Source organism: Sparus aurata, chromosome 2 (assembly GCF_900880675.1).
Source record: "Sparus aurata chromosome 2, fSpaAur1.1, whole genome shotgun sequence".
NCBI classification, from domain to species: domain Eukaryota; kingdom Metazoa; phylum Chordata; class Actinopteri; order Spariformes; family Sparidae; genus Sparus; species Sparus aurata.
In genome coordinates, this window is record NC_044188.1 from 12,730,518 (window position 1) to 12,797,573 (window position 67,056).

General features: G+C 38.9%; 1 protein-coding gene and 5 pseudogenes across 1 annotated transcript; 2 read left to right on the forward strand and 4 right to left on the reverse strand.

The window, feature by feature from the left end:
- Positions 1 to 3,303, reverse strand: part of LOC115572208 (extracellular calcium-sensing receptor-like) — a 12,852-nt pseudogene extending 9,549 nt beyond the window's left edge.
- A 1,522-nt stretch (positions 3,304 to 4,825) lies between these two features.
- Positions 4,826 to 9,210, forward strand: LOC115572214 (extracellular calcium-sensing receptor-like; annotated as a pseudogene).
- A 2,152-nt stretch (positions 9,211 to 11,362) lies between these two features.
- Positions 11,363 to 16,470, forward strand: LOC115572220 (extracellular calcium-sensing receptor-like; annotated as a pseudogene).
- Positions 16,471 to 23,511: 7,041 nt separating this feature from the next.
- Positions 23,512 to 28,050, reverse strand: LOC115572226 (extracellular calcium-sensing receptor-like; annotated as a pseudogene).
- A 2,702-nt stretch (positions 28,051 to 30,752) lies between these two features.
- On the reverse strand, positions 30,753 to 34,862 carry LOC115572235 (extracellular calcium-sensing receptor-like; annotated as a pseudogene).
- Positions 34,863 to 40,200: 5,338 nt separating this feature from the next.
- Positions 40,201 to 44,815, reverse strand: LOC115572238 (extracellular calcium-sensing receptor-like). The gene is made up of 6 exons (XM_030402113.1): positions 44,622 to 44,815; positions 44,141 to 44,429; positions 43,198 to 43,992; positions 42,860 to 43,087; positions 42,653 to 42,776; positions 40,201 to 41,114 (listed from the first exon to the last, which is right to left on the reverse strand). The coding sequence occupies exons 1-6, from the start codon at positions 44,708 to 44,710 to the stop codon at positions 40,201 to 40,203; spliced, it is 2,439 nt and encodes an 812-aa protein (XP_030257973.1). The 5' UTR covers positions 44,711 to 44,815.
- Between the last annotated feature and the right edge of the window lie 22,241 nt (positions 44,816 to 67,056).

A 67,056-nucleotide genomic window follows, 5' to 3' on the forward strand; every position in this document is an offset into this window, starting at 1 on the left:
TTATTGAAATAACACAATACAACACACTTCATATATTACACATCAAAACATTATTCAACAAGACATCAAATGCAAGGCATCACATAAAAAATTCCAAAGTATATTATAAGATGCTGTTTTATCCCTACTACCAAATAAAACAGACACCACACTTAATGCTACCAACATGGACCTACGATCTCTTAATTACAGAACACAGGCTGTAATTCGCTGAACAGTTTTCTTGCAATGTCACTAATCAACCTTGACAAAAGTCTAATAAGGCACTAACAGGTTGTAACAGCAACACATTACCCTGTAATCACATGAGCTACTGTTTGTAACATTGAGCACAAATAAATGTACCATCCTCTGAGCTATGTTCTTTGTCTGACTATTGGCATATGGCACTTTATTTGTCAAATTACAGTCTGCGTTGTTTAATTAAGCCATTGTAGGTTCATGTTGGTAGCATTAAGTGTGGTGTCTATGGCATTATTTGGTACTAAGGGTAGGGTCTGTTGAATATATTCTATATTGATATGGCATTGCATTTGATTTTTTATTGCATATGCATATGATCAACTATTCAGTTTCATATTAGAACAACATTTGTTATAGTAGTCTAAGTATATACATTATAGGTCTGATAATGAAATGTAAGTGGTTCCACTACAATGTGATTTAAGTGTATGGTTAATAACTTTCTTTGTTGCCTGTTATTTCTATTTTTTGTCCAATTTGATATACAATTTGGCTTCTTAAATGACTAGTGTCATTTCTGATTTTTGCCTAATTTGCTACAAATTGGTTAATTATGTATTTTAGTTTACTCTACTACTTTACTCTTTTTTACTGTCTAGTTAAGACCATATTATTTATTTCTTCTGTCTAATTTGACATAAAGTACATCTTATTACTGTACTTTAAAATATATTGCGAGCCATATAACTTATAAGTACAGAACCCATCCATTGTCTGTAACCGCTTCATCCCTTTTATGGGGTCGCAGGGGTTTGTGCTTGAGCCAATCCCAGCTTTCTCTTGGTGAGGACAGGCACTCCATGAACAAGTCACCAGCTGATCGCAGGGCTCCCCTGCCACATCAGGAGCAATTTTGGGTTCAGTAACTTGCTCAAAAACACTTCGACATGCAGCTCAGCTAAACCCAGAGCTGGGATTTGAACCAGCAACCTTCCAATCATTAGCTGACCTGCTCTACCTGCTGAGCTACAGCTGCCCCTGTATACAACCCATATGCAGAATTTCCTTACTGATTCCACAACTATTAATCATGTCTGTTATAATTCTGATTAGAAAATAAAATCTTAATTTTGCACAAACAAAAACATTTTCAGTTTGCTCTCCAATGTGCTGCAGAGCTGATTGGTACAGCCATAAGAGCAGTGCAAAGCTATGTCTTTGTTGAGACTGCTCCTCTTGGTTCTGCTAAAGTGTTACTCTGACTGCTGACTGCAAGGCTCAGCACAACTAGCTGAAATAAGTTTAATGTTGTACAGGGAACAATTTCGTATCTATACAAAACATATGAGACTTTTTCTTCTTACAATTCCAAAATTACAAAATGAAAATGAATTGCTAATAACTACGTGTTGTACAAGGGGTTTATTGTGTATTTTGTATTGTATGTGAGTTATTAAAATACAAGTATTATTATTAATACTATCTTGCCTCACTATTGCTGCCATCAACCTTCACAGGCTATACTCAGCAACAAATGTAAAACTTACAGTGTGTACCTGCCCATCACCACATGTCAGACAGACGAAATTCACAGCTGAAGAGTTAATGGAGATTAAAACAGAGCTCAAAGTGGAGTTGATTTTGAAGTGGCATTCATCAGGTGGACGCACGTGACTTTAATCAATGCTCATCCTTCTCTGTCTGCTTTAAGAGAAAAATGCCACACATATTCATACACGTCATTGTGATGACATAATAGCCATGTTAACTTAACAATGTGATAACATTGTGTGCCAGTCTGGTTGCACTGCGCCCAAATGGCCCCAAATGAAGTTAAACAAACCAAGTAAAGCTGAAGTAGGCAATTCTAGAGAAAGATAGTCATTACCAAGTCTCACTGCCAGGTCATCAAACACTGATGCTTTTGGGCCAGCTGGCCAGGCCAATGACATGGCCACCCCAAAGCATCACTATGTAGGAGACACTACTTTGATAAAAAGGGATAATTAATTACTGGTAAAAGAGCACAGACAACGACATACGGTTAAATATGTTTTTTACTAAATAAATGCAGAATAAAGGATGTGAAATAATGATTCAAATATGTGACAACATTAACAGTATTGTGAAATAAAATGAGGACAAGATGAATTCTAAACGATGGTGGGTTTTAGTGTAAGTAACCGATAATTTATCACTACGAATTAATGTTTATTCAATCGAGGCGATATGGCGAGGGCTTTGAATTTGTGAATATAGATCTATATATATTCGAAGCTTCCACAAACACCAACTCTGATCTCATTCGAGTGTGACTCTTGTCGTGTGAAATGTTTCAGCCTACTTGGTTTGAAGAGTGGGGTCCCGGACTCCGGACTGTCTGGAGCAGCTTCGTCTTGTGCAGGGAGGCGGCGGCGGTTTCAGAGCCGCTGTAGAGCGATGCCGTCTTGGTTCACCTGAGGACAGCTCCTGGCCCAGCAGTGTTCTTGCTTGAGTGCGCTGGAGGCGGCCCGGGTACGATCGGATGCTATTTCTTCTCTAGGCTGTGGATTTCTTCACGGCTTCTTGAGCAGTTAACTGCACCGACTTTATAATAATCACGAGTTCTGGTCAGAGTCTCTTTCTTGAGCTGATTATTGCTGAGCTCCGAACATATATCGACTAGGTTTCATGTATAAAAATAACGGGGAAAGAAACGCTGGCCTGGCGAGTCCGTCTTAGTTACTTAATACAAAAACAAAAATAGCTTCTTCTGGCTTACTGAGTTGCAATACTTGGCGATATAAAGGAGTACAAAAAGGATTAATCTCGTTCTTGCTTCGGTTTCGAAATGAAGTTATTTTCAAAATAACGGCGTGTTGCTTAGTAAGAGTTCTGGAAGCAATACAAATCTCTGGAGAAAAGTCCGGAGCCGCAAACAAAGCAAAGTACGGAGATTAAGTTTTGAAATATAAGTTTAAACGCGTCGTAGAAAAGATTAAACAGGGAGGGGTTACGAAAAAGAGGAGAAGAGAGCGAGCAACGTGAAGTCTGCTCTTTTTACACTTACGCTGAAGGCAGGATTGAGGGTGCTGGCACGTCACTTCCTCCGGTGACATCACAGCTCATATTACAGCTCATATTGCGAACTTATTGCTTATTGAAATATAATAACGGTTTAACGTTTTAAGATCACGATCGACTTATTCACCTAAATCCACCATGGTCTTTACATCAACCTTTGTTACATAAACATGAAAAGGACATGACAGGAATTGCCTAATAAAGTAAAAGGGAAGTCATTGGTTATAACAAGACACACACACAATTGCACACGATTTTAGCAGCACTGATGGCTTAAAAAATTTCGAAAAAGGTTAGCTCAACTTTTGGTACAAGAATATACATTGGAGGTAGTTGACCATATTTATAAGTACAAATATAAAGTCCGTCCGTTTCAGAAACTCTCCTCTTAACTATACCCGGACTTACCACTAGGTGGAGCTGTGGCTCCATCACACTTTCAGAGATTAAATCTGAAATTACTAACTGTAGTTTCCTTAAGCTCAGAAAACAGGGGGAAAAAGTATGTTTGGGTTCTCATCCAGCTGATTAAGAATAATTTGTCTGCAAAAGATGAGATTACATTTAAGTACCCTTTTAGCATTAAGACACAAATTAAGTTCTTCCTTTCTCTGCTGGGAATGTAGAGACACTCTGGCTGGGTTGAGTGTCATAACTCACACGTTGTGGCACTTTGATGGCTCATGCCAGATGTGGAGGATATCTGTTGATGACAAGCCTGGTATAACAGATTGGGACCTTGTTTTTCCCAGTGACCACTGAGCACTGAATTATAAACAGTCCGTCAAAGTGAACAATATCCAGACGTTAAAGGAGACCTTTCTGAGTCTCAGATGTCCAGTGTCTTGTTAACATAGACCCTATAAAGTCAGGTAAGAGGGAACTTAAGGTGACAAATGGTCATCTTCCACTTTCAGCGATAATCCTTTGGGGTCTGGCAACCCCCTTGTGAACTCAGCCAGCAGTCCCTTCTCGCGAAGAAATGTTTATTGCCCGGCACATGTTGTCGCTTCACTATCAGAGTGTGAATGGAGAGAGGGGGAGGGAGAGAGTCAGGCCATTAGGGTGTCAGAGAAAGTGGGTCAGAGGGAAATCTGTGTGGACCTGAAGATCGCATCTCCTGTGATATAAAGCTGTTTAAAAAGGACATGTTCCTACAACTATTTGACAACCTGGGAATGAGACTTAATAATGTACTATCTTCCTTAAGAATTGACTTGAGCTGTATTTTTTTAACAATAGTGTGCTTTTGTGCACATTGCAGTGCACTAACTAATGGAAAAAGTTTTTTCAGTTCGGGCACCTCCCTCCTCACAACCCACTCTTTATCAATGTTTTTGTGTTTGTTTTTTTGTTTTTTTTCAAAAATGTATAAATACAAGTGTAAACTTTTGATTTACACTGAGGTGCATGTAATGCCACCCAATGGTTTAGCTCTGTTAGATGTGATGATGTCAACTCAGACACAGCCAGAGAAGGGTTTGGCACTCTTACAGTTGTTATTGGTGATATATTCTCTCAAGCTCAAGAGTCAGTGTGCAGGTGGAGAGGGGATCCAGAGAACGGCTGCTTTCTAAGGATGGGGACATTACGTTGGGGGGATTCTTCGCTTTTCATGGAAGGTGGAAAGCCTAACAGGACACCTACATTCAGAAACCAAAGCCACTGCTGTACAAGGTAAATTAGACTGAAAAATATTATTTACATTTAAAATACCTAACAGCAAAGACTGACTAAATATGTTTTAAAATGAGATATATTCCCTATCTGTCAAATTATTTAATTGATTTATTTACTTTGTTGTTTCATAGTTCAACTTTGTTGAATTAGCAACTATTTGTAACTGTTTGCATCCAGTTTGAATTTCAGAGGGTTCCAGTATGCCCAGGCTATGCTCTTTGCCATAGAGGAGATTAATAACAGCACAGACATACTGCCTGGCATCATTCTGGGCTACAAGTTCTATGATGATTGTGGCTCCATTGCCAGAGGTGTGAGGGTTGCACTGGCCTCTGTTACTAGAGATGAAGTGGCATTTGCATCCTCTGACACAAATTGTACCCAAGTGCAGGCTAATATGGTGGGATTGTCTTCCTCTTCTGGCATGGCAATATCTGCTGTTCTCGGACCCTTTCATATACCACTGGTGGGTAAGATTTGCATAAATTAAATTGTCATGATCTGATTGTTATTCGCTATTTCTTCCAAACAGTGCAATAAAAGCGGAAGTCATAAAAATCATATTCAGCATTGTAATATTTCATTATCTGGGGATATGATTTATTTTGTCCTTTAGATTGGCCATGTTGCAACTTGTGCTTGTCTCAGTGATAAAACCAAGTACCCATCATTCCTTAGAACAATACCCAGTGATGACTACCAGAGAAGAGCCCTGGCACAGTTGGTCAAATACTTTGGTTGGACTTGGGTTGGAGCTATTAGAACAAATGATGATTATGGTAATAATGGCATGGCCACATTCATAGAAACTGCCCAGCAGCTGGATATCTGTCTGGAGTACTCTGTCTCTTTTATTCAGACTGATCCACCAGAGAAATTACAACAGATAGTTGACATTATCAAGGCTTCAACATCAAAGGTCATTGTCACTTTTCTCTTCCCTGGGGATTTATATTTGATAATACAGGAAATGTCTCACCACAACTTGACTGGGTATCAGTGGGTGGGCACTGAAGGCTGGATCTTTGATTTTCAAACTGCAGCCCTGGACAAGCACCACATTCTGGATGGTGCCATAGGCCTATTCATGTCAGTGGCATGAGAGAGTTTATTTTAGATGTGAAGCCTCTCAATTCATCAAGCAATTAATTGTTTACAGACTTTTGGGAGAAATTATTTAGCTTTAAGTTCAAACAATTAAAGTTGTCGGAAGAAAGTCAGAGAGAATGTACTGGACATGAAGATGTGACTGAAGTGCAAAACACATATACTGATATGACACTCATGCCTCTCTTTTACAATGTGTATAAAGGAGTGTATGCTATGGCCCATGCACTTCATGATAATCTCAGGTGTAATGAAACATGTAACAAGAAGGTGCAGCTAGATCCTTTCACAGTGAGTTGAACACCAAATACTGATGTTTTAGTTTAAAAAAGATCTTGCAGTCATTCATGTTGCTGAGACATTTGTCTGATATTGATCTATATGATGTATATATTCTTACATTTTACAGCACATAAGAAAGATTCGGTTCACAACAAAGGAAGGAGATGAGGTTTACTTTGATGAGAATGGAGACCCAGCAGCAAAGTATTAAGTTATAAACTGGCAGCCAACTGAAAATGGTACTGTGGAGTTTGTCAGAGTCGGTCTTTATGATGCATCTTTACCTGCAGAGAAACAGCTGAATCTACAAAATAAGTCTTTAATTTGGGCCCAGAGCTCACTACAGGTAAGATACCATGTGACCACTGTAATTCAAATGGCAATTTTTTCGTTTTATGTTTTTAATCCATACGTGTCAGCTTTTGTCGCGCTGTATTACAAATTCTGTGTTCGATACTTCAAATCATTGATTGATTCTTGCAAAATCAGTACCTTGTAGAAGTGTCACTGTTTACTTGTCCCTGTAGGTGCCTTTGTCAGTTTGCAGTGAGAAATGTCCCCCAGGAACTCGCAAGGTCCTGCAGAAAGGAAAGCCTGTCTGCTGCTTTGACTGTTTTAGATGTGCCAATGGAGAAATAAGTAACGTCACAGGTGTAGTAACATTGAACGCAAGATCAAACATCAATGTATAAATTGTCATGTTCATGTGACTTTTTAAACAAACGAGAAACAGTAAGTTAAAAAATCAATAGATCAAGATAAAACGTCCTCAGAAAATACTGATACAATAAGCCTGAAATTCAGCTACATTAATGAATGCAGTCTCGGAAATGCCTAGCAATTTTAATAAAATCACAATTTAATTGAAACACAAAGTATCCTAAAAAACTTGACTTTCAAAGTGTGTATACGTATGAGAAAATCATTGAAAAGATTTCAGCAGCCAGATTTTTTCATCCCAGTCATTCTCAGGCCTCACATGCATTGAAAAGAGAGGGATTGCAGCATGGATTGTCAGCAGCAGTGTTTTATTTTGGTACAATCAATATGACTCATAGCCCAGACATTTTTAATCGAAAAACTTAATCATAAAAGTAATAATGTGTTGCTACTTTTCAAAATCTGTCTGCCCTAAACGTTGTAATGAAAACAATTGTAAGCATACTCCTATTACAAAAAGGCTCACAGTATGTTCCCTCCACCTCAGCATGCAGATAGTTTTCATCTGAACTGCTGAGGTTGTGACATACTCTGAAACTGTGAAAAATGTATTGACAGTGAGGGTGTTTTTTCCTTTATGAAAATCACAATATTAACATTAATGAATAAAATGAAAAAAATGAAATAGAAATGTATATATTTTTTCTAATTCATTTAGTTGTTAGAAATCATTAATTATCTTAGAAACTGTAGCCTTGACCCTCTTGACTTTTAAAATTGAGTCCCGTCTTGTAAATGTTTTTTTTGTTTTTTCCTGTTTGTTCAACCACACTTGGTTTCTTCTATGAATTATCAAAATCTCATACATTTCAATCCTGTTTCTGGTTGATGTCAGACTAGCAAACTTCCCTCATTAAAGTTACAATATTTAACTTATAGAGGATTTGAAGATTGTTCAGTTGTTATCAATCTTGATCTCAGTTTAGCTTTAGCAAGTTGCTAATTCTATTCCATTGGATCACCTATCAAGTGGGTTGGCGATAGGGATGCTGCTGTAGAAAAAGAGCTCTTCTCTGACCTCTGGTATTCAACAAAGCTCTCTCCTTGACCAGCTGTTGTTCTGTGCATATGTGCTTCATGAACAATAAAATGTCATAAGCAAACATGAAATTCAGTGTGCAGAGAACATGAAAGTGTAAGTTATATTAAAAACCAGTATGCAATTCTTTCAGTTCTCATTTTGTCGGTCAGAAGTTAAGTGCTGCATGTCTCAAAACCTTCTTGAGCTAAATGAAAACAAATCTGAAATCATTATTTTTGGACCTGTGCTTCAATGCAATTTTTTTTTTTCAGATTCTATCACCTGTGTGCGATGCCACCCAGACTTCTGGTCAAATGAAAGAAGAGATGCCTGTGTAAAGAAGGAAGCAGGGTTTCTCTCATATGAAGAGATTATGGGAGCACTGCTCACTGCAGCTTCTCTCTTTGGAACATGCATGATTGCTGTTGCTGCATTCATTTTCTTCAGATACAGACAAACTCCCGTTGTCAGAGCCAACAACTCTGAGCTGAGCTTCCTGCTGCTCTTCTCCTTGACTCTGTGTTTCCTGTGTTCTCTGACCTTCATCGGCCGGCCCTCTGAGTGGTCCTGCATGCTGCGACACACAGCATTCGGCATCACCTTTGTCCTCTGTATCTCTTGTGTTCTGGGGAAATCAATAGTGGTGTTAATGGCCTTCAGGGCCACACTCCCAGGTAGTGATGTGATGAAATGGTTTGGGTCTGCACAGCAGAAACTCAGTGTCCTGGGTTTCTCTCTTATACAAGTTATCATATGTATCCTCTGGTTAACAATTTCTCCTCCTTTTCCCTTCAAGAATTTAAAAATATTCAAGGACAAAATCATCTTAGATTGTGCTCTGGGCTCAGCTGTAGGCTTTTGGGTTGTAGTTGGGTACATTGGACTTCTGGCCATGTTGTGTTTTATTCTTGCTTTTCTTGCTCAGAAACTGCCTGATAATTTCAATGAAGCCAATTTATCACCTTTAGCCTGCTGATATTCTGTGCAGTATGGATCACTTTTATCCCAGCGTATGTCAGCTCTCCTGGGAAGTTCGGTGTTGCTGTGGAAATATTTGCAATTCTGGCTTCAAGTTTTGGACTGCTACTTGTATCTTTACTCCAAAATGCTACATTATCTTACTGCAACCAGAGAAGAATACAAAAAGAATATGATGGGGAAGGGAGCACCAAAATCAGCCTGACAACTTGATAAGGTGGCAAAGGCATTTTCTGTCCTCACACACAATAATTTGCTAACCAGACTGTCAAATAGACATCTACCTTTATTTCAATGAGGACATGAATTGTAATGCTATCAATTTTCCAATGCACATAATTTCCTTACCATAGCATATCGAAATAACAGAATACAACACACTTCATATATTAAACATCAAAAGATTGTTCAATAAGACATCAAATGCAATATCAGATATAAATTCCAAAACAAATTAACAACATGCTATTTTACCCCTACTACCAAATTGTGACAGACACCACACTTAATGCTACCACCATTGACCTACAATCTTTTAATTACACAGGCTGTAATTTGCTGAACAGTTTTCTTGCAATGTCACTAATAAACCTTGACGAAAGTTTCATAAGGTACTAACAAGTTTGTAAACAGCAACAAATTACCCTGTAATAACATGAACTATTGCATGTAACATGGAGCACAGATAAATGTACCATCCTCTGAGCTATGTTCTTTGTCTGACCATTGGCAATATGGTGCTATATTTGTCAAATTACAGTCTGCGTTGTCTAATTAAGCCATTGTAGGTCCATGTTGGTAGCATTAAGAGTGGTGTCTATGGTATTATTTGGTAGTAAGTGTAGTGTCTGATGAATATATTTCGGATTTGATGTGGCATTGCATTTGATTTTTTATTGCATATGTATATGAGAATCACCTATTCGGTCTCGTATTACAACATAATTTGTTATAGTAGTCTAAGTATATACATTATAGGCCTAATCATGCAATATAAGGGGTTTCTCTACAATGTGATTCACATGTATGGTTAATAACTTACTTAGTTGCCTGTTATTTCTATGTTTTGTCCGATTTGATATCCAATTTGTCTTTTTACTCCTCACTAGTTAGTTAAGGCATAGCGTAACAGTTTTATTTGTATCTTTTTATTATTTGTATTATTGTTTATATTTTCTAATCACGTCCGTGTCATTTCAATTTTTTTCCTAATTTGCCACAAATTGTGGCTAATTATGTCTTTTTAGCTTACTTAGAGTATAACTATGTTTCTTTACTGGTCTAGTTAGGACTATATTATTTATATATTTTTTTCTAACTTGACATAAAATACAGCTTATTACATCTGATAGTGTGCTTTAAAATATATTGCGACCCATATAACTTATAAGTGCAAATAAATATACAACCCTTATCCAGAATTCCTTACTGATTCCACAGCTATTAATGTTATTGTAATTCTGGTCAGGAAATAAAATCGTAATTTTGTAAAGACAAAACATTTTCAGTTTGCTCTCCAATGTGCTGCAGAGCTGATTGGTACGGCCGTTAGAGCAGTGAAAAGCTATGTCTTTGTTGAGACTGCTCCCTCTTGGTTCTGCTGAAGTGTTATTCTGACTGCTGACTACAAGGGCTCAGCACAACTAGCTCAACTGAATCTTTCATTTGTACAAGGAATGATTTCTTATCCATACCTAACATGAGACTTTTTGGTCTTACAACTCCAAATGACAAAAATGAAAATTAATTACTAATAACTATGTGTTGTACAGGCTGTTTTATTGTGTATTGTATGTGAGTTATTAACATACAATTATTATTTTTAATACTATCTTGCCTCATTATTGCTGCCATCAGCCTTCACAGGCTATACTCAGCAACAAATCTAATGTGCTCCTGCCCATCACCACATGTCAGACAGACAAAATTCACAGCTGAAGAGTTAATGGAGATTAAAACAGAGCTTAAAACTGGAGACGTTCATCAGGTGGACACAAATGTGACTCTTAATCAATGCTTATCCTCCTCTGTCTGCTTTAAGAGAAAAATGCCACACACACATTCATACACATGTCATTGTGATGACACAATGTTAACTTAACAATATGATAACATTGTATGCAAGTCTGATTTGTACTGCGCCCAAATGGCCCAGAAAGATAGCCAATTACTAAGTCTCACTACCAGGTCATCAAACAATTATGCTTTAGGGCCAGCTGGCCAGACCAATGATATATAATGTACTATCTTCCTTTTTAACAATAATATGATTTTGCACATATTGCAGTGCACTAATAGCCTAATGGCAAAAAAAAAAAAAAAAAAACGATGTTCGGTTACCTCCCTCCTCACATCCCACTTGGTGAGTACACATAGATTAACATCACTGTCTTCATTTTTTCTTTTTTCTTTACTGTTTATTGAAGACCATATTATTTATATTTTCTTTGTTTAATTTGACATAAAGTACAGCTTATAACATCATATTAATGTAGTTTAAAATAAATTGCGACCACCATAATTTATAAGTACATTTGAATATAAAACCCTAATCCAGAAACTCATACTGATTCCACAACCATCACCACCATGTTTTTTTTTTTTTTCAAATTAAAAAAAAAAAAATGGCAAAAAATATGTTTTTATTCGGGGACCTCCCTCCTCACAACCCACTCTGTACGCACACATGGATAAACATCACTGTTCCTTTTTTTATAAGTACAAGTGTAAACTTTTGATTCACACTGAGGTGCATGTGATGCCACCCAGTGGTTTAGCTCTGTTAGATGTGATGATGTCCACTCAGATGCAGCCAGAGAAGGGCTTGGCACTTTTACAGTTGTTGTTGGTGATTTCTCTCTCTCAAGCTCAGGAGTCAGTGTGCAGGCGGAGAGGAGATCCAGAGACCCCGCTGCTTTCTAAGGATGGGGACATTATGTTGGGGGGTTTTCTTCACTTCCACAGAAGTTGGAAAGCCAAACAGGATACCTACATTCAGAAACCAAAACCACTGCAATGTACCAGGTAAATAAGACTGGACAATGTTATTTTCATTTCAAATACCTAACAGCAACGACTGATTAAAAGCATTTTAAAATGACAGATATTCCCTATGTTTTAACAATCTGTCAAATGCTTGAATTTATTTATTCACTATGATGTTGTTTTCATTGTTCAACTTGGTTGCATTTGCAATGCTTTAAAACTGTTTGCATCCAGTTTGAATTTCAGAGGGTTCCAGTATGCCCAGGCTATGCTCTTTGCATTAGAGGAGATTATAACAGCACAGACCTACTGCCTGGCATCATTCTGGGCTACAAGTTCTATGATGATTGTACCTCCATTGCCAGAGGTGTGAGGGTTGCACTGGCCTCTGTTACTAGAGATGAAGTGGCATTTGCATCGTCTGACACAACATGTACCCAAGTTCAGGCTAATATTGTGGGAACAAGTTTCCTCTCCTGGCATGGCAATATCTACTCTTCTCGGACCTTTTCATATACCACTGGTGGGTAAGATTTGCATACATTAAATTGTCATGATCTGATTATTATTAGTTATTTCTTCCAAACAGTCAAATAAAGTGGAAGTCATCCAAATCATATTCAGCATTGTAAATGTTTTATCATCTTGGGATATTGATTATTTGTCTTTAGATCGGCCATGTTGCAACTTGTGCTTGCCTCAGTGATAAAACCAAGTACCCATCATTCCTCAGAACAATACCCAGTGACTACTACCAGAGCAGAGCCCTGGCACAGTTGGTCAAGTACTTTGGTTGGACTTGGGTTGGTGGTATTAGAACAAATGATGATTACGGTAATAATGGCATGGCCAACATTCATAGAAACTGCCCGCAGCTGGGTATCTGTCTGGAGTACTCTGCCTCTTTCATTCGAACAGATCAACCAGAGAAATTACAGCAGATAGTTGACATTATCAAGGCTTCCACTTCAAAGGTGATTGTCACTTTCCTCTCCCCCATGGATTTATATGTGATAATACAGGAATTGTCTTACCACAACTTGACTGGGTATCAGTGGGTGGGTACTGAGAGCTGGATATTTGATTCCCAACTACAGCCCGGGATAAGCATCATATTCTGGATGGTGCTATAGCCTATTCATCCCCAATGCACATGTCAGTGGCATGAGAGAGTTCATTTTGGATGTGAAGCCCCCAATTCATCAAGTAATGAATTGTTTACAGAGTTTTGGGAAAAATTATTTAGCTGTAAATTCATGCAATTAAATTCATCAGTAGAAAAATCAGAGAGAATGTACTGGACATGAAGATGTGACTGAAGTGAAAAACACATATACTGATATGACACTCATGCCTCTCTTTTACAATGTCTATAAAGGAGTGTATGCCTATGGCCCATGCACTTCATAATATCCTCAGCTGTAACAAAACATGTAACAACAAGGTGCAGCTAGATCATTTTATGGTGAGTTGAACACCTAAGACTGATTTTTCAATATAGATTTATTTTTCTTTTTACAGTTATTCATATTGCTAAGACATTTGTCAGATATTGATTTACATTGATCTTCTTAGATTTTACAGCACATAAGAAAGATTCGGTTCACAACAAAGGAAGGAGATGAGGTTTACTTTGATGAGAATGGAGACCCGGCTGCAAAGTATGAAATTATCAACTGGCAGCCAACAGAAAATGGTACTGTGGAGTTTGTCAGAGTCGGCCTTTATGATGCATCTTTACCTGCAGAGAAACAGCTGACTCTGCAAAATAAGTCTTTAATTTGGGCCAAGAACTCACTACAGGTAAGATACCATGTGAAAACTGTATTTGCAAATGGTAATTTTTTGTTTTTAATGCATATGTTTTCAGTTGTTGTCGCTGTATTACAATGTTTGAGTCCAATGCTTCAAATTATTGATTGATTCTTGCAAAATCAGTATCTTGTCAAAGTGTCATTGTCTACTTGTCCCTGTAGGTGCCTTTGTCAGTTTGCAGTGAGAAATGTCCACCAGGAACTCGCAAGGTCCTGCAGAAAGGAAAGCCTGTCTGCTGCTATGACTGTTTAAGATGTGCCGATGGAGAAATAAGCAACGCCACAGGTGTAGTAATATTTGATGCAAGATCAAACATCAACATTTAAATTGTCATGTTCATGACTATTTAAGCAAAACCAAAACAATATGTAAAAAAAAATAGATCAAGACAAAATGTCCTAAAAAAATACTGATACATAAGCATGAAATCAGCTACCTTAATTGCTGCAGCATAAAGAAAACAATTGTCAGCATAATTGTTGTGACATATTCTGAAACTGTGAAAAAAATGCATTGACAGTGTTTTTTTTTTTTTCTCCTTTTTTGAAAACCACAATATAAACATAACATAAAATAAATTAAAATAAATTAAATTGTCAATTGACATTTTTAATAATTAACTCAATTATTAGTGATAATGTGTTGCTTCTATTCAAAATCTAGCCTCGCTGAGTCTCTGTTTTAACTTGTGTCAAAAGTGCGGTCCACAAACTATATACCAGTTTTTAAATGAAATAAAAGTAAAACCAGACTTATAATAAATAATTTACGCCATGCTTTTTCCTGAATATTGTTGTTATGTTTGGTGCGTTTTTAGTGCAAGAAGAAACAGTAAAACTAGCTATTCAAAGGAAAGTGCTTGCAAACAGAAAGTGCTTGCAAGGCAACAAAAAACATGGCTACCCCCTTTCCTTTTGGTGTAAAAATGCACCACATCAACCAATCAAAAAACGATATGTAAACGCATGGCATTTGGTTGCTGAGGAAGAGGGGAAAGTTGTGGGAGTGACAGAGGCGAAAGAGAGACAGCATAAGTGATACGGTTTTGAGACTTAATAGATTTGTGACATTTAGTGTGTTTGCAGTGTATATTTAGTGTGTAGTATAATATGTTTAGTGTTTAGTGTGGTCGTTTTTTTGTTTTATGTGTCAAGACAATAAGGAGACTACTGAATGTGGAGCAGACAGTGCAGCTCTTCTTTGTGCTGGGAGCAGAGGGAAACCTGAGCCTGAGGCATTGCCTGCATTTTCTTGTAAATAGATGTATATAATTTGGTAAATTTCAATAAACTCATATACACATTCAGAAAATAACAATTTATATTGCAATCTCAGTTATGAAAATGGTTCGTTAAACATGCGTGTGTTTGTCACAGTAAAAAATCTATCTTTTTCCTACTCGGATTTTATGTTTTTGTGTGGTTTAAGGTCAAATATGTCAATACTGTATGTCAAAATGAAAAAATAACTATGAAGTCACACATGTGAGGTTGTGCTGAAAGAAATGACACCAAATAAGGCAAGGTAAACAGTTTTAAGGTGAAATATAAAGATAAAATCAAAAGTAGTTAGAACGCAAACTTGGTTTCTTCTATTAAGGATCGAAACTTCTGTCGGTATTGTCATTCAGAGGTGAAGTTCTGCATGTCTCAAAACCTTCTTGATTAAAAGAAATCTGAAATCATTATTTTTAGTCCTCTGATTCAATATAATTTTTTTCAGATTCCGTCACCTGTGTGCGATGTGACCCTGAGTTCTGGTCAAATGAGAGAAGAGATGCCTGTGTAAAGAAGGAGGCAGAGTTTCTCTCATATGAAGAGATTATGGGAGCACTGCTCACTGCAGCCTCTCTCTTTGGAACATGCATGACTGCTGTTGTAGCATTCATTTTCTTCAGATACAGACAGACTCCTGTTGTCAGGGCCAACAACTCTGAGCTGAGCTTCCTGCTGCTCTTCTCCTTGACTCTGTGTTTCCTGTGTTCTCTGACCTTCATCGGCCGGCCCTCTGAGTGGTCCTGCATGCTGCGACACACAGCATTCGGCATCACCTTTGTCCTCTGTATCTCTTGTGTTCTGGGGAAAACAATAGTGGTGTTAATGGCCTTCAGGGCCACACTCCCAGGTAGTGATGTGATGAAATGGTTTGGGCCTGCACAGCAGAAACTCAGTGTCCTGGGTTTCACTCTTGTACAAGTTATCATATGCATCCTCTGGTTAACAATTTCTCCTCCTTTTCCCTTTGAGAATTTTAAAATATTCAAGGATAAAATCATCTTAGAGTGTGCTCTGGGCTCAGCTGTAGGCTTTTGGGCTGTACTTGGGTACATAGGACTTCTGGCTATGTTGTGTTTTATTCTTGCTTTTCTGGCTCGGAAACTGCCGGATAATTTCAATGAAGCAAAATTTATCACCTTTAGCATGCTGATATTCTGTGCAGTATGGATCACTTTTATCCCAGCATATGTCAGCTCTCCTGGGAAGTTCAGCGTAGCTGTGGAGATATTTGCTATTCTGGCTTCAAGTTTTGGACTGCTCATTTGTATTTTTATTCCAAAATGTTATATTATCTTACTGAAACCAGAGAAGAATACAAAAAAGAATATGATGGGGAAGGGAGCACCAAAATCATGCTGAATAATGTGTTATTTTGTCTTTGAGAGAGAGAGAGAGAGAGAGAGAGAGAGAGAGAGAGAGAGAGAGAGAAATGGACAACTATAAATATTATTCTATTTGCATGTGTTTCAGAGCACATGGAAATTTTGGTACTACAGGTGATGATATGTGGTTCTCTTTAGAGCACATGTAGAGAACACCAGCAGATAACATGTTCATGGTCTTTCCCATGTGAAATTTATGGGATTACATGTGAAAGCCATATTAAACCCATGTAAAACATTTAACCCTCTAACATGACAGCTTGCAGTCCAAGCTCTCATCCGTGTTTAACTGGAGAAAACCTTTTAGAGGAAATTTTAGAAAAACATGTTTTGTATAAACCCACACGTCTTTCTGTCTGCAAGATTTTACATGAGTTTCACATAAAGTAGACAGGTTTACATGGGATTCAAAAGGGTTTTACATGGATATAAGTCCCCATGAAATGGATGGTGGAGTGCTATTTGCATATTTCCTGTAAAAATGGAGTGGAGTGATTTGTCAGGGAAGATGTGGCAAACCTGTACCACCTGGCTCACCTGCATTTAAGATGACTGCAGACCATGTTCTATTTCTCTCTCCTTCACCAAGCCAGACCTCATGGAAAGTCCAGCTTTCCATATGTATAATATTCACATTCTTACTTTTACAAACACCATATGACACACTCAACAATCCACTCTTCAGACTAATGATACTCATTACAGATGTGCACATGTTGTGAATTTGTAGTTTGGCCAAATTAAAGCACTTCAAAGTGATGTTTGTGTCCCTCTAATAGCCTATCAAGGTAAAGTTTCTTCTTTTGTTACAGGACAGAGCCAACTTGTAACACCATCTAACAGCAGCTACACTCTGTAAACCACCTCCCTACTGAATTTTCTGTTGTCAAACTGGCTACAGTTAGTCTCAGAGTTTGTGTTTGGTACCGTTAGCTGCTGTAAGTGTTTTTTTAGCAGCAAGTACAGCCAACTACATCAGCAAACTCTGTACATCACTGATGGTTCAGGCAGACCAGCCAGAGGACATTGGAGTAAAAACCAGAAAACATTTAATCCATATAGTATGATCCAGTGTCACCAAAGTCAGTGAATAAAGTCGAAATGTGTGTTTTTATACAGTAATCAGTGAGGCCTGATTGATGACTTTTTGATATATTTAACATGCAATATATTTTCACATATAATCCCAATGGGTTTCACATGTGATCCCAATGAGTTTCACATGTGATCCCTGGGTTGCACATGTAATCCCATAGGTTTCACTTTGGAAATTCCATAGGATTCTGTGACGGAGCAGCTCACGTGCTTATGCACACATGTGCACACACACACCCACACCTGCCACATGGCTCTCTGACCCGTTTACGTCAGAGTTAAAAACATCCCATAATTATCCATTCCATTACCATCCAACTGTTTAGTACCGTGATCAAGGGTGCATACTTGTTTGTCCAGCTTTGCTGGATACATACAGACTCACACAATCAGTACACACTCACAATTGGATGAAATGCTTTACATTCACCTTGTCCTCGGCCATGCAGGCAAAACGGGGGGAAAACATTTCCACCCTTAAAAAGAGCGGGACGTGCATCTCCAGGGACCATTAATAAAAATGTTTTATTATTTTCATGGTGATCGTGTGCCAAATCATTTGTTTTGTTAATGGGGAAATGTTTAGATAACAAGGTAAATTAATGTGTAAAACACACTCACGTTTTAAACCGCCTGTAGAATGTTTCCTCCGCCAGTTAATATCATTATTCTATTAATTCTGTAAAAGTGGATATGCCCAGGGGAGGGTTTTTTTGGTTTTAAAAGAGGGCCATTTTGGCTTGGTAGAGTCAGTCTTGCAATGGTGTTTACAGGGAGGGTGAAGTCTGAGACAGAGAGGTTTAACTGTATTGCTCAACTTTTTTTTTTGTTTCTTTGAAGTCATTGGATTACTGCAGAATTCAATTTTCACCTTTTTTTGTTTTGTTTTGTGGGGTTAAAGTAGAACCCCGCCATACCATTGAAATGCATGTTTCCCACTTGGAAACTTAACTACTCTACATATAATCCTCCTGGATCAGGTTTTTGATTAAAACATTGTCAATAACATTGTGCTTTTTTCCTTCATTGTATTTTCAATGTCCTTTAGTTACAAGCCCAAATACACCACAATAGCATAACAGACTACACTGAGTTAACATTTGCCAGTGATGTTTGTAGATTACAAACCATTCTAGTTGGGCATTATCTAAACGACATTTCAATTGTATTTGCTGAACAGCAGTCACACATTCTCTTGAATGTATCGTTAACAATTTACAGTGCCTTTAGCTGCACCAATAAATGTTAGCAAAAAGACAGTAATTTAGTAAGGGGGGCTAATTCAAAATGACACATGAACAGCTAGCCATAGCCATCACACAAGCAAACTTGAAAAAAGATGATGCAATGTTAGCAAAGCTCAACACACTAATCGAGTCTTCCCTTGATGCATGGTACAGTTACATAAGTTCACAACATGTTCAAGGTGTTGACTTTGCCTCCAAATTTCCCAGACTTCAATCCAATTAGACATATGTGGTTTGTGCTGGAAAAACAAGACTGATCCTTGAAGGTCCAGTCTCTCAATTCATAGGACTTAAAGGATCAGCGGCAAACGTCTTGATGCCATTTAATATACATAAATTGCCAGTGATGACAGGCACCTCCTTCCTAAAACTCATTAGTAAATGTGATAGTTACATTTAACAAATTGGCATTATCTTTACTATTTCAGTTTTAGTTATTGTGTACTGCAGTTCTATGTGTGCAAAAGTAAAATGTTATGAATGGTTCTCATCTTGCACTGGTATGCTGAATTGCTATCAAAAGGAAGAAGAACAAAATGTGACCAGAGGAGAGGAGGAGAGAATACGTTATAGTGGCAAGACATTTTAATAGATACATTTTAAAATGATTTACTCCCTAATTTAACTCCATGCCTACAGCCTTGGCTTGCTGTGTAAAGATGCTCGAACATTAATTGGCTGCATGATTGCTACATTGCGTTGTTCTTTCTAAAGCCTGTTGCAGTGCGGTCAAAGAACATAAATAAAAGACATTTTAAAGGGATAGTTCGGGTTTTTGAAGTGGGGTCATATAAAGTACATATCTATAGTCAATCTGTTTCCTACCGTAATCACCGATCAGCGCAGCCTCAGTTTGGAGAAGTAGAGAGCCGCTCCAGCCCAGATGCTCAGCTTTGTACTGCAGTGAACGGGGTTCAGCAAAAAAGCGAAATTAACCACCTAAAACAAGGCTCACCTAAAAAAATCTATATCAGGTCAAGTGTACGTTGGATAGGTAAAATTCACACCGCTTTACATCACTGTCAGACCGCGCTTTCTTTTGGCACTACATTTTCTCAACCACAGAACCCCCGTATCCCTACGCATGAGCTAATACGGAAGGATATGGAGAGTTAAGTTTCATTTTTAATGAAAGTAAACCTCTCGTCCAGCCGCCGCTCGCAGATCAGCTGTTGCCCAGTTACGCTAATGCGTAGGGATACGAAGGTTCTGTGGTTGAGAAAATGTAGTGCCAAAAGAAAGCGCGGTCTGACAGTGATGTAAAGCGGTGTGAATTTTACCTATACAACGTACACTTGAACTGGTGTAAAAAATTTTACGTGAGCCTTGTTTTAGGTGGTTAATTTAGCTTTTTTGCTGAACCCGTTCACTGCAGTACAGAGCTGAGCCTCTGGGCTGGAGTGGCTCTCTACTTCTCCAAACTGAGGCTGCGCTGATCGGTGATTACGGTAGGAAACAGATCTGACTATAGATATGTACTTTATATGACCCCACTTCAAAAAACCCGAACTAATCCCTTTAAAATGTCTTTTATTTATGTTCTTTGACCGCACTGCAACAGGCTTTAGAAAGAACAACGCAATGTAGCAATCATGCAGCCAATTAATGTTCGAGCATCTTACCACAGCAAGCCAAGGCTGTAGGCATGGAGTTAAATTAGGGAGTAAATCATTTTAAAATGTATCTATTAAAATGTCTTGCCACTATAAAGTATTCTCTCCTCCTCTCCTCTGGTCACATTTTGTTCTTCTTCCTTTTGATAGCAATTCAGCATACCAGTGCAAGATTGAGAACCATTCATAACATTTTACTTTTGCACACATAGAACTGCAGTACACAATAACTAAAACCTGAAATAGTAAAGATAATGCCAATTTGTTAAATGTAACTATCACATTTACTAATGAGTTTTAGAAGGAGGTGCCTGTCATCACTGGCAATTTATGTATATTAAATGGCATCAAGACGTTTGCCCGCTGATCCTTTAAGTCCTATGAATTGAGAGGACTGGCCTTCAAGGATCAAGTCTTGTTTTTCCAGCACAAACCACATATGTCTAATTGGATTGAAGTATGGGAAATTTGGAGGCAAAGTCAACCCTTGAACATGTTGTGAACTTATGTAACTGTACCATGCATCAAGGGAAGACTCGATTAGTGTGTTGAGCTTTGCTAACATGCATTCATCTTTTTTCAAGTTTGCTCGTGTGATGGCTTGGCTAGCTGTTCATGTGTCATTTTGAATTAGCCCCCCTACTAAATTACTGTCTTTTTGCTAACATTTATTGGTGCAGCTAAGGCACTGTAATTGTTTAACGATACATTCAAGAGAATGTGTGACTGCTGTTCAGCAAATACAATTGAAATGTCGTTTAGGATAATGCCCAACTAGAATGTGTTTGTAATCTACCAAACATCACTGGCAAATGTTTAACTCAGTGTAGTCTGTTATGCTATTGTGGTGTATTTGGGCTTGTAACTAAAGGACATTGAAAATACAATGAAGGAAAAAAAGCACCAATGTTATTGACAATGTTTTAATCAAAACCTGATCCAGGAGGATTATATGTAGAGTAGTTAAGTTTCCCAAGTGGGAAACATGCATTTCAATGGTATGCGGGGTTCTACTTTAACCCCACAAAACAAAAAAAAAAGGTGAAAATTGAATTCTGCTAGTAATCCCAATGACTTCAAAGAAACAAAAAAAAAGTTGAGCAATACAGTTAAACCTCTCTGTCTCAGACTTCACCCTCCCTGTAAACACCATTGCAAGACTGACTCTACCAAGCCAAAATGGCCCTCTTTTAAACCAAAAAAACCCTCCCCTGGGCATATCCACTTTTACAGAATTTAATAGAATAATGATATTAACTGGCGGAGGAAACATCTACAGGCGGTTTTAAACGTGAGTGGTGGTTTTACACATTAAATTTACCTTGTTATCTAAACATTTCCCCATTAACAAAACAAATGATTTGGCCACACGATCACCATGAAAATAATAAAACATTTTTATTAATGGTCCCTGGAGATGCACGTCCCGCTCTTTTTAAGGGTGGAAATGGTTTTCCCCCCCGTTTTTGCCTGCATGGCCGAGGACAAGGTGAATGTAAAGCATTTCATCCAATTGTGAGTGTGTACTGATTGTGTGAGTCTGTATGTATCCAGCAAAGCTGGACAAACAAGTATGCACCCTTGATCACGGTACTAAACAGTTGGATGGTAATGGAATGGATTAATTATGGGATGTTTTTAACTCTGACGTAAACGGGTCAGAGAGCCATGTGGCAGGTGTGGGTGTGTGTGTGCACATGTGGTGCATAAGCACGTGAGCTGCTCCGTCACAGAATCCTACTGGAATTTCCAAGTGAAACCTATGGGATTACATGTGCAACCCAGGGATCACATGTGAAACTCATTGGGATCACATGTGAAACCCATTGGGATCACTATGTGAAACCCATTGGATTATTGTGATATTTTGCATGTTAAATATATCAAAAAGTCATCAATCAGGCCTCACTGATTACTGTATAATAACACACATTTCGACTTTATTCACTGACTTTGGTGACACTGGATCATACTATATGGATTAAATGTTTTCTGGTTTTTACTCCAATGTCCTCTGGCTGGTCTGCCTGAGCCATCAGTGATGTACAGAGTTTGCTGATGTAGTTGGCTGGTACTTGCTGCTAAAAAAAACACTTACAGCAGCTAACGGTACCAAACACAAACTCTGAGACTAACTGTAGCCAGTTTGACAACAGAAAATTCAGTAGGGAGGTGGTTTTACAGAGTGTAGCTGCTGTTAGATGGTGTTACAAGTTGGCTCTGTCCTGTAACAAAAGAAGAAACTTTACCTTGATAGGCTATTAGAGGGACACAAACATCACTTTGAAGTGCTTTAATTTGGCCCAACTACAAATTCACAACATGTGCACATCTGTAATGAGTATCATTAGTCTGAAGAGTGGATTGTTGAGTGTGTCATATGGTGTTTGTAAAAGTAAGAATGTGAATATTATACATATGGAAAGCTGGACTTTCCATGAGGTCTGGCTTGGTGAAGGAGAGAGAAATAGAACATGGTCTGCAGTCATCTTAAATGCAGGTGAGCCAGGTGGTACAGGTTTGCCACATCTTCCCTGACAAATCACTCCACTCCATTTTTACAGGAAATATGCAAATAGCACTCCACCATCCATTTCATGGGGACTTAATACCCATGTAAAACCCTTTTGAATCCCATGTAAACCTGTCTACTTTATGTGAAACTCATGTAAAATCTTGCAGACAGAAAGACGTGTGGGTTTATACAAAACATGTTTTTCTAAAATTTCCTCTAAAAGGTTTTCTCCAGTTAAACACGGATGAGAGCTTGGACTGCAAGCTGTCATGTTAGAGGGTTAAATGTTTTACATGGGTTTAATATGGCTTTCACATGTAATCCCATAAATTTCACATGGGAAAGACCATGAACATGTTATCTGCTGGTGTTCTCTACATGTGCTCTAAAGAGAACCACATATCATCACCTGTAGTACCAAAATTTCCATGTGCTCTGAAACACATGCAAAATAGAATAATATTTATAGTTGTCCCATTTCTCTCTCTCTCTCTCTCTCTCTCTCTCTCTCTCTCTCTCTCTCTCTCAAAGACAAAATAACACATTATTCAGCATGATTTTGGTGCTCCCTTCCCCATCATATTCTTTTTTGTATTCTTCTCTGGTTTCAGTAAGATAATATAACATTTTGGAATAAAAATACAAATGAGCAGTCCAAAACTTGAAGCCAGAATAGCAAATATCTCCACAGCTACGCTGAACTTCCCAGGAGAGCTGACATATGCTGGGATAAAGTGATCCATACTGCACAGAATATCAGCATGCTAAAGGTGATAAATTTTGCTTCATTGAAATTATCCGGCAGTTTCCGAGCCAGAAAAGCAAGAATAAAACACAACATAGCCAGAAGTCCTATGTACCCAAGTACAGCCCCAAAAGCCTACAGCTGAGCCCAGAGCACACTCTAAGATGATTTTATCCTTGAATATTTTAAAATTCTCAAAGGGAAAAGGAGGAGAAATTGTTAACCAGAGGATGCATATGATAACTTGTACAAGAGTGAAACCCAGGACACTGAGTTTCTGCTGTGCAGGCCCAAACCATTTCATCACATCACTACCTGGGAGTGTGGCCCTGAAGGCCATTAACACCACTATTGTTTTCCCCAGAACACAAGAGATACAGAGGACAAAGGTGATGCCGAATGCTGTGTGTCGCAGCATGCAGGACCACTCAGAGGGCCGGCCGATGAAGGTCAGAGAACACAGGAAACACAGAGTCAAGGAGAAGAGCAGCAGGAAGCTCAGCTCAGAGTTGTTGGCCCTGACAAACAGGAGTCTGTCTGTATCTGAAGAAAATGAATGCTACAACAGCAGTCATGCATGTTCCAAAGAGAGAGGCTGCAGTGAGCAGTGCTCCCATAATCTCTTCATATGAGAGAAACTCTGCCTCCTTCTTTACACAGGCATCTCTTCTCTCATTTGACCAGAACTCAGGGTCACATCGCACACAGGTGACGGAATCTGAAAAAAATTATATTGAATCAGAGGACTAAAATAATGATTTCAGATTTCTTTTAATCAAGAAGGTTTTGAGACATGCAGAACTTCACCTCTGAATGACAATACCGACAGAAGTTTCGATCCTTAATAGAAGAAACCAAGTTTGCGTTCTAACTACTTTTGATTTTATCTTTATATTTCACCTTAAAAACTGTTTACCTTGCCTTATTTGGTGTCATTTCTTTCAGCACAACCTCACATGTGTGACTTCATAGTTATTTTTTCATTTTGACATACAGTATTGACATATTTGACCTTAAACCACACAAAAAACATAAAATCCGAGTAGGAAAAAGATAGATTTTTTACTGTGACAAACACACGCATGTTTAACGAACCATTTTCATAACTGAGATTGCAAATATAAATTGTTATTTTCTGAATGTGTATATGAGTTTATTGAAATTTACCAAATTATATACATCTATTTACAAGAAAATGCAGGCAATGCCTCAGGCTCAGGTTTCCCTCTGCTCCCAGCACAAAGAAGAGCTGCACTGTCTGCTCCACATTCAGTAGTCTCCTTATTGTCTTGACACATAAAACAAAAAAACGACTACACTAAACACTAAACATATTATACTACACACTAAATATACACTGCAAACACACTAAATGTCACAAATCTATTAAGTCTCAAAACCGTATCACTTATGCTGTCTCTCTTTCGCCTCTGTCACTCCCACAACTTTCCCCTCTTCTCAGCAACCAAATGCCATGCGTTTACATATCGTTTTTTGATTGGTTGATGTGGTGCATTTTTACACCAAAAGGAAAGGGGGTAGCCATGTTTTTTGTTGCCTTGCAAGCACTTTCTGTTTGCAAGCACTTTCCTTTGAATAGCTAGTTTTTACTGTTTCTTCTTGCACTAAAAACGCACCAAACGTAACAACAATATTCAGGAAAAAGCATGGCGTAAATTATTTATTATAAGTCTGGTTTTACTTTTATTTCATTTAAAAACTGGTATATAGTTTGTGGACCGCACTTTTGACACAAGTTAAAACAGAGACTCAGCGAGGCTAGATTTTGAATAGAAGCAACACATTATCACTTAATAATTGAGTTAATTATTAAAAATGTCAATTGACAATTTAATTTATTTTAATTTATTTTATGTTATGTTTATATTGTGGTTTTCAAAAAAGGAGAAAAAAAAAAAACACTGTCAATGCATTTTTTTCACAGTTTCAGAATATGTCACAACAATTATGCTGACAATTGTTTTCTTTATGCTGCAGCAATTAAGGTAGCTGATTTCATGCTTATGTATCAGTATTTTTTTAGGACATTTTGTCTTGATCTATTTTTTTTTTACATATTGTTTTTGGTTTTGCTTAAAATAGTCATGAACATGACAATTTAAATGTTGATGTTTGATCTTGCATCAAATATTACTACACCTGTGGCGTTGCTTATTTCTCCATCGGCACATCTTAAACAGTCATAGCAGCAGACAGGCTTTCCTTTCTGCAGGACCTTGCGAGTTCCTGGGGGACATTTCTCACTGCAAACTGACAAAGGCACCTACAGGGACAAGTAGACAATGACACTTTGACAAGATACTGATTTTGAAAGAATCAATCAATAATTTGAAGCATTGGACTCAAACATTGTAATACAGCGACAACAACTGAAAACATATGCATTAAAAACTAAAAAATTACCATTTGCAAATACAGTTTTCACATGGTATCTTACCTGTAGTGAGTTCTTGGCCCAAATTAAAGACTTATTTTGCAGAGTCAGCTGTTTCTCTGCAGGTAAAGATGCATCATAAAGGCCGACTCTGACAAACTCCACAGTACCATTTTCTGTAGGCTGCCAGTTGATAATTTCATACTTTGCAGCCGGGTCTCCATTCTCATCAAAGTAAACCTCATCTCCTTCTTTTGTTGTGAACCGAATCTTTCTTATGTGCTGTAAAATCTAAGAAGATCAATGTAAATCAATATCTGACAAATGTCTTAGCAATATGAATAACTGTAAAAAGAAAAAGAAATCTATATTGAAAAATCAGTCTTAGGTGTTCAACTCACCATAAAATGATCTAGCTGCACCTTGTTGTTACATGTTTTGTTACAGCTGAGGATATTATGAAGTGCATGGGCCATAGCATACACTCCTTTATAGACATTGTAAAAGAGAGGCATGAGTGTCATATCAGTATATGTGTTTTTCACTTCAGTCACATCTTCATGTCCAGTACATTCTCTCTGATTTTCTACTGATGAATTTAATTGCATGAATTTACAGCTAAATAATTTTTCCCAAAACTCTGTAAACAATTCATTACTTGATGAATTGAGGGGCTTCACATCCAAAATGAACTCTCTCATGCCACTGACATGTGCATTGGGGATGAATAGGCCTATAGCACCATCCAGAATATGATGCTTATCCCGGGCTGTAGTTTGGGAATCAAATATCCAGCTCTCAGTACCCACCCACTGATACCCAGTCAAGTTGTGGTAAGACAATTCCTGTATTATCACATATAAATCCATGGGGGAGAGGAAAGTGACAATCACCTTTGAAGTGGAAGCCTTGATAATGTCAACTATCTGCTGTAATTTCTCTGGTTGATCTGTTCGAATGAAAGAGGCAGAGTACTCCAGACAGATACCCAGCTGCTGGGCAGTTTCTATGAATGTGGCCATGCCATTATTACCGTAATCATCATTTGTTCTAATACCACCAACCCAAGTCCAACCAAAGTACTTGACCAACTGTGCCAGGGCTCTGCTCTGGTAGTAGTCACTGGGTATTGTTCTGAGGAATGATGGGTACTTGGTTTTATCACTGAGGCAAGCACAAGTTGCAACATGGCCGATCTAAAAGACAAATAATCAATATCCCAAGATGATAAAACATTTACAATGCTGAATATGATTTGGATGACTTCCACTTTTATTTGACTGTTTGGAAGAAATAACTAATAATAATCAGATCATGACAATTTAATGTATGCAAATCTTACCCACCAGTGGTATATGAAAAGGTCCGAGAAGAGTAGATATTGCCATGCCAGGAGAGGAACTTGTTCCCACAATATTAGCCTGAACTTGGGTACATGTTGTGTCAGACGATGCAAATGCCACTTCATCTCTAGTAACAGAGGCCAGTGCAACCCTCACACCTCTGGCAATGGAGGTACAATCATCATAGAACTTGTAGCCCAGAATGATGCCAGGCAGTAGGTCTGTGCTGTTATTAATCTCCTCTAATGCAAAGAGCATAGCCTGGGCATACTGGAACCCTCTGAAATTCAAACTGGATGCAAACAGTTTTAAAGCATTGCAAATGCAACCAAGTTGAACAATGAAACAACATCATAGTGAATAAATAAATTCAAGCATTTGACAGATTGTTAAAACATAGGGAATATCTGTCATTTTAAAATGTATTTAATCAGTCGTTGCTGTTAGGTATTTGAAATGAAAATAACATTGTCCAGTCTTATTTACCTGGTACATTGCAGTTGTTTTGGTTTCTGAATGTAGGTATCCTGTTTGGCTTTCCAACTTCTGTGGAAAGTGAAGAAACCCCCCAACATAATGTCCCCATCCTTAGAAAGCAGCGGGGTCTCTGGATCTCCTCTCCGCCTGCACACTGACTCCTGAGCTTGAGAGAGAGAAATCACCAACAACAACTGTAAAAGTGCCAAGCCCTTCTCTGGCTGCATCTGAGTGGACATCATCACATCTAACAGAGCTAAACCACTGGGTGGCATCACATGCACCTCAGTGTGAATCAAAAGTTTACACTTGTACTTATAAAAAAAGGAACAGTGATGTTTATCCATGTGTGCGTACAGAGTGGGTTGTGAGGAGGGAGGTCCCCGAATAAAAACATATTTTTTGCCATTTTTTTTTTTTAATTTGAAAAAAAAAAAAAACATGGTGGTGATGGTTGTGGAATCAGTATGAGTTTCTGGATTAGGGTTTTATATTCAAATGTACTTATAAATTATGGTGGTCGCAATTTATTTTAAACTACATTAATATGATGTTATAAGCTGTACTTTATGTCAAATTAAACAAAGAAAATATAAATAATATGGTCTTCAATAAACAGTAAAGAAAAAAGAAAAAATGAAGACAGTGATGTTAATCTATGTGTACTCACCAAGTGGGATGTGAGGAGGGAGGTAACCGAACATCGTTTTTTTTTTTTTTTTTTTTTGCCATTAGGCTATTAGTGCACTGCAATATGTGCAAAATCATATTATTGTTAAAAAGGAAGATAGTACATTATATATCATTGGTCTGGCCAGCTGGCCCTAAAGCATAATTGTTTGATGACCTGGTAGTGAGACTTAGTAATTGGCTATGTTTCTGGGCCATTTGGGCGCAGTACAATCAGACTTGCACACAATGTTATCATATTGTTAAGTTAACATTGTGTCATCACAATGACATGTGTGTGAATGTGTGTGTGGCATTTTTCTCTTAAAGCAGAGAGAGGAGGATAAGCATTGATTAAGAGTCACATTTGTGTCCACCTGATGAACGTCTCCAGTTTTAGCTCTGTTTTAATCTCCATTAACTCTTCAGCTGTGAATTTTGTCTGTCTGACATGTGGTGATGGGCAGGAGCACATTAGATTTGTTGCTGAGTATAGCCTGTGAAGGCTGATGGCAGCAATAATGAGGCAAGATAGTATTAAAAATAATAATTGTATGTTAATAACTCACATACAATACACAATAAAACAGCCTGTACAACACATAGTTATTAGTAATTAATTTTCATTTTTGTCATTTTGGAGTTGTAAGACCAAAAAGTCTCATGTTATGTATGGATAAGAAATCATTCCTTGTACAAATGAAAAGATTCAGTTGAGCTAGTTGTGCTGAGCCTTGTAGTCAGCAGTCAGAATAACACTTCAGCAGAACCAAGAGGAGCAGTCTCAACAAAGACATAGCTTTTCACTGCTCTAACGGCCGTACCAATCAGCTCTGCAGCACATTGGAGAGCAAACTGAAAATGTTTTTGTCTTTACAAAATTACGATTTTATTTCCTGACCAGAATTACAATAAACATTAATAGCTGTGGAATCAGTAAGGAATTCTGGATAAGGGTTGTATATTTATTTGCACTTATAAGTTATATGGGTCGCAATATATTTTAAAGCACACTAATCAGATGTAATAAGCTGTATTTTATGTCAAGTTAGAAAAAAAATATATAAATAATATAGTCCTAACTAGACAGTAAAGAAACATAGTTATACTCTAAGTAAGCTAAAAAGATATAATTAGCCACAATTTGTGGCAAATTAGGAAAAAATTGAAATGACACGGACGTGATTAGAAAATATAAACAATAATACAAATAATAAAAAGATACAAATAAAACTGTTACGCTATGCCTTAACTAACTAGTGAGGAGTAAAAAGACAAATTGGATATCAAATCGGACAAAACATAGAAATAACAGGCAACTAAGTAAGTTATTAACCATACATGTGAATCACATTGTAGAGAAACCCCTTATATTGCATGATTAGGCCTATAATGTATATACTTAGACTACTATAACAAATTATGTTGTAATACGAGACCGAATAGGTGATTCTCATATACATATGCAATAAAAAATCAAATGCAATGCCACATCAAATCCGAAATATATTCATCAGACACTACACTTACTACCAAATAATACCATATACACCACTCTTAATGCTACCAACATGGACCTACAATGGCTTAATTAGACAACGCAGACTGTAATTTGACAAATATAGCACCATATTGCCAATGGTCAGACAAAGAACATAGCTCAGAGGATGGTACATTTATCTGTGCTCCATGTTACATGCAATAGTTCATGTTATTACAGGGTAATTTGTTGCTGTTTACAAACTTGTTAGTACCTTATGAAACTTTCGTCAAGGTTTATTAGTGACATTGCAAGAAAACTGTTCAGCAAATTACAGCCTGTGTAATTAAAAGATTGTAGGTCAATGGTGGTAGCATTAAGTGTGGTGTCTGTCACAATTTGGTAGTAGGGGTAAAATAGCATGTTGTTAATTTGTTTTGGAATTTATATCTGATATTGCATTTGATGTCTTATTGAACAATCTTTTGATGTTTAATATATGAAGTGTGTTGTATTCTGTTATTTCGATATGCTATGGTAAGGAAATTATGTGCATTGGAAAATTGATAGCATTACAATTCATGTCCTCATTGAAATAAAGGTAGATGTCTATTTGACAGTCTGGTTAGCAAATTATTGTGTGTGAGGACAGAAAATGCCTTTGCCACCTTATCAAGTTGTCAGGCTGATTTTGGTGCTCCCTTCCCCATCATATTCTTTTTTGTATTCTTCTCTGGTTGCAGTAAGATAATGTAGCATTTTGGAGTAAAGATACAAGTAAGCAGTCCAAAACTTGAAGCCAGAATTGCAAATATTTCCACAGCAACACCGAACTTCCCAGGAGAGCTGACATACGCTGGGATAAAAGTGATCCATACTGCACAGAATATCAGCAGGCTAAAGGTGATAAATTTGGCTTCATTGAAATTATCAGGCAGTTTCTGAGCAAGAAAAGCAAGAATAAAACACAACATGGCCAGAAGTCCAATGTACCCAACTACAACCCAAAAGCCTACAGCTGAGCCCAGAGCACAATCTAAGATGATTTTGTCCTTGAATATTTTTAAATTCTTGAAGGGAAAAGGAGGAGAAATTGTTAACCAGAGGATACATATGATAACTTGTATAAGAGAGAAACCCAGGACACTGAGTTTCTGCTGTGCAGACCCAAACCATTTCATCACATCACTACCTGGGAGTGTGGCCCTGAAGGCCATTAACACCACTATTGATTTCCCCAGAACACAAGAGATACAGAGGACAAAGGTGATGCCGAATGCTGTGTGTCGCAGCATGCAGGACCACTCAGAGGGCCGGCCGATGAAGGTCAGAGAACACAGGAAACACAGAGTCAAGGAGAAGAGCAGCAGGAAGCTCAGCTCAGAGTTGTTGGCTCTGACAACGGGAGTTTGTCTGTATCTGAAGAAAATGAATGCAGCAACAGCAATCATGCATGTTCCAAAGAGAGAAGCTGCAGTGAGCAGTGCTCCCATAATCTCTTCATATGAGAGAAACCCTGCTTCCTTCTTTACACAGGCATCTCTTCTTTCATTTGACCAGAAGTCTGGGTGGCATCGCACACAGGTGATAGAATCTGAAAAAAAAAAAATTACATTGAAGCACAGGTCCAAAAATAATGATTTCAGATTTGTTTTCATTTAGCTCAAGAAGGTTTTGAGACATGCAGCACTTAACTTCTGACCGACAAAATGAGAACTGAAAGAATTGCATACTGGTTTTTAATATAACTTACATTTTCATGTTCTCTGCACACTGAATTTCATGTTTGTTTATGGACATTTTATTGTTCATGAAGCACATATGCACAGAACAACAGCTGGTCAAGGCGAGAGCTTTGTTGAATACCAGAGGTCAGAGAAGAGCTCTTTTTCTACAGCAGCATCCCTATCGCCAACCCACTTGATAGGTGATCCAATGGAATAGAATTAGCAACTTGCTAAAGCTAAACTGAGATCAAGATTGATAACAACTGAACAATCTTCAAATCCTCTATAAGTTAAATATTGTAACTTTAATGAGGGAAGTTTTGCTAGTCTGACATCAACAGAAACAGGATTGAAATGTATGAGATTTTGATAATTCATAGAAGAAACCAAGTGTGGTTGAACAAACAAGGAAAAAAACAAAAAAACATTTACAAGACGGGACTCAATTTTAAAAGTCAAGAGGGTCAAGGCTACAGTTTCTAAAGATAATTAATGATTTCTAACAACTAATGAATTAGAAAAAATATATACATTTTCTATTTCATTTTTTTCATTTTATTCATTAATGTTAATATTGTGATTTTCATAAAAGGAAAAAACACCCTCACTGTCAATACATTTTTCACAGTTTCAGAGTATGTCACAACCTCAGCAGTTCAGATGAAAACTATCTGCATGCTGAGGTGGAGGGAACATACTGTGAGCCTTTTTGTAATAGGAGTATGCTTACAATTGTTTTCATTACAACGTTTAGGGCAGACAGATTTTGAAAAGTAGCAACACATTATTACTTTTATGATTAAGTTTTCGATTAAAAATGTCTGGGCTATGAGTCATATTGATTGTACCAAATAAAACACTGCTGCTGACAATCCATGCTGCAATCCCTCTCTTTTCAATGCATGTGAGGCCTGAGAATGACTGGGATGAAAAAATCTGGCTGCTGAAATCTTTTCAATGATTTTCTCATACGTATACACACTTTGAAAGTCAAGTTTTTTAGGAATACTTTGTGTTTCAATTAAATTGTGATTTTATTAAAATTGCTAGGCATTTCCGAGACTGCATTAATTAATGTAGCTGATTTCAGGCTTATGTATCAGTATTTTCTGAGGACGTTTTATCTTGATCTATTGATTTTTTAACTTACTGTTTCTCGTTTGTTTAAAATAGTCACATGAACATGACAATTTATACATTGATGTTTGATCTTGCGTTCAATGTTACTACACCTGTGACGTTACTTATTTCTCCATTGGCACATCTAAAACAGTCAAAGCAGCAGACAGGCTTTCCTTTCTGCAGGACCTTGCGAGTTCCTGGGGGACATTTCTCACTGCAAACTGACAAAGGCACCTACAGGGACAAGTAAACAGTGACACTTCTACAAGGTACTGATTTTGCAAGAATCAATCAATGATTTGAAGTATCGAACACAGAAATTGTAATACAGCGACAAAAGCTGAACACGTATGGATTAAAAACATAAAACGAAAAAATTGCCATTTGAATTACAGTGGTCACATGGTATCTTACCTGTAGTGAGCTCTGGGCCCAAATTAAAGACTTATTTTGTAGATTCAGCTGTTTCTCTGCAGGTAAAGATGCATCATAAAGACCGACTCTGACAAACTCCACAGTACCATTTTCAGTTGGCTGCCAGTTTATAACTTAATACTTTGCTGCTGGGTCTCCATTCTCATCAAAGTAAACCTCATCTCCTTCCTTTGTTGTGAACCGAATCTTTCTTATGTGCTGTAAAATTTAAGAATATATACATCAATATAGATCAATATCAGACAAATGTCTCAGCAACATGAATGACTGCAAGATCTTTTTTAAACTAAAACATCAGTATTTGGTGTTCAACTCACTGTGAAAGGATCTAGCTGCACCTTCTTGTTACATGTTTCATTACACCTGAGATTATCATGAAGTGCATGGGCCATAGCATACACTCCTTTATACACATTGTAAAAGAGAGGCATGAGTGTCATATCAGTATATGTGTTTTGCACTTCAGTCACATCTTCATGTCCAGTACATTCTCTCTGACTTTCTTCCGATAACTTTAATTGTTTGAACTTAAAGCTAAATAATTTCTCCCAAAAGTCTGTAAACAATTAATTGCTTGATGAATTGAGAGGCTTCACATCTAAAATAAACTCTCTCATGCCACTGACATGAATAGGCCTATGGCACCATCCAGAATGTGGTGCTTGTCCAGGGCTGCAGTTTGAAAATCAAAGATCCAGCCTTCAGTGCCCACCCACTGATACCCAGTCAAGTTGTGGTGAGACATTTCCTGTATTATCAAATATAAATCCCCAGGGAAGAGAAAAGTGACAATGACCTTTGATGTTGAAGCCTTGATAATGTCAACTATCTGTTGTAATTTCTCTGGTGGATCAGTCCTGAATAAAAGAGACAGAGTACTCCAGACAGATATCCAGCTGCTGGGCAGTTTCTATGAATGTGGCCATGCCATTATTACCATAATCATCATTTGTTCTAATAGCTCCAACCCAAGTCCAACCAAAGTATTTGACCAACTGTGCCAGGGCTCTTCTCTGGTAGTCATCACTGGGTATTGTTCTAAGGAATGATGGGTACTTGGTTTTATCACTGAGACAAGCACAAGTTGCAACATGGCCAATCTAAAGGACAAAATAAATCATATCCCCAGATAATGAAATATTTACAATGCTGAATATGATTTTTATGACTTCCGCTTTTATTGCACTGTTTGGAAGAAATAGCGAATAACAATCAGATCATGACAATTTAATTTATGCAAATCTTACCCACCAGTGGTATATGAAAGGGTCCGAGAACAGCAGATATTGCCATGCCAGAAGAGGAAGACAATCCCACCATATTAGCCTGCACTTGGGTACAATTTGTGTCAGAGGATGCAAATGCCACTTCATCTCTAGTAACAGAGGCCAGTGCAACCCTCACACCTCTGGCAATGGAGCCACAATCATCATAGAACTTGTAGCCCAGAATGATGCCAGGCAGTATGTCTGTGCTGTTATTAATCTCCTCTATGGCAAAGAGCATAGCCTGGGCATACTGGAACCCTCTGAAATTCAAACTGGATGCAAACAGTTACAAATAGTTGCTAATTCAACAAAGTTGAACTATGAAACAACAAAGTAAATAAATCAATTAAATAATTTGACAGATAGGGAATATATCTCATTTTAAAACATATTTAGTCAGTCTTTGCTGTTAGGTATTTTAAATGTAAATAATATTTTTCAGTCTAATTTACCTTGTACATTGCAGTGGCTTTGGTTTCTGAATGTAGGTGTCCTGTTAGGCTTTCCACCTTCTATGAAAAGCGAAGAATCCCCCCAACGTAATGTCCCCATCCTTAGAAAGCAGCCGTTCTCTGGATCCCCTCTCCGCCTGCACACTGACTCTTGAGCTTGAGAGAAATATATCACCAATAACAACTGTAAGAGTGCCAATCCCTTCTCTGGCTGTGTCTGAGTTGACATCATCACATCTAACAGAGCTAAACCATTGGGTGGCATTACATGCACCTCAGTGTAAATCAAAAGTTTACACTTGTATTTATACATTTTTGAAAAAAAACAAAAAAAACAAACACAAAAACATTGATAAAGAGAGTGGGTTGTGAGGAGGGAGGTGCCCGAACTGAAAAAACTTTTTCCATTAGTTAGTGCACTGCAATGTGCACAAAAGCACACTATTGTTAAAAAAATACAGCTCAAGTCAATTCTTAAGGAAGATAGTACATTATTAAGTCTCATTCCCAGGTTGTCAAATAGTTGTAGGAACATGTCCTTTTTAAACAGCTTTATATCACAGGAGATGCGATCTTCAGGTCCACACAGATTTCCCTCTGACCCACTTTCTCTGACACCCTAATGGCCTGACTCTCTCCCTCCCCCTCTCTCCATTCACACTCTGATAGTGAAGCGACAACATGTGCCGGGCAATAAACATTTCTTCGCGAGAAGGGACTGCTGGCTGAGTTCACAAAGGGGGGTTGCCAGACCCCAAAGGATTATCGCTGAAAGTGGGAAGATGACCATTTGTCACCTTAAGTTCCCTCTTACCTGACTTATATAGGGTCTATGTTAACAAGACACTGGACATCTGAGACTCAGAAAGGTCTCCTTTAACGTCTGGATATTGTTCACTTTGACGGACTGTTTATAATTCAGTGCTCAGTGGTCACTGGGAAAAACAAGGTCCCAATCTGTTATACCAGGCTTGTCATCAACAGATATCCTCCACATCTGGCATGAGCCATCAAAGTGCCACAACGTGTGAGTTATGACACTCAACCCAGCCAGAGTGTCTCTACATTCCCAGCAGGAGAAAGGAAGAACTTAATTTGTGTCTTAATGCTAAAAGGGTACTTAAATGTAATCTCATCTTTTGCAGTACAAATTATTCTTAATCAGCTGGATGAGAACCCAAACATACTTTTTCCCCCTGTTTTCTGAGCTTAAGGAAACTACAGTTAGTAATTTCAGATTTAATCTCTGAAAGTGTGATGGAGCCACAGCTCCACCTAGTGGTAAGTCCGGGTATAGTTAAGAGGAGAGTTTCTGAAACGGACGGACTTTATATTTGTACTTATAAATATGGTCAACTACCTCCAATGTATATTCTTGTACCAAAAGTTGAGCTAACCTTTTTCGAAATGTTTTTAAGCCATCAGTGCTGCTAAAATCGTGTGCAATTGTGTGTGTGTGTCTTGTTATAACCAATGACTTCCCTTTTACTTTATTAGGCAATTCCTGTCATGTCCTTTTCATGTTTATGTAACAAAGGTTGATGTAAAGACCATGGTGGATTTAGGTGAATAAGTCGATCGTGATCTTAAAACGTTAAACCGTTATTATATTTCAATAAGCAATAAGTTCGCAATATGAGCTGTAATATGAGCTGTGATGTCACCGGAGGAAGTGACGTGCCAGTCCACCCTCAATCCTGCCTTCAGCGTAAGTGTAAAAAGAGCAGACTTCACGTTGCTCGCTCTCTTCTCCTCTTTTTCGTAACCCCTCCCTGTTTAATCTTTTCTACGACGCGTTTAAACTTATATATTTCAAAACATAATCTCCGTACTTTGCTTTGTTTGCGGCTCCGGACTTTTTCTCCAGAGATTTGTATTGCTTCCAGAACTCTTACTAAGCAACACGCCGTTATTTTGAAAATAACTTCATTTCGAAACCGAAGCAAGAACGAGATTAATCCTTTTTGTACTCCTTTATATCGCCAAGTATTGCAACTCAGTAAGCCAGAAGAAGCTATTTTTGTTTTTGTATTAAGTAACTAAGACGGACTCGCCAGGCCAGCGTTTCTTTCCCCGTTATTTTTATACATGAAACCTAGTCGATATATGTTCGGATCTCAGCAATAATCAGCTCAAGAAAGAGACTCTGACCAGAACTCGTGATTATTATAAAGTCGGTGCAGTTAACTGCTCAAGAAGCCGTGAAGAAATCCACAGCCTAGAGAAGAAATAGCATCCGATCGTACCCGGGCCGCCTCCAGCGCACTCAAGCAAGAACACTGCTGGGCCAGGAGCTGTCCTCAGGTGAACCAAGACGGCATCGCTCTACAGCGGCTCTGAAACCGCCGCCGCCTCCCTGCACCAAGACGAAGCTGCTCCAGACAGTCCGGAGTCCGGGACCCCACTCTTCTTCAAACCAAGTAGGCTGAAACATTTCACACGACAAGAGTCACACTCGAATGAGATCAGAGTTGGTGTTTGTGGAAGCTTCGAATATATATAGATCTATATTTCACAAATTCAAAGCCCTCGCCATATCGCCTCGATTGAATAAACATTAATTCGTAGTGATAAATTATCGGTTACTTACACTAAAACCCACCATCGTTTAGAATTCATCTTGTCCTCATTTTATTTCACAATATCTGTTAATGTTGTCACATATTTGAATCATTATTTCACATCCTTTATTCTGCATTTATTTAGTAAATAAACATATTTAACCGTATGTCGTTGTCTGTGCTCTTTTACCAGTAATTAATCATCCCTTTTTATCAAAGTAGTGTCTCCTACATAGTGATGCTTTGGGGTGGCCATGTCATTGGCCTGGCCAGCTGGCCCAAAAGCATCAGTGTTTGATGACCTGGCAGTGAGACTTGGTAATGACTATCTTTCTCTAGAATTGCCTACTTCAGCTTTACTTGGTTTGTTTAACTTCATTTGGGGCCATTTGGGCGCAGTGCAACCAGACTGGCACACAATGTTATCACATTGTTAAGTTAACATGGCTATTATGTCATCACAATGACGTGTATGAATATGTGTGGCATTTTTCTCTTAAAGCAGACAGAGAAGGATGAGCATTGATTAAAGTCACGTGTGCGTCCACCTGATGAATGCCACTTCAAAATCAACTCCACTTTGAGCTCTGTTTTAATCTCCATTAACTCTTCAGCTGTGAATTTCGTCTGTCTGACATGTGGTGATGGGCAGGTACACACTGTAAGTTTTACATTTGTTGCTGAGTATAGCCTGTGAAGGTTGATGGCAGCAATAGTGAGGCAAGATAGTATTAATAATAATACTTGTATTTTAATAACTCACATACAATACAAAATACACAATAAACCCCTTGTACAACACGTAGTTATTAGCAATTCATTTTCATTTTTGTAATTTTGGAATTGTAAGAAGAAAAAGTCTCATATGTTTTGTATAGATACGAAATTGTTCCCTGTACAACATTAAACTATTAATTTCAGCTAGTTGTGCTGAGCCTTGCAGTCAGCAGTCAGAGTAACACTTTAGCAGAACCAAGAGGAGCAGTCTCAACAAAGACATAGCTTTGCACTGCTCTTATGGCTGTACCAATCAGCTCTGCAGCACATTGGAGAGCAAACTGAAAATGTTTTTGTTTGTGCAAAATTAAGATTTTATTTTCTAATCAGAATTATAACAGACATGATTAATAGTTGTGGAATCAGTAAGGAAATTCTGCATATGGGTTGTATACAGGGGCAGCTGTAGCTCAGCAGGTAGAGCAGGTCAGCTAATGATTGGAAGGTTGCTGGTTCAAATCCCAGCTCTGGGTTTAGCTGAGCTGCATGTCGAAGTGTTTTTGAGCAAGTTACTGAACCCAAAATTGCTCCTGATGTGGCAGGGGAGCCCTGCGATCAGCTGGTGACTTGTTCATGGAGTGCCTGTCCTCACCAAGAGAAAGCTGGGATTGGCTCAAGCACAAACCCCTGCGACCCCATAAAAGGGATGAAGCGGTTACAGACAATGGATGGGTTCTGTACTTATAAGTTATATGGCTCGCAATATATTTTAAAGTACAGTAATAAGATGTACTTTATGTCAAATTAGACAGAAGAAATATAAATAATATGGTCTTAACTAGACAGTAAAAAAGAGTAAAGTAGTAGAGTAAACTAAAAATACATAATTAACCATAATTTGTAGCAAATTAGGCAAAAATCAGAAATGACACTAGTCATTAGTAAGAAGCCAAATTGTATATCAAATTGGACAAAAAATAGAAATAACAGGCAACAAAGAAAGTTATTAACCATACACTTAAATCACATTGTAGTGGAACCACTTACATTTCATTATCAGACCTATAATGTATATACTTAGACTACTATAACAAATGTTGTTCTAATATGAAACTGAATAGTTGATTATCATATGCATATGCAATAAAAAATCAAATGCAATGCCATATCAAATATAGAATATATTCAACAGACCCTACCCTTAGTACCAAATAATGCCATAGACACCACACTTAATGCTACCAACATGAACCTACAATGGCTTAATTAAACAACGCAGACTGTAATTTGACAAATAAAGTGCCATATTGCCAATAGTCAGACAAAGAACATAGCTCAGAGGATGGTACATTTATTTGTGCTCAATGTTACAAACAGTAGCTCATGTGATTACAGGGTAATGTGTTGCTGTTTACAACCTTGTTAGTGCCTTATTAGACTTTTGTCAAGGTTGATTAGTGACATTGCAAGAAAACTGTTCAGCGAATTACAGCCTGTGTTCTGTAATTAAGAGATCGTAGGTCCATGTTGGTAGCATTAAGTGTGGTGTCTGTGTTATAATTTGGTAGTAGGGATAAAACAGCATCTTATTAATATACTTTGGAATTTTTTATGTGATGCCTTGCATTTGATGTCTTGTTGAATAATGTTTTGATGTGTAATATATGAAGTGTGTTGTATTGTGTTATTTCAATATGCTATGGTAAGTAAATTATGTACATTGGAAAAATCGACAGCATTACAATTCATGTCCTCAGTGAAATAAAGGTAGATGTCTATTCGACAGTCTGGTTAGCAAATTATTGTGTGTGAGAACAGAAAATGCCTTTGCCACCTTATCAAGTTGTCAGGATGATTTTGGTCCTCCCTTCCCCATCATGTTCTTTTTTGTATTCTTCTCTGGTTTCAGTAAAATAATATAACATTTTGGAGTAAAAATACAAATGAGCAGTCCAAAACTTGAAGCCAGAATAGCAAATATCTCCACAGCAACACTGAACTTGCCAGGAGAGCTGACATACGCTGGGATAAAAGTGATCCATACTGCACAGAATATCAGCATGCTAAAGGTGATAAATTTGGCTTCATTAAAATTATCAGGCAGTTTCCGAGCCAGAAAAGCAAGTATGAAACATAACATGGCCAGAAGACCTATATACCCAAGTACAGCCCAAAAGCCTACAGCTGAGCCTAGAGCACACTCTAAGATGATTTTGTCCTTGAATATTTTAAAATTCTTAAACGGAAAAGGAGGAGAAATTGTTAACCAGAGGATACATATGATAACTTGTATAAGAGTGAAACCCAGGACACTGAGTTTCTGCTGTGCAGGCCCAAACCATTTCATCACATCACTACCTGGGAGTGTGGCCCTGAAGGCCATTAACACCACTATTGTTTTTCCAAGAACACAAGAGATACAGAGGACAAAGGTGATGCCAAATGCTGTGTGTCGCAGCATGCAGGCCCACTCAGAGGGCCGGCCGATGAAGGTCAGAGAACACAGGAAACAGAGATTCAAGGAGAAGAGCAGCAGGAAGCTCAGCTCAGAGTTGTTGGCTCTGACAACAGGAGTTTGTCTGTATCTGAAGAAAATGAAGGCCACAAAAGTAGTCATGCATGTTCCAAAGAGAGATGCTGCAGTGAGCAGTGCTCCCATAATCTCTTCATATGAGAGGAACTCTGCCTCCTTCTGTACACAGGCATCTCTTCTCTCATTTGACCAGAAGTCGGGGTGGCATCCAACACACATGATAGAATCTAAAAAAAATAACAGAGAAGCAGAGTGCCAAAAAGAATGATTTCAGATGTGTTTTTATTTAATTCAAGAAGGTTTTGAGACATGCAGCGCCCTACTTCTGACTGACAAAATGATATGTGAAAAAATTGCCCACCATACTGGTGTTAAATGGAACATACCTTTTCAAGTAATATGCACACTGAATTTTATGTTTGTTCATGTTATTTCCCAGTGGAAGCATGTATGCACAGAACAACTGGAGGCCAGAGAGAGAGCCCTTTTGATACCTCAGGTAGGAAGAAGAGTTCTTTCTCTATAGCAGTATGTCTATTGCCAACCCACTTGGTAGGTGATCCAATGGAATAAAATGAGCAACTTGCTAATGCTGAGCTGAGATCATGAATAATAAAAACTGAATAATCTCAAAAAATTCTCTATTTGTAAAGATCTGGCTTCAATTAAGGACGTTTTGCTAGTTAGACATCAACAGAAACCTGTAAATTCATGATATTTTGATAATTCATAGACAACGTAAAAACCAAAGAAAAAAATAAAGAAAAAACTTCTTTACCATGAAAATGGTCATTTACAAATCTTATCTCAAATGTAAAAGTCATGAACATTGTTAATCTAATAACTTACAATTATGATAAGCTCATCGCAGGGCCCTCACTGATAGTAGAGGCCATCATGCAAGGTGCCAACCGCACATCAGGTTCAGGATTCCCATATATATATATATATATTGGTATATATATATATATACATATATATATATATATATATATATATATATATATATATATATATATATATATATATATATGAAACAATGAATGAAACAATAAATACATATCTCTCTCTATCTCTCTCTATATATATATATATTAAGTCAAGAGGGTAAAGGCTACATAGAAAATAAAAATATTCTTAAATGTTATTTTATGATAATATTGTGGTTTTCAAAAAATAACAAAAAAACACTGTCAAAGTCTGTACATTTTTCACAGTTTAAGAGTATGTCACAACCTCATCAGATCACATTAAAACTATCTTCATGCTGAGGTGGAGGGAACATACTGTGAACCTTTTTGTAATAGGAATATGCTGACAATTGTATTCTTTCCATTGTTTAGTGCAGACAGATTTTAAATAGTAGCAACATATTATTACTTTTATAATTATGTTATTGATTAAAAATGTCTGGGTTTATGAGTCATATAGGTTGTAGCAAATAATACACTGCTGCCAGGCTGAAAAAAGCAGACTGTTGCAATCTTTTTAATGATCACTCATATGTATAAAAAACAATGAAGGTTGAGTCACTTAAAATACCTTTGTGTTAGAATCACACTGGAGTTTTAACATTGATGGGCATTTCCGAGACTGCATGAATTCAAGATGCTGATTAAAGGCTTATGTATCAGTATTTTCTGAGCACATTTATCTTGATCTATACCTACTTCTGAAGGTATGTTTTTTTATTTTGCTTAAAATAGGCACGTGCAAATGACAGTTTATACATTGATGTTTGATCTTGCATTAAATATTACTACACCTGTGACGTTACTTATTTCTCCCTCAGCACATCTTAAGCAGTCAAAGCAGCAGACAGGCTTTCCTTTCTGCAGGACCTTGCGAGTTCCTGGTGGACATTTCTCACTGCAAATTGACGAAGGCACCTAGCAGACAAATAGACAATGACACTTTGACAATGTTCTGATTTTGCAAAGATCAATCATTGATTGATCGCATGGTATCTTACTTGTAGTGAGTTCTGTGCCCAAATTAAAGACTTATTTTGCAGAGTCAGCTGTTTCTCTGCAGGTAAAGACGCATCATAAAGACCGACTCTGACAAAGTCCACCATACCATTTTCTCTTGGCTGCCAGTTAATAATTTCATACTTTGCTGCTGGGTCTCCATTCTCATCAAAGTAAACCTCATCTCCTTCCTTTGTTGTGAACCGAATTTTTCTTATGTGCTGTAAAAACTAAGAAGATATACATCAATGTAGATCAATATCAGACAAATGTCTCAGCAACATAAGTGACTGCAACATTTTTTCAATATAACAACATCAGTCTTTGGTGTTCAACTCACCGTGAATGGATCTAGCTGCACCTTGTTGTTACATCTTTCATTACAGCTTAGAATATTATGAAGTGCATGGGCCATAGCATACACTCCTTTATAAACATTGTAAAAGAGAGGCATGAGTGTCATATCAGTATATGTGTTTTGCACTTCAGTCACATCTTCATGTCCAGTACATTCCCTCTGATTTTCTACTGATGAATTTAATTGCTTGAACTTACAGCTAAATAATTTCTCCCAAAACTCTGTAAACAATTCATTACTTGATGAATTTAGGGGCTTCACATCCAAAATGAACTCTCTCATGCCACTGACATGTGCACTGGGGATGAATAGGCCTATGGCACCATCCAGAATATGATGCCTATCCATGGCTGCAGTTTGGAAATCAAAGATCCAGCTCTCAGTACCCACCCACTGGTACCCAGTCAAGTTGTGGTGAGACAATTCCTGTATCATCACAAATAAATCTGCGGTGAGGAGGAAAGTGACAATCACCTTTGAAGTGGAAGCCTTGATAATGTCAACTATCTGTTGTATTTTCTCGGGTGGATCTGTTCGAAAGACAGAAACAGAGTACTCCAGACAGATACCCAGCTGCTGGGCAGTTTCTATGAATGTGGCCATGCCATTATTACCATAATCATCATTTGTTCTAATAGCTCCAACCCAAGTCCAACCGAAGTACTTGACCAACTGGGCAAGGGCTCTGCTCTGGTAGTCATCACTGGGTATTGTTCTAAGGAATGATGGGTACTTGGTTTTATCACTGAGACAAGCACAAGTAGCAATATGGCCAATCTAAAAGACAGAATAAATGATATCCCCAGATGATAAAACATTCACATTGCTGAATATGATTTTTTATGACTTCCTCTTTTCTTGGACTGGCTGGGAGATGTCAGAATAATAATCAGATTTTTTATATATTTAATTCAATCTTACACACCAGTGGTATGTGAAAGGATCCAAGAACAGTAGATATCGCCATGCCCGTAGAAGAAGCTGTTCCCACCATATTAGCCTGCACTTGGGTACATGTTGTGTCAGAGGATGCAAATGCCACTTCATCTCTGGTAACAGAGGCCAGTGCAACCCTCACACCCCTGGCAATGTAGGCACAATTATCATATAACTTGTAGCCCAGAGAGATGCCAGGCAGTATGTCTGTGCTGTTATTAATCTCCTCTATGGCAAAGAGCATAGCCTGGGCATACTGGAACCCTCTGAAATTCAAGCTGGATGCAGACAGTTGTAAAGAGTTGCAAATGCAACCATGTGAACTATGAAACAACAACACAGTAAATAATAATATGAAATATTTTGAAAGATTGTTTACACATAGGGAATATATCTCATTTTAAAACTTTTTTGTTAATCTTTTCTGATATGTATTTGAAATGTTCATCATATTTTTCATTCTAATTTACCTGGTACATTGCAGTGGCTTTGGTTTTTGCATATAGGTATCCTGTTTGGCTTTCCACCTTCTATGGAAAGTGAAGAATCCCCCCAACATAATGTCCCCATCCTTAGAAAGCAGCGGGTTCTCTGGATCCCCTCTCCGCCTGCACACTGACTCCTGAGCTTGAGAGAAAGATATCACCAACAACAACTGTAAGAGTGCCAAACCCTTCTCTGGCTGCGTCTGAATGGACATCATCATATCGAAGAGAGCTAAACCAGTGGGTGGCATTACATGCACCTCAGTGTATATCAAAAGTTTACACTTGTACTTATACATTTTGGAACAAAAAAAGTACAGTGATGTTTATCTATGTGTACGTACAGAGTGCGTTGGGAGGAGGGAGGTCCCCGAATAGAAAAAAAAAATTGCCATTATTTTTTTCAATTAAAAAAAAAAAACATGGAGGGGCGGCTGTAGCTCAGTGGGTAGAGTAGGTCTTCTAGTGATCAGAAGGTCACTGGTTCAAATTCCAGCTCCGGGAATACTGAACCTTATGTGCGGTTGGCACCTTGCATGGCGGCCTCTAACATCAGAGAGGGCCCTGCAATGAGCTGGCGACTTGTCCAGGGTGTACCCTGCCCTCGCCCAGAGGCATCTGGAATTGGCTCCAACAAAAAAACCCGAGACCCCATAAAAGGGATTAAGTGGTTACAGAAAATGGATGGATGGGAAAAAAAAAACATGGTTGTGACGGTTGCAGAATCAGTATGGAATTCTGGATCATATACCCATATGTACTTATACGTTACAGTGGTCACAATGTATTTTAAAGTACATTAATATGATGTTATAAGCTGTACTTTATGTCAAATTAGACAAAAAAAATTAAATAACATGGTCTTCAATGAACAGTAAAGCAAGACAGTTATACCCTAGGTAAACTAGTATTACACATGTCATGTGTACAAACAAGGACAGTTACTGTATATAGTATTTTATTGTCTTTATTCTAGTAGTTCTTTTTATTATTTTTTTCATTCAAATTGTTATTATATTCCTAAATATCTCTCTATTACTGTCTCTATTTTTTGAGACTTACTCTTGTTGTTACACTGCGTGGTACAGGGCACAACCTAAAAGAGTACAATGAGGCAGGAATAGAGTGAAGGAAGATTTATTGATACTTCACAATGAAATATGCAGGAGCAAGGTGTGGCGAAACTCCAGCTGGAGAGTCCATCGGAGAGGAGAGAAGTTTTGGAGGAGAGGTTGCTCACTGTGGCGCTGGTGAACATGGTGGTATGTGAAAGTTCAAGTGAGCTTGTGGCAGGGGTGTGGAGCCACTGGTAGTTGGGATTGATTGCCAACCTGTTACAGGTGTACTTGTGTGTCTGCAACTCTGGTGAGGTGAAACTTCGCCCGGCCTCTCAGTGCACCTCTGCAAGCAGAACAAAACAAAAAAAAACACCCAAAACACAAATGTCCACTACAAAACTTGACAGGCCGTAACACTTGTCCTGCTACTTATTTCCCTCTATACTGCTGTCTTACCTTTGAATTTCTCCCAATGGGGATCAAAGAAGGAACATCTCACATTATCCTGAACTTATAAAACACAATAAACCATAATTTGTAGCAAATTAGATAGAAGTTAGAAATGTATGGCCTTGATTAGAAAATGATGATGATAATAATAATAATAATAATAATAATAATAATAATAATAATAATAATAATAATAATAATAATGATAATAATAATAATAATAATACTAATAATTTAGAAAAACTGGTAGAGTATGCCCTTACTAACTAGTAATAAGTAAGACACCATATTGCATATCAAATTAGACAAAAAAAAAAAATAGGAAACAAAGTTGGTCTTAAAACATACACCTAAATCACATTGTATGGAAACCACTTATATTGCATTATTAGACCTATAATGTATATACTTAGACTGCTATACCAAATTATGTTCTTATTAGAAACCAAATTGATGATTCTCATATGCATATGCAATAAAAAATTAAATGCAATAGCATATCAAAGCCAAAATATTTTCATCAGACACTACCATTACTACAAATAATACATTAGACACCACACTTAACGCTACCAACATGGATCTAGAATGGCTTAATTAGACAACGCCGATTGTAATTTGACAAATATAGTGCTGCATTGACAATAGTCAGACATAGAACATAACTCATACGATGATACAATTATTTACGCTCTATGTAACATGGTCAGTTAATTACAGGGTAATTTGTTGCTGTTTACAACCTTGTTAGTGCCTTATTAGACTTTTCGTCAAGGTTTATTAATGACATTACAAGAAAACTGTTCAGCAAATTACAGCCTGTGTTATGCAATTAAAAGACTGTAGGTCCATGGTGTTAGCAGTAATTGTGGTGTCTGTGTTATGATTTGGTAGAAGGGGTAAAACAGTATCTAATTAACTGTTTGTATAGCATTATGTTGTGTGCTGTTGTTTCAATATGCAATGGCAAGAAAATGATATACATTGGAAAGATTCTACAGTATTACAATTAATATCCTCAATGTAATGAAGGTAGATGCCTATTTGACAGTCTGGTTAGCAAATTATATTCTGATTGAGGACAAAAAATGCCTTTGCCACCTTGTCAAGTTTTCAGGATGATTTTGGTCCTCCCTTCCCCATCATGTTCTTTTTTGTATTCCTCTCTGGTTTCAGTAAGATAATATAACATTTTGGAGAAAAAATAAAAATGAGCAGTCCAAAACTTGAAGCCAGAATAGCAAATATCTCCACAGCTACACTGAACTTCCCAGGAGAGCTGACATACGCTGGGATAAAAGTGATCCATACTGCACAGAATATCAGCATGCTAAAGGTGATAAATTTGGCTTCATTGAAATTATCAGGCAGTTTCCGAGCCAGAAAAGCAAGAATAAAACACAACATAGCTAGAAGTCCTATGTACCCAAGTACAGCCCAAAAGCCTACAGCTGAGCCCAGAGCACACTCTAAGATGATTTTCTCCTTGGACCCTTTAAAATTCTTAAAGGAAAAAGGAGGAGAAATTGTTAACCAGAGGATACATATGATAACTTGTATAAAAGAGAAACCCAGGACACTGAGTTTCTGCTGTGCAGGCCCAAACCATTTCATCACATCACTACCTGGGAGTGTGGCCCTGAAGGCCATTAACACCACTATTGTTTTTCCAAGAACACAAGAGATACAGAGGACAAAGGTGATGCCGAATGCTGTGTGTCGCAGCATGCAGGACCACTCAGAGGGCCGGCTGATGAAGGTCAGAGAACACACGAAACACAGAGTTAAGGAGAAGAGCAGCAGGAAGCTCAGCTCAGTTGTTGGCCCTGACAACTGGAGTCTGTCTGTATCTGAAGAAAATGAATGTAACAATAACAGTCATGCATGTTCCAAAGAGAGAAGCTGCAGTGAGCAGTGCTCCCATAATCTCTTCATATGAGAGAAACTCTGCCTCCTTCTTTACACAGGCATCTCTTCTCTCATTTGACCAGAAGTTGGGGTGGCATTTCACACAGATGATAGGGGGGCGCTAGCGAGCAGGCGATGGAGTAGGCAGCACAAGCAACATCCTCTGCTGAATTTCGGTTAAAAGTTCTTTTTTAGGCACCTTACACCAACAGAAAACTACGACACATCGTTCTGAGTTAATTCTTTTTCAGTATATTATCTTTATTGTGACACCGTAGCGCGAATGGCCTACAATTTGCGAAAATTCGAGTACACCAGAGGAACTGACGCAACCGGGCCCAAAGCCTCAAGCTCGAGTGATTCACCACCCAGGTGTAACACACAGGAGCCCGAAGACCAAATGGATGTCGCGGACCTGAAAGCAGAAATCCTCACAGAGTTGAAAATGGACATAGCCACGCTGCTCAGGTCGGAACTCAAGGCCGCTCTGGCCGAAGATTTTGAAAACATCAAATCCGAGCTACAGGCAGTAAAAACGGAGCTAGCAAACAATACCGCGGCGATTCGCTCCGATGTGGAGACGATGAAGACAAGAGTGGCACACATGGAGTGTCTTCTCTACCCAGCATGGCTCCGGATCACGCATAACGGAACTGAGAAGCAGTTTAAAAACGCGGGAGAAGCCATGACCTACGTGAAAACCAGAATCCTACCGGACTCCTCCAAAGACTGACCATGACTTGAAATGAGTGAGAATAGCTAAATTTCACGTCTGAATAAGGTTGGTGCTGTCCATCTTGTCACGCAAACACATCACCTTGACTGATATACTCTACAGAGCCAAATGGCTCCAGTTTGTTCCAGATGAAGAAGTAGAGAGCACCTAAGGTATCAAAACTGTGCTGTTTTTTTTTTTTTTCTTTTTCTCACTCTTTTATTTTTGTTTATAACAGATAATAATTTGAATGGTCAGAATACTGTTCTGTCACTATCAGTATCACTTTTTTTTCTGTTTACTCAGCACTTATAACAGAAGAAATATTTTTTGTCTTTAAAGGAAGGGAAACAAACAAAAAAAAAAAACTTTTGAATTTAAAACATTTTCCAAGGTGCCTTATACAAAACTATGTTCTGCAGCAGAGCTTGTTCTTTTAGAGCCAGTGTATCCCCACACAAGCACTTAAATGTGTAGATACTGTTGCGAGGGGTTTGGGAATCACCTAGTTCTTTCAGGTGAGGGTTGGGGATTTTCTGTACCTGGGTTTACAATCGGTTTTCTTTTCTTTTTTCTTGGTTCATTGGCCATGCTTACTTATCTTTTAAGGGTCCTTTCAACATTTTTGAAACTATAAATGCAGGCAGACTTAGTGCACCGCTGATCTTCCCCTGTTTTGAATATGGCTACGACTAACACAGACTTTTCAAACAAATCAACTAATTGTGACGTAACCTTTGTAAGTTGGAATGTAAAATCCTTGAACCACCCCACTAAACGAAAGAAAGTATTGACTCATTTGAGAAAATTAAAGGTAGGAATTGCCTTTCTCCAGGAGACGCATCTCCGAACCTTTGACCATTTTCGACTCAGGGGAGGATGGATTGGGCAATCATATCATTCTAATTTTCATTCCAAATCTAGAGGTGTGGCCATCCTTGTTAATAAGAACATCCCATTTGTTATGTCAAAGGTTGAAACAGACTCTTCAGGGCGTTATATAATGGTGGTGGGCAGACTGTATAACACACCAGTTGTTTTAGCCAACGTATACGCACCACATTGGGATGATAGTTCTTTTTTTATAAACTTCTTTGCTCATATCCCCAACATGGACACACATCATCTTATCCTCGGAGGGGATATGAACTGCACGTTATCACCTACTCTGGACCGTAGCTCGCCTAGGACTGCGTCCAATCCAGTGCAGTGTCTCAACTGCAGCTTTTTCTTAATACGAATGGTGTGGCTGATGCTTGGCGCTTTCAAAATCCTACGGCTAGAAGCTATTCCTTCTTTTTACCGGTCCACGGAACATACTCGCGCATAGACTATTTCTTTTTGGATAAAAGGCTTCTTTCACTAATAAGAAAATGTGAATATCAAGCCATAATTATCTCAGATCACGCTCCCCTGTTGATGACTTTATGTATACCAATTTCCCATGCCAACTATCACCCCTGGCGTCTTAACACTTTATTACTTTCAGATGAAGACTTCATTAAATGTATCTCTTCTGAAATAACTTTCTTCCTCGAACATAACCAGACCCCAGGAATGTCTCCTTTAACAGTGTGGGAATCCATGAAGGCGTACCTGAGGGGACAAATAATATCATATAGCGCACAACAAAGAAAACGTCACAATATGAAACTTGAACAGCTAACAAATGATATTCTCAAATTAGATACTACACTTGCTGTCACCCCATCCGATGACTTATTCAAACTGCGATTGACCCTTCAAACAGAGTTCAATTTGCTATCAACAAGACAAATTGAAAACCTAATAAATAAATCACAGAGTAAAACATACGAATGTGGTGAGAAGATAGGGAAGATTCTGGCCCATCAGCTCCACCAGAAAACTGTAGATAGAACTATAGCTGAGATAAATGATGAATCGGGCACTAAGCATATAGATCATTCTGAGATTAACTCGTGTTTTCATGGATTTTACTCTAAACTGTATAATAGTGAATCTCTTGGCGACCATGTCCTATTTGATTCATTTTTCAGGAAAATAATTGTCCCCACAAATAATAACAAAACTGCATCCGAGCTAGACAAACCGTTTTCTGTACAGGAACTTATAAACGCAATTAAGCTCATACAAGCTGGAAAGTCCTCAGGACCCGATGGGTTCCCAAGCGAATTCTTTAAAAAATTTGCGACAAGCGATCATCTCCCTTATTCCTAAAAAAGATAAAAACCTTCTAGATTGTGGCTCATACCGTCCCATTTCACTCTTAAATGTAGACAGTAAAATCCTTTCCAAAATGCTGGCCTGCCGCTTAGAAGCAGTCTTGCCTTCAATTGTAGCCGATGATCAAACTGGCTTTATTAAAGGTCGTCACTCCTTTTTTAACATTAGACGCCTATTTAATATTCTTTATGGTCCCACTCTACCCGACATCCCAGAAATATTACTATCACTTGACGCCGAGAAGGCGCTTGATCGGGTGGAGTGGGATTATCTCTTCTACACTCTCAAACAATTTGGCTTCGGTGAAAAATTCATTTCCTGGATTAAAGTTCTGTATTCTTCTCCACTTGCAGCTGTTCGAACAAACAATAACCTCTCCTCCTACTTCCCTCTCCACCGTGGCACCCGACAGGGTTGTCCTCTGTCGCCACTCCTGTTCGCTATTGCAATTGAGCCACTGGCTCTAGCGTTACGTGGTGAAATCAATATAAAGGGAATTCGGAGATATGACTCGGATAATAAGGTGTCCTTATATGCTGATGATATGCTTTTATATCTCTCTCATCCTTTAATTAGCCTACAAAATACTCTCAACCTGCTTGAAAAATTCGGCAAAATATCAGGATATAAAATTAACCTACAGAAGTGTGAAATTATGCCAGTGAATATAGCAGCTAAGCAAACTGACTTTAGTTTATTCCCGCTTAAAGTCAGTCCACAAAAATTCAAATACCTAGGAATCTGGATAACACATGCCTTTAAAGACATATTCAAAGCTAATTTTTCACCACTATTGGCTAATCTTAAGCGAGATGTGGAACGTTGGAGTTTACTCCCCCTGTCACTAGGGGGCAGAATCAACATAATTAAAATGAATGTTTTGCCCAAATTCCTGTACATATTTCAGTGCATTCCCCTACACCTATCTAAATCCTTTTTCATGTCAGTGGACAATTTGTTGTCGGGATTTACATGGAACAAGAAAAACCCCCGAATACGTAAAAGGATCTTACAACAACATCGTAAACATGGAGGATTATCCCTCCCTAACTTCCAGTTTTACTATTGGGCTGCCAACATTAGGTCTATGTTGTTTTGGAAAGATTCTCCATCTGGTGACACCACCCCTGAGTGGTTACGAATGGAAAACTCCACTTGTCTTCATACTTCTTTACACTCACTTCTATGCTCACACAGATGATAGAATCTGAAAAACATAATGTTGAAGCAGAGGACCAAAAATAATGATTTCAGACTTGTTTTCATTTAGTTTAAGAAGGTACTGAGACATGCAGCACTTAACTTCTGACCGACAAAGTGATAACTGAAAAAAATCTCCTCATACAAATTTTTAATGGAACATACATTTTTATCCCATCTGCACACTGAATCTTATGTTTATGTATGGTATTTCCCAGTGGAAGCATGTACGCACAGAACAACAGGGGGCCAGGGATAAGGCTTTGTTGAGTACCATAGGTCAAAGAAAAGCTCTTTTTCTGCAGCAGCATACATATTGTCAACCCACTTGGTAGGTGATCCAATGGAATAAAATGAGCAACTTGCTAACGCTGAACTGAGATTATGATTAATAAAAAATCTCAGAAAATTCTCTGTAACTTAAAGATTTGGCTTTAATGAGGGAAGTTTTGCTAGTTTGACATCAACAAAAACTTGATTTAAATTTATATGAGATTTTGATGATTCATAGATGAAACCAATTTTGGGTAAAATACGAAGACAAACATAAGAAAAAAAAATGTCAAAACGGTCATTTACACAACCTATCTCAAATTTCAAAGTCCAGAAGACATTTTCATTCTAGCATCTAATGATTTTCACAATTAATAAAAAAAAGAAAATCAGCAGACCAGGTGAAAACTATCTGCATGCTGAGGCAGAGGGAACATACTGTGAGCCTTTTCATAATAGGAGTATGCTGATAATCGTTTTCTGTTTAGTATAGCCGATAGATTTTCAACATTAGCAACACATCATTACTTATCAGTTAGGTTAATGATTAAAAATGTCTGGGTTTATGAGTCATATTGGTAGTAGTAAATAATACACTGCCGCTGACAATGCCTGCTGCAATCCCTGGCCTGAGAATGATGGGGCTAAAAAAAATCTGACTGTTGCAACCTTTTCAACAATTTTCTCATATGTATGAAAAACACTGAAATCTGAGTCATTTTGATTGTGTTACAATCAAATTGTGTTTTTAATATTGATGGGCATTTCCAAGACTGCATCAATTAATGTAGCTGATTTCTGACTTATGTATTAGTATCTATTGAGGACATTTTATCTTGATCTATTGATTCTTGAATGCATTGTTTTTCATTTGCTTAAAATTGGCATATGAACATGAGAATTGATATACTGATGTTTGATCTTGCATTAAATATCACTAAACCTGTGGCATTGCTTATTTCTCCCTCGGCACATCTTAAACAGTCAAAGCAGAAGACAGGTTTTCCTTTCTGCAGGACCTTGCGAGTTCCTGGTGGACATTTCTCACTGCAAACTGACAACGGCACCTGCATAATAACAATAGACAATGACACTTTGAAGTGGGGGCTCATCCTAAAAAAAAACAAAAAAAAACAAAACACACATACAAATAGGCTGTTGTGTGTAGGAGTTGTTCACTGAACTACCACTCTGTTTGGTTGTTGTGAATTGTGTCAGAGTGGTCGTACGCTCGGATTGCTTGTATTGTGGGACACTGATGACTCGTGTTCATTTATTCACATATATATATTATTTTTGTTGGTTTTGAGGTGGGTGTCGTGCTGTCTAATGATTGCTCAGGATGGAGTTCAGTCTGGAGGAATTTGTGGCACGGCCCAGCATTGATCAGTTTCATCGCTGCACTAAGGAACAACTGTGTGTGTTTGCAAATCAGTTCGAGATAGCTGTATCTAAACAGTGGAAGAAGCAGGAGATCAAAAGCGTGTTGTGGGCTGCATTGTTTAAAAAGGGGGTTCTACCTTGCGACTCTGACTCGCCGACTGGTGCGCAGAACCCGGAAGACGTGCTCCATCTTAGAGAGTTGGAAATTGAGATGCGCCGTTTGGATTTAAAGGAAAAAGAACTCAGTAACGAGTTAGAGTTGAGGAAGATGGAGGAGGAGACTAAGAGGCAACTTCGGCTGAAGGAGTTAGACCTGAAATGGTCTTTATCAGATGTGATATCTGACTCGCCTGCTGACTGCTTTAATGTGAATAAATATATTTGTCTCGTACCTCCTTTTTGCGAAAGAGACATAGATAAGTATTTTGTTTTGTTCGAGCGTGTCACCAAGACCTTAAAGTGGCCTAAAAACGTCTGGTCTTTGCCAGACAACTGTACGAGTCCCTCCGATCCGAGTCCCAAGCGAGTAGCAAGTCATTTGGTCCAAGTCTCGAGTCCGACTTAAGTCGAGTCTTTATGACTCGAGTCCAATTGTCTGGTCTTTGCTCCTTCAGAGTGTGTTTATAGGCAAGGCTCAAGACGCGTATGCATCTTTATCATCGGAGCTGAGCCAGGATTATGACGTGGTTAAGGCTGCGGTACTAAGGGCTTATGAACTGGTGCCTGAAGCTTATCGCCAAAAATTCCGCCGTTTTAAGAAAGCTTATGGTCAGACTTACGGGGAATTTGGCCGTGAGAAGGAGGCTCTTTTTGAAATCTGGTGTCGCTCCAAAGGCGTGGACGATTTTGACAAATTGTGCGACTTGATATTGTTGGAGGATTTTAAAAACTGTGTACCGGACTGTCGAATTGCCACATATATTAATGAGCAGAAAGTCTTCAAAGTGTCTGAAGCGGCTGTTCTTGCAGATGAATACATACTCAGACATAAGGAGGTATTTGTACAGTCCCAGTCAGCCTCATCACAAAGTGATTTTGTGTCTAAACCACCTGTCCCGCTGCCTAGGTCAAGCTCGGATGCCGAGGGCAGGGTATGGAGCAAGGACAGTACAGGGGCCAGGGATTAGCCGGTGTGTTTCCATTGTAGAAAGGTTGGTCATACAGTGAATAACTGTTTTGCAATGAACCGAAAAGAGGGGTCTCCTAAAGTCATAAATCTGATGAAAACGAAGGTTTCTGCCCACTCCTCTTCTCATCATCATCACCGTTTGTTCAATGAGGACAATGTGCGTAAGCCCGATCTGGGGAATTATGCTCCTTTTATTATGAAGGGGCGTGTGTCTCTGGAGGAGGGGGGTGAACAGGTTCCTATTACTATTTTACGTGATACTGCAGCCTCACAGTCTATTATTTTAGAAGGGATTCTACCTTTATCTCATACATCCTCAGTAAGCTCTGATATCTTGGTTCAGGGGTTTGGCATGCGGTTTGTGGGGGTGCCCCTGCATGTCATCCACTTGGACTCAGATCTTGTGAACGGGCACGTAGTGGTGGGCGTGAACCCACAATTCCCGATTGAGGGGGTCTCACTTATTTTGGGTAACGACCTGGCAGGTGGCAAAGTGTTAGTTAACCCTGAGGTAACTGCTGTGGCGTGTTCTGGACGATTTGGTGAGTTGGAACAGAAAATCCCGGAAGTGTTTTCAGTTTGTGCTGTTACTCGGGCCATGGAGAAAAGCCGGGCACAGAGCTCCTCTGATCAAGATGAAACAAGTTTGGGCAATAGCTTTATGGTCAGCCCTGGCGACCTGTCATCATCATGTGTGGGCTCTTCTCCTAAGACAGGGTTTTCTTCTCCTGTAAAGGAGCTGGGGTCAAAGGTGTGTGTGTCACGGGATCAGTTTATGCAAAAGCGGGACATTACACTTGCTCCTCTTTTGGAGGCTGTAAAGTCTGGTAGTGAGATCTGGAGATTGTCGACTGGTTACTTCTTGCGGGATGGGGTGCTCATGCGTAAGTGGGCGCCATCAAATGCTGTCCAAAATTTTAACCTTGGCACATGATAATCCTTTTGTGGGCCACCTCGGGGTTCATAAAACGTACGATCGGATCCTACTTAGTTTTTTTTGGCTGGGGTTAAAGAGGGACGTACGGCTACACTGTGGGACGTGCCACATTTGTCAAGTATCTGGGAAGTCGAATCAGACTGTTCCTCCGTATCCACTCTATCCTATTCCTGCTGTGGGCGAGCCATTTGACCGCGTTGTAGTTGATTGTGTTGGCCCTTTACCTCGCACCAAGGCTGGTAATAAGTTTCTGCTGACTGTCATGTGGTCCAGCACTCGCTTTCCTGAGGCTATTCCCTTGCGAAAAATCACGGCCTCTACCGTCGTTAAGGCGCTCGTGAAGTTTTTTTCTCTTTTTGGTTTACCAAAGGTTATCCAAACAGATCAAGGGTCTAACTTTATGTCACGGGTTTTTGCGCAAGTTACAAAACAACTAAACATAAAACATTGTCACTCTAGTGCTTACCATCCAGAGAGCCAGGGCGCTCTGGAGCGATTCCATCAGATGCTCAAGTCTATGCTGCGGAGTTTTTGCCTTGAATCTGGCAAAGACTGGGATGAGGGTGTCTGTCTCCTCCTCTTCGCTGCTCGCGAAGTGGTGCAGGTATCCCTGGGGTTCAGTCCGGCTGAATTAGTGTTCGCACACAGTGCGGGGTCCCCTTAAACTGCTGCAGGAAGGCTGGATAGGTGATAGTACACCAAAAAATCTGCTGGATTACGTCTGTGATTTTCGTCTGAAGCTTCACCGTGCCTGTGAGCTGGCCAAAAAGAACGTATCTGATGCACTCTGCCGCACTAAGGCAAAAAGTCGTAACTTCAATTTTGGGCGAAAAAATGAGTTATTGTAATTTTTGGGACAATAAACAAGTTGTATCATGTAGACAAACATCAAGTTTCAATTCGGTAGTTTTGGGGGGAAAATAAGATTATGTTTTTGCCGTAACTTCAAAAAGCCAAGGAGAAACTGTGGCAGAAGATCGTAACGTCAGATACCGCTTTCTGCCTTCGTTTCACGCTGCTCCTGAACACATGAATGAAGTTACGGTCCAGTAATAGCTAGCGGTAGCCTTAAGCTAGCGATGCAAACTAGTAGGCTAACCTACTTCACAAACTAGACACAAACACTTTGCAAGCCATAATCAACAACTTATCCAGTAACAAGCGGTGCTTTAGAGCATTGCTTGTAGGACATCTTCATTCACAACCCGTAATACAAGGCTACACGTACAACTGAAATAAAATGTGCTTCTCATCGGCTAGCTCTCGCCTGCCAATGATGGACCACTGACTGAAAACTGCGCGAGTCGGTTGGAGCTGAAACGAGACACCTTCCACACATGCACACACACACCCCAGCAGCAGGAATGTAGTAATTTACAGCCTACCTTTTGCTGAACCCTGGTTAAAATCCATGCCAAACATCCGACGAAAAAGCAAATCCATTAAATCCACCACAAGTTTTTTAAACTTGCTGCTGGTTAGTCAAAACTCCCAGGTTGTCAGCAACAGGCTGTCAATTCTATCTATGCAATCCTACAGTTTGGTGTAGCCGTGGGTTGATGGAGAAATTAAAGCTAGTCGCAAAGGAGGCAGTTTCCTCAGCTCGATGTCACGTCTTGATTTGCCAAGAAGGAAAATAAAATTGATCATTGGACGAATCCACCATGTGACTCGTTGATGTCACAGGTGACACGTTGTAAAGACAGGAAAATATATCAATACAGTGTTTATTCATAATTTTTAAAAAGACCTACACACATCATCAAAGTTTATTTCTGTATTTATGATAATAATGCAAATACTGCAAGTAAAATCCCAAGAAATATTAATTCCTACTATGTTTCCAGCAGACTGGCTTTCAACATTAAGATGCTACAATGGGATGATTATGAAATATCTTTGCTGTTCTAGGCTGCTGGTTATCCACATAAACAATGAGTCTATATTAGTGCCTCATATCCAAACAGAAGTACATGTTTTATATGCATTAAAACATCAAAACACTCTCATTGTTAATACTGACATCTGTCAGAGAGAGTGTGCAGAAAATCATGCGACTGCCTGTGTGGTACTATGAGTATGAAATATAGAAAAAAACTTATTAATCTATCATTTTCATATGATGTTGATACATATAAAGCCATTTTATCATAGTGAGTTCAATAGGGTCAATATTGCTTACATTTTAAGTGAAAGTTGTCACTGTTATCATATTACTTGATAAGCTTTGGCTTCTCCCGCTTTTCCCTTTCGGCCATGTGTGTTGTATTATTTGAACAATGATGAAATGTGATGCTTATGAATTGACATGCCCGAAACAAACAACATAAAAATAAAAAAAAAAAAAAATAAAATAAAATAACATTGTGCTATAAAATAGAAGTTAAGGTCTTTTGCCTTGGTATAACCAATTGTCATTTTATGGGCAATGCAAAGGCAGAATACAGTAACTTCCGAAAAAGGCTCAAAGGTCAAATTTGAGTAAAAAAAAATGTGTAGATAGATTAATACAGGTATACACTACAAAGTGTGAAAATTACAATATTATACCTATAACCCAACTGTCAGGACATTAAGATAACTTTAAAGATATTTTTCTCAGTTTCACACTCTGGAGAGTTAAGGTCTTTTGCCTTAGTAGAGCAGCACAGGTCAAGATGAAAAGTTGGTTTGATAAAAACGCCAAGACTAGAAAATTCAGACTGGGCGACAAGGTTCTGGTGTTACTGCCTATTCCTGGTTCTGCTCTCCAGGCTCGGTACAGCGGACCCTATGCGGTCCAGGAAAAAGTGAGTGACAGAGACTACGTAGTGGCCACCCCTGAGCGTAGGCAGCGAAATAGGCTGTGTCACGTAAACATGCTGAAACCTTATTTGGACAGACAGTCTATGTTGCAGGGTCCTGACAGTGAAGGTGGAGCCGTTGTTGCGGCGCTGTTCAGTGCTGAACCTGTGGAAAGGCTGGTGGCCGGATCGTCGCTGTCCAGTGCTGAACCTGTGGAAAAGCTGGTGGCCGGACTGTCGCTGTCCGGTGCTGATTCCGCTGAGACGCAGTTTTCCCCGGCGGTGGATGATCCGGCTGAGGATGACGTAGGCCCTTCCTCTGCCATGGTGTATGGGAGACTAAACAACACTGAGTTATTGTCTCACCTGGATGAAAATTTTCCACATCTGACCCAGTCTCAACATGAAGATGTGGTGAGATTAACCCTTTGATGCGCAACATATGCGCACCCCTTCTAATGCACAACATGGGTCAAAAATGACCCGCATTCTTTTCCCAGGTTATTTCATGCTGGCTTAGTTTTTCTTTGTTCTATCTTTTGAGATTAATTCTTTTTATGATTTAATATTCCAAGTATTCTTTAAATATCGTGTTTTTGATTACCGCTAATCATTTTTTCCATTTTTCCTTTCATACTTTATTCACAATTTTTTTTTTTATATTACTACATCAAATTTACACACATGGGTCAAAAATGACCCATTCATCCAAGTGTGATTTATTATTAAAAGACTTAATACTATAATAATAATAATAATAATAATAATAATAATAATAATAATAATAATGTGTTTCAAGTATTTACTTTATCAGTCAGTGGGGTCAAACACCTATTTACTTACTTACTGTACATAATATTTGCAACATTGTCATTTTGTAACACATACACATACTGTCAGGTTTTGGGGGTGGTGAAGTGGGTGGACCCAAATGCAGAGACCATAGGCCGAGACAGTTTGAACAAAACATCTGTTATATAAACAAAAAAAGAGTACAGGAAAAATCCAAAAGGGGGTGGGGGCAGGTGTGAGGGGGAGTGAGGAGAACACAGATTAGTGGGTAGGACACTAGGAGGCAGGGATACAACAAGACACAGGTGTGGCACAAAAGGACAGGTGTGAGCAAAGAAAAAGACAGGAAGTAAACATGAAACAGAACACAAGAGAACAACTACTACAAAATAAAACAGGAACTAAATAACACAACCATGACACATACCTCTGATAACAGTTAACACGGCTATTGAACTGAACTGTAAACTGGTGAAATGTGACCTAACAAAATAAAATACAACTTAACACATAACTAGAGCGAGAATTGCCACCTGGGCCTGGGCAGCTCCTCAGGATATTATGGCTTCTTGTTCTGCCATGAGTGGCGGCATTCTCATTCTAGTAAGACCCATTTTTACTCAGTCTAATGGACTGAGTCTGAGTTCCCTCCTCTGAGGACTCATCAGACGAGTCATCTTTATCATGCAGGAGAGCTGGATCCCCAGACACACCCACAACTCCAGCGTGACCCTGTGGCAAATATTCTGGGTCATCATCATCAGAATTTTCCGACTCAGATTCAGAACAAACTGCCTCTACATCATGATTTCAGTTGTTCTGTCATTAGTTTCAGTCAGGAGCCTTTTCTTGCAATTTTTAGCTTTTCAGAGCGAAAGACGCATGTTTTTGCCCTTTGTGATAGATTAAGTAATATTTCACTCCAGACTACTTTTTCAAGTTAGATTCCACTCAAAGTGTATGAACTTTATCTAATTGTAGCATTGCAAACATGATTTCAGTTGTTCTATCATTAGTTTCAGTCAGAAGTCTTTGCTTGTCAATTTGAGGTTTTAAGAGCGATTGGAGCCTGTTTCTGCCACTTACAGTGCAGTAAGCTGTATTTGAATGAGAACTGCTTTTTCAAGCAATTTCGACTCAATGTGTTTGAAATTCATCTAGTTAGCTGGACTAACTACAATAGTACCTAATTATGGTAGAATTAGCTAAATAAAACAGAATATGTCAACAGCTCCCTAACTAGCTCATAGTAATTACTTTTAACTTTTTGTCAAGTAATGTACCCACTCTCAAGGTAAACATGTTATGTACAGTTATCTTTCAGAGTTGTCAACAAATATTTCCAAAGGTAATGTTAGAACAATTGAAATATATTGACAATACTTACACAGGGAGCAAATGTCACAAGCACAGTTGACACCAAATGATATAGCAAATTTATGTGGGTTGTTTCTGACCCATGTGTGTGAAGTTGATGTAGAAATACAAAAGCTGTGCTTGTTCATAAAGTTTTTATTCAAAAAGTAAGAAAGGAGGACTTCCGGTGAGGCGCGACGCCAACATGGCTGCTTAGCTCTCGGCTCTGCTCTACTCGGCTTCCCTACCCCCATGTTATAGCCTTCATATGTCAACTAAACCTTGCCAGATAGTTTTGGAGAGGGCGACCAATAAATGTCACAAGACCCGAGGCAAAACCCTCCTCGTTCATCGAAACAATCCAAAAAGAGTACGGCGGAGAACAAGATGGAGGCGCAAGACCTGAGACCGACCACACCTGACAACACGGCGTCCGAGCTTGCTGGTATCAAAAACCATCTGCACGGGATTGCAGCTGATGTGAGTAGTATGAAAACAGGCCTGGAGAAGCTACAAACCACTGTGGAACAGCTGGGGGCGCGAGTGACGGAGGCTGAAACTAGGATCTCTGATCTCGAGGATGCTAGCAACAGCCGAGGGGCGAGCATAGACTCCGCCATATCAAACTTAAAAAAGCTCCAGGGACTGTCGGCCCGATGCGAGACGACAGTCGTAACCGTCATGTCCTGGCTCGGTTTCTGAGATTCAGCGCAAGAGAAGCAGTTCTTCAAGCGGCCCGCGAGAAGAGGAGAGTCGAGTGGCAAGGCAACAGGATCTCCTTTTTTCAGGATCTTTCTCAGGATGTGCTTCAGCAACGTAGGAAGTTCGACATGGTGAAGAAACAGCTCCAAGAGCGCAGGATGTCATACTTCATGCTGTATCCCGCGACTCTGAAAGTCTCTGCAAACAACAGGTCCCACAACTTCACCTCGCCAGATGCAGCAGCTGCCTTCCTCACAACGCAGGGCTGAACACCGGAATATAGGACTGTGTGTCGGGTTGAAATTCATGAAGACCAACATAGGTATGTTGATTAGTTATCCTCCTGGATGATTATTACAAAATGCTGGACTCATAGCTGTTATTTCCACATCTGTCTCCAGAAAAGGATACAAGGTCCTTTTTTTTGTTTTTGTTTTTGTTCTGAGTAGCCTATATACACATGTATGGGCAGAGTTTCTATAATGAATGTGCCCTTTGTGGCCTGATGATTTTTTTTGTTTTGTTTTGTTTTTGTTGTTTTTTATTTGATTTAATTTACCTTCTGGAAGACATAAAATGTTCAGCTGTGGCTAATAGTTATTATGGGTCATATATGAAAATACATCTATGTGATAAAGGGAAAAAAGACTGGGGGGGTGGGGTGGAGGGGAGCCGGGGCAGGCCAGGTGCCCCTTTCATGCGGATGCACTATCGTAGTTTAGTTAGAGTTGGAGAGCCTCAAGTTCTGCTTTCGCTCACTGTTGTCTTTTATATATGTTGCGTTAGGGTGTTTTTTGTAAGTGTGGAGTTTTATGTACATTCAGTCTTTTCAATAGGGAGAGTTCTAACAGGACAGGAGACCTATAGGTATTCTTTGGTAATCAGTGGGTACATAAGATTAAGTATTAGTCTCATTATACATCTAATAACAAATTATGGGGGAACTGGTTAGACTGACATCACTGAATGTTAAGGGTGCAAACTCAGCCATCAAAAGGAGGAAGATTCTCTTGTATCTTAAACAGAAAAATCCAGATCTGGTCTTCCTACAGGAGACTCATTTGGAAAAGAAGGATTCGTTATTACTGCAAAGGGACTGGATTGGGAGAGTTCTTTACAGTGCCGGGTCTTCTAGTCAGAGGGGGGTCGCCATTTTAATTCGGAAGAATTTTAACATCAAAATATTTAAACAACAATCAGATGAAGAAGGGAGATGGATAGCTTTGGATGCTGAACTTCTTGGTATTAGGTGTACTTTGATGAACATATATGCTCCAACAGCAGACCTGCCAGGTTTCTTTGTAGATATTAGCAATGCAATTACACAGTTTGGAAATTCATATATAGTATTAGGCGGGGACTTTAACAAAGTTAGGGATCCTAAGGTTGATAAAACGTACAAATGGGGTGTCACTCGGCCCTCACAGGCACAAAAAGCAATTGATACAATGGAGGAGGAGCTAGATTTAGTAGATGCTTGGAGATTTTTCCACCCTTCAGACAAAGAATTTACCTTTTATTCCCATCCACATATCTCTTATTCAAGAATAGATTATTTTCTGATTTCAAGATCATTGCTCTCTATCACTGAACAAACAACAATAGGTACTATCTTAATATCCGATCATGCACCGGTGGGGAAGGCACTACGTTTAGGCCAGTTACCCAAGTGTCGGTCCACTAGGTGGCGATTTAACTCATCCCTGCTCAGAGATGAGCATTCAGTAGAATTTCAGTAGAAGATCACTCCACGGCTGGATAATATTATGACAATCAATCTTCTCCCTTTAATTCAGAAAATAGAGCTTATATTACAAAATTGGACAAAATTGGGACTGTCACTTCTAGGTAAAATTTATATTTTAAAGATGATAATAGTTCCTAAAATTAATTACATAAGTAATATGCTACCGTTAAGCATGCCACACAATGCGCTATTGAAATATAATAAGGCCGTATATAGCTTTTTATGGGCGGGCAAAAAACCATATATAAACCAGACAAAACTGTATGCCGCTATTGAGGATGGAGGACTTGGCCTCCCCCACATAGCTTGGTATCACTATGCTTTCTGTCTCAAACAATTATCGAAATTATACATGTCAGCTGACCAAGCGCCTGTGTGGGTATCTATAGAGAAGGAACTCACATACCCCTACCCAACCCAGGCCTTTATTACTCAAACTAACGATGTGATCCCCTATGATAACCCAATCCTTGCCTTCTCACAAGAGACATGGCAAGCCTTGCATAAAATCATGGGCTTAAATTCTAATTTTACAAACGAAACATCTCTGTGGCACAATAAAAGCCTCAGGATAGGTAAAAAAACATTCTCATGGGCTGGTTGGGTTAAGTTGGGAATTGTTTATATTGGAGATTTATTTGATAGAGACCAGTTTCTTTCTTTTGAACAATTAAGAGGAAAGTACAAAATCTCAAACAAGGATTTTTGGAAATATCTTCAATTACGGAGTTGTATCTTGTCATACCTTAAAAAATTACCGCTTACATTTAGAACTGAAATACAAACCAGACTGGAACTGGCGGGGCACTTCAAAAGGAAAACATCATGCTTTTACAACCTTCTAAGGGCGTCTCAGTCACCCAGTTATAAAGGCCTTAAAAGATGCTGGGAGAGGGATATAGGGGAAGAGATATCCGGTGAAACATGGGTGCAAATTATTGAATCATGGTTTAAAGAATCAAGGGAAATGCAGACCCGTTTGATTAGCTATAAAATTCTCAATAGAACTTATTGGACTCCATGTAAAATGGCACGGTTAGGACTTAGAAATTCAGACCTGTGTTGGAGATGTGATGCTTCTCGTGGTACTTTTGTTCATATGTTGTATTCATGTCCCAGGATAGAATTACTATGGTCTAAGATTATCTCCTTCATCAACACTGTGATGTCTTCTACTCTGGTACAACATCCGCTGCTTTGTCTATTAGGCGTGTTACCGACGGGAAGTGGACTAACTGTCCACCAGATAGTATGGTGTAGAACAGCACTTATTACTGGATGCAGGATAGTGCTGCGACACTGGAAATCGAAAGAAGTTATATTGGTGAAGGAATGGTTCGATGGCCAAGATTGCTTCCTATGAACGACTTTGTTATAGGTTGCAAGATAAGGAAGAGTTATACATGGAAATATGGGGCCCTTATATTGCCCCTACTCATGAACTCCTTTCACCAGTTTGCATTTACATGCATTTGTTTAGGTGTAAGTATGTTTACTGTCTCTGTCGGACTCCCTCTGTGTCTTTGATTGTTTCTGTTTTGTTTGTGTAGACGCTCTGTTGGGGCTTGGTTTTGACTTGTGGTAAGGTGTGTACGTATGTATGTATGTATGTATATGTTTTCTTGATGAAAGCCAATAAAAAGTGAATTCCAATAAAAAGTAAGAAAGGAAAAAATAAAATAAAGATGTATGATGATCAAAAACAAGCTAAGTGAGGAATACCTTGAATACTGAATGATGAAAGTAATTCATTGCAAAGATATAGAAAATAAAAACTCAGCCGGGTCACTTTTGACCCATGTGCATCAAAGGGTTAATTAAGTCACATTTGTCTATGTTTTTTGATGTGCCGACGCGGACTCACGTTTTGATGCACGATATTGATGTGGGAAATTTCCCTCCAATAAAACAACATGCTTATCGTGTATGTCCCGACAAGCGTGTACGCCTTCGTAATCAGGTACATTACATGCTAGAGAACGACATCGCCGAGCCTAGCTCTAGTTCATGGAGTTCTCCGTGTCTTCTGGCGGGTAAATCTGATGGATCAGATAGGTTCTGTACAGATTTTCGTAAAGTCAACGCTGTCACTAAACCCAATTGCTTTCCTCTTCCTCGAGTAGATGACTGTGTGGATCACATTGGTGCGGCCAATTACGTGACGAAGCTTGACCTGCTTAAGGGCTATTGGCAGGTGCCGCTGACTCCTCGGGCGAAGGAGATTTCTGCCTTCGTGACTCCTGATGCGTTCCTACAATACACAGTGATGCCATTCGGCGTAAGAAATGCTCCCTCCACGTTTCAGCGTTTGGTAAACACAGTCCTGTCTGGTCTGCCTGGCTGCGAGGCTTATTTAGACGATATTGTAGTCTATTCTTCATCTTGGTTGGAACACATAGAGCAACTATACACAGTGTTCCGGGCTTACGCGACGCCAACCTCACTCTCAGCCTTGCCAAGTGCGAGTTTGGCCAGGCCACAGTTACCTATTTGGGCAAGGTTGTTGGGCGGGGACAAGTCAGGCCGGTGCACTCAAAGGTCGAAGCCATCACGTCATTCCCTGCTCCAGTCTCTCGGCGTGAGTTGCGGCATTTTTGGGGGATGGCGGGGTACTACAGAAGCTTCTGCCGAAACTTCTCTGCCGTTGTTGCTCCGCTCACAGACTTGTTGAGTCCTAAATATGGCGTCATTTTAGTGCCAATAATCCGCGCGCATAAAACCATAATCAGCGCGCACAAAGACCACTTTCTGCGCGCTCGCGGTCACTCTCTGCGCGCTCATGTTCACTCTCTGTGCGCTCGCCTATGGCATCATTTTAGTATGGGAGGCCGTTTAGGGTGAAAACATTGAAATATGTGCACATACACACTGAAATACATGCACATACACACTGAAAATGTTCACACACACAATGACAATGTGCACGTACCCATTGAAAACGTGCACACACACATTTACAATGTGCACACATTGAAATACTTGCACATACATTGACATGATGTGCACACACGCACTGAAAATTTCCACACCTTACCACCTTCTCACACAGCGGGATATAGGCTACTTGCATGTATTTCAGTGTGTATGTGCACATATTTCAATGTTTTCACCCTAAACGGCCTCCCATATTTTAGTGCCAATAATCCGCGTGCATAAAACCATAATCAGCGCGCAGAAAGTGGTCTTTGTGCGCGCTGATTATGGTTTTATGCGCGCGGTCACTCTCTGTGCGCTCGCGGTCACTCTCTGTGCGCTCGCGGTCACTCTCTACGCGCTCGCAGTCTCCCTCTGTCCCTTCTGCTCGCTCAACTTTGCAGACTTTTGGCACTCTGGGGGCGGGCATTGAATAGACGGCCCCGCAAACCCCCTCCTTTCTGATTGGTCACTTTAAACACCTACTGTCTCCAAGTCAGAGCCAATCCGAGGCAGAAGAGGGCGGGTCATCATTGCAGTTGGAGGATCGAGATATCAGAGAAAAAAGAGGTAAGTAGAGGAACAGACAGATATGCGATGCTAGCCTATAACAACAGTGGCTATGTTTACAGTTGCTACGAACAATTGCTGACCCAATACATAACATTCTCATAACCTTCCGTTATAGTGGTCTGATCACAGTAGAGGAGACCTGGCAGTTTCTTGGGGAAAAAAAACATTTTCATGGGCCTATCATGGCTGAGCAAGTAAGTCTTACACAGTTAGCCTATATCTCAGATTTAATATTGATATCATTTGATTTCATGCCGGGACCGGTGGGGTAGTAGGATTTTTTTTTAGTGGGAGGT

What these genes read in the sequence shown, in the direction of transcription:
- LOC115572238 (XM_030402113.1), bottom strand. Translation starts at nt 44,710, where the DNA reads ATGTTGGGGGGATTCTTCACTTTCCATAGAAGGTGGAAAGCCAAACAG. An exon ending in AAGCCACTGCAATGTACCAG is followed by an intron (nt 44,430 to 44,621) that starts GTAAATTAGAAT and finishes GTCTGCATCCAG; the next exon opens with CTTGAATTTCAGAGGGTTCC. An exon ending in TGCAGCTAGATCCATTCACG is followed by an intron (nt 43,088 to 43,197) that starts GTGAGTTGAACA and finishes ATATCTTCTTAG; the next exon opens with TTTTTACAGCACATAAGAAA.